A 72,089-nucleotide genomic window follows, 5' to 3' on the forward strand; every position below is an offset into this window, starting at 1 on the left:
GGATAAAGATACTGCGTACTTAGACAGGGCAACAAAAGCGCTTTTAAGTTGTACTGTGAATTTAACCTAGTCGTTCTGTCTTGTTTCAAATAAAAAGATATGCCAAACTAAGGGCAGGGATGACATTCAATGCAAGAATCTTATAAGACCAATAATGTCTGGTGTCAGGCTAGTTAATTATTGAGAAAAGAGGTCAAAACGATGATATTTCACAGCTCGGCTTCGTTCCTGACCCAGAAAAGTCCTATACCCTGTACAAAATTGCACATATTAAATCCTGCTTCCTGTGCAAAGCTACACCTCTGTGGTCATATTTCCTGTACAGAGGTGCACCATTAAAGTCCTTCATCATGTCCAGAGCTATACCTATGAAGTCCTACTTCCTGTGCAAAGCTACACCTCTGTGGTCATATTTCCTGTACAGAGGTGCACCATTAAAGTCCTTCATCATGTCCAGAGCTATACCTATGAAGTCCTACTTCCTGTACAAAGCTACACCTCTGTGGTCATATTTCCTGTACAGAGGTACACCATTAAAGTCCTTCATCATGTCCAGAGCTATACCTATGAAGTCCTACTTCCTGTACAAAGTTACACTTCTGTAGTCCTACTTCCTGTACAGAACTGCACATACACTATATGGACAAAAGTATTGGGACACCTGGCAATTACCCCTATAGGAACCTTAATGGCACCCTATTATAAATCCTTAGGCATCAATATGGAGCTGGTCCCCCTTTTGCAGCAATAACAGCTGCCACTCTTCTGGGGAGGTTTTCCACAAGATTTTTCAGTTTGTCTGTGGGAATTTTTCCCCATTCATGTAGAAGAGAATTTTTAAGGTCAAGCACTGATGTTAGATGTGAAGGCCTGGCTCACAATTTCCGTTCAAGTTTGGAGTTAATGGTCAGGACTCTGTGTGCGCCATACAAGTTCTTCCACACCAAACTCACTAAACCATAAACCATGTCTTTAGGGACCTTTCTTTGTGTACTGGGGCACAGTCATGCTAGAACAGAAAAGGACCTTCCCCAAACTGGTCCCACAAAGTTGGAAGCATAGAATTGTCCAAAATGTCTCAGTACGCTGAAGCATTAAGATTTCCCTCCTCTACCAAACTTTACATTTGGCATAATGCAGTCAGACAGGTAACGTTCTCCTGGCATCAACCAAACCCAGACTCATCCATCAGACTGCCAGACAGAGAAGTGTGATCTGTCACTCCACAGAACATGTTTCCACTGCTCCAGTGTCCAGTGGTGGCATGCTTTACACCACTCCATCCAGTGCTTCGAATTGTGCTTGGTGATGTGAGGCTTGCATGCAGCTGCCCAGCCATGGAAGCCCATTCCATGAAGCTCCTGGCACACAGTTTGGAGTTAATGCCAGAGGAAGTTTGGAACTCTGCAGTTATTCAATCAACAGAGCACTGGCGACTTTTACACAGTATGAACCTACTCTGTTACTTTATGTGGTGTGCCACTTTGTGGCTGAGTTTCTGCTGTTCCTAAATGCTTCCACAGCTTACAGATGACTGTGGAATATGTAGCAGGGAAGAAATTTCACAAACTGACTTATTGCAAAGATGGCATCCTATGACAGTACCATGCTTGAATTCACTGAGCTCTTCAGAACAACCCATTCTTTCATAAATGTCTGTAACCCTGACTGCATGACTAGGTGCTTGATTTTATACACCTGTGGCAATGGATGTGAATGAAACACATAAATTCAATTTTTAAGAGGTGCGGCCCAGTACCATATAGTGTATAAAGTCCTATTTCGTGTATAGAACTGCTCCTAAACAGTCCTACTTCCCGTATGGAGCTACACCTCTATATTCATACTTCCTGTGCAGAGCTACACCTCTATATTCATACTTCCTGTGCAGAGCTACACCTCTATATTCATACTTCCTGTGCAGAGCTACACCTCTATATTCATACTTCCTGGGCAGAGCTACACCTCTATATTCATACTTCCTGTGCAGAGCTACACCTATATTCATACTTCCTGGGCAGAGCTACACCTCTATATTCATACTTCCTGTGCAGAGCTACACCTCTATATTCATACTTCCTGTGCAGAGCTACACCTATATTCATACTTCCTGTGCAGAGCTACACCTATATTCATACTTCCTGTGCAGAGCTACACCTCTATATTCATACTTCCTGTGCAGAGCTACACCTATACTCATACTTCCTGTGCAGAGCTACACCTATATATTCATACTTCCTGTGCAGAGCTACACCTATATTCATACTTCCTGTGCAGAGCTACACCTATATTCATACTTCCTGTGCAGAGCTACACCTCTATATTCATACTTCCTGTGCAGAGCTACACCTCTAAAGTCCTGCTTCCTGTATATAGACTATTATAGAATAACAGGCTGTCACATAATTATGAGTACCATCAAAGCCCATATAAACAGCAGCATCTGTCTCTCTGTTGCATGTCCCTCGTAACCGTGACAACGCGATTCCGGTAACATCCACGTGTCAGGGGTGTTCAATCATGGAGACAGGAGCTCTGTCACCCCTGACAGGGATCCTTGTTGTGTAACCGTGTCTTTACAGAATCACTAATAAATCTCGGTACATTAACAGTGTGATAGGAGGTGCAAAGCAAGCACAATTTCATAGCTGAGGAGCAGCTAATGGCTGTGCTCCTCATTAAGGGCCATTAATCACGCACAGCCTCATCCCGTTAATGCGGCCGCCATAAACGCCACCTTCCTGGGCAACTTTAAATCTGTCCCTCCCACCTTAAGTAACACTAAAGTGGTTTTAATGATGGGGGGAGCTGAGCCATCGCCGGGTTTGGGCGCCGCCCGACGCAGCCCAGTGTGCGCACGACTGCGACGATTACACGCTTTCCTCATGGAAAAATGTCTGTGGAAATTCCTGCGAGGACATTTAGGAAAATGAGTTTTTAATTGTGTGAGGAGCAGCGGCCTGCTCTGCTCCACCGGTGACTCCATAAAAAGAGGAGCAGCAGGTGAAGTGTCAGACGTCCCCCAACCCCACCCTGGGGTGACACGTAGGTCGGCACGTGTCTCGCAGGCTGATGGAACATGCTGGAAAAGTGAATAATTTTTTGAGTAACGTTACAGTCTGCTCAGCATCAATGATGAATTCTTATTATTCTGGGCATGAAAATATATTCATGAAATTTCAATGCTGAGTAATATTTTACTAAAAACATCTGACATTCTGTTTCTTTCTCCAGCTCAAGGCAGTGAGTGATTTTGGACAAAATAAATCTATTTCCCCTCCGTGTTCTCTAGGCCTGCGATGGTCAGCAAGCCGACACTAACTTCTCCACGTTCTCCACCTTCCAGGGCGGCGGGATGGAGCGCAGTAAATCCTCTGTGTCATGGGCCCTTTCAATGGAGATAGACTCTGATTAGCGGGTCAATCCGTTTGACCCCACAACAGACATCACCGAAAAACAACATGGAACCCAGACAGCTCACACGACGGCGATGCAGGAATAAGATTCTAGAGTATTCAGGACCTGCATGTCACACGAGACTGATCTCATCTCCTCTGAGGTCATGCTCACATTGAATGAATGGCTATGGGTTGTGACCCAAAAGTGTAGATGCATGGTGTAGGGACCATCCCCAGATGGGCAGCTTTACGGAGGCCATTAAAAGCACGTTCCTAAACCTGGCTGGGAGCACTGGACTGCCTCTCCCCAGGAACGGACAGATCTTTGGGAACCCAAGTCTGTACATCTGTATGGGAAGCCAGAGCGGAGCACCTCCCATGCAGTTATGGGCTGGAGCGTCTCTCAGCTCAGATCCACTGTTATCGTATGTAAGCTGCTTTGAACACGATTAGCCGCAGCACTAAACCGTGAGGTTAATACAGCCCATTACCACCTTCTACGTCGGCTTCTACAGGCATGTTTGAGTGATGACTTTCCTACAGGAAGTAACAGCTGTATGCGCAAATCGGGCATATAAATCAATTAGCAGGGCCTATGTACTTTAAATGCGCTCATTAATTAAGCAATGTCACATACAATGAACCATGAAGTTCATTACATTCTTAGTATTCACTCAGGATTATTTGAAGAAGAAACGCGTTTACTTAATAATTAGCACAATAACGGTGAGTTTGTGCCAGAAAAGGGTCACAGATGTTCATCTGGGATGGTCTGGCGACCCAGTGCTGCCGTTTTTGATGTCCACATGCTGGTTCGTGAACATCGACACAAATAGGGTCGTGTGGTTTCATTGCTGGGATCAGTGTCTGTGAATATGGTATTTCAGCAGCACATTCCTCCAGCACCGAGACATGACAGGAGACACACAAAGGGAGAGCGAGTGAGCAGAACAGAGCCTCAGCTGGCTGTATTAAGCGATGACCTCTCTGTAATGAAATATGACGAGAACATTTCCCAGCGTTATAACGGTTCACATTCGCACATCATTTGCATATTCATATTTTTCCCCTGCAAATTATTTTCCTTTCAGCAGGACATCTGCCTTGCTCCGAAGGAAAAAAATAATAAATACATAAATCAGAGCCCATGATGGATGGGAATGCCGAGGGTCCCCTGGGTGGCACGGAGCATCTGATTCCACTGGACTAGGGCACGGACTGCATTGTGTACAAACAGCCAAATAAAGTATGAGAATACCAAGTAACCTTTGATTTTTCACAACTTCTTTGTTTAAAGAACAGATATACTATAGTACACAAAACACAAGAGTTTACTGAGGTTATTTAACTGACACCAGGAACTGGTCAAACCCTAATAAACATCGGGTCATATCAATCCGGTGCATCCAGTAATGGGGATCTAGGCCATAATGTCATTGACAGGTGGGAATCAGTACATTTTAACAGTATCTATTACCTGAACAATACAAGTTAAGCCAGGATTAGCTCATTTCTCAGAGGATATTTGATTGGCTGTCCTTGTGAATGACAGCAGTAAATCCCATCCACAAGCCCTGAAGCCCTAACACCGCTACATGTCCTTACTGTACACTATGCTTTACAGCTGGGTCCCCTTCATTCATCTGATTGGCTATTATTTATTCAGATGAAGACAGAGGTGGAGACACGGCCAGGGGGCTGCCTTAGCTTCTGTGTACACATTATGGCAGGGGGCTAAACAACGGGCAAGCGGGGGGCACCCAAAAATAACACAGTGTTGACCTAGCAGTGTCCTGGGTTAGAGTACAGCAAAGGATCAAGTGGTTTCAGAGACAGAGACCAGCAGATGACAGGCTGCGATTTAACTGAAACCAGCACATGCAGAAACCTAGAGGCAGTCGGGGGAAATAACGACTCCTCACATGACTAAGTCTGAAATGTAAATAGTAGGCAAACAGTGTTTATTGCTGACAACCAAACCGCGCTGCTCTGAAGGGTCCTGAGTACTGCTGATAGCAGGAGACACCAGCCTCATGATGGACGACCAACATTCATCTGGAGCCTCATATTTCAGCACATAAGTACAGCCACTGGATGAGTGTACAATGTCTGAGATTCTCCATTTATTTATTAGTAAATCTTATTGCTGTCACTTATCTGCCTGTTAGGTGTTATAAAATCCCCAGGATTTGGGAACAACTCTCTATTCAAAGAGATACCAGAGATAAACAGCACTCAGCAAGCAAGCGAAGCTGCAGAAGTCGCTGCTAAAGTGTGCAGGCGGTCGCCATGTTAATCTACATATCTTGCTTTGTATTTGCATTGATTTATTTTGTCAGGTCTCTAGTTCTATTAACAGATCATTCATATCCAGTCTTATCCTGATTATATACAGTTATACAGTACTCTTGTTCTGTTAATGGACTGCCCTTATGTAGCACTTGTGCTTTTTGGACCCTGAATGTAGCTATATTGTTATGGAGATACCTCTCTCCACGGCCATCACAGCAAAAGATAAAAGAGAAAATGAGAAATGAGAAAAGTTGAAAAGTCTCAAACATTAAGCACCAAAACAGTTCCGACTCAACAAATTTGGCTGTAACGAGCACTCGTAAAATCATCATCAGTGCAAACGACGGTATATTAAGCTTAGGGCTTACACTGTGAGCTGAGCATGATGGGGCCGAATAAAAGCTTTATAGCCGGGTCCCGGCTGCAGGGATCACAGAGCCGGCCCTTGACGCCAAAGACACATGTTAATAAGCCCACAACCTTTAATTAAGCAATATGTGTAAGTAGGCTCCCATTAAGACGTGATTTGTGGGCGAGTTCATTACGCCGCGGCCGAGTCACCAGGCGCACATCCAGTGCAAATGAAGGCAGCCGGAATGTTATCCGGCTTAATGTGAGCCACTATTGATTTTTATCACTGCCCTGTGATTAGTGACTTTTAGAATCTTCACTTTTCATCCCGCTGGAGCCGCAATGAAGCCCTAACGACCCTCATTCGTTTTATAAGGCAATCACTCATTTGCATTGTTTATTGGCTGATAAATGACCTTCCCATTCACCATATTTATGCTTCTTGCCTGTACAGTATTTCCTTTAATGGTTTACACCACACCCTTCTTCGTTCTGATAAATCCACTATCATTCTTTAACGTGACGAATCCCTGCATAATATCCAGTGAGCGATTCCTTCTAAAATGTAATAGTTTTTTGTGTCTTGATCAGTAGCTTATGGATCTGATATTTTTCAGTCCGCATGGCAGCAGTTGTGAATCACTGCCAGCATGTGTGATCACATGACTGAAAGGCTTTGCGATCCCACTAATTAAATTGGCCCAGTGGAGTCGCTGGTCCACGGAACACTGTGCTGCTCAGTACTGCAAGTGGAGCTGTGCCGGTCGATCCCAGGGTCCTGAACTCTGAGCAGTTAGGGTCTCAGAGCAGCAGTGGAGCTTCCCTCTGCTGGTTCAACTCTGTGAGATCCTGCAAGAGCAGTTAACAGTGTGGTCAAACTGAACAGTGCACGCTACCCACTCCACGCCATTTAAGGGGTCAAACTGAACAGTGCACGCTACCCACTTCACGCCATTTAAGGGGTCAAACTGAACAGTGCACGCTACCCACTCCATGCCATTTAAGGGATCAAACTGAAAAGTGCAGGCTACCCACTCCACGCCATTTAAGGGGTCAAACTGAACAGTGCACGCTACCCACTCCATGCCATTTAAGGGATCAAACTGAAAAGTGCAGGCTACCCACTCCACGCCATTTAAGGGGTCAAACTGAACAGTGCACGCTACCCACTCAACGCCATTTAAGGGGTCAAACTGAAAAGTGCAGGCTACCCACTCCACGCCATTTAAGGGGTCAAACTGAACAGTGCACGCTACCCACTCCACGCCATTTAAGGGATCAAACTGAAGAGTGCACGCTACCCACTCCATGCCATTTAAGGGATCAAACTGAACAGTGCAGGCTACCCACTCCACGCCATTTAAGGGGTCAAACTGAACAGTGCACGCTACCCACTCCACGCCATTTAAGGGGTCAAACTGAACAGTGCACGCTACCCACTCCACGCCATTTAAGGGATCAAACTGAACAGTGCACGCTACCCACTCCATGCCATTTAAGGGATCAAACTGAAAAGTGCAGGCTACCCACTCCACGCCATTTAAGGGGTCAAACTGAACAGTGCACGCTACCCACTCCATGCCATTTAAGGGATCAAACTGAAAAGTGCAGGCTACCCACTCCACGCCATTTAAGGGGTCAAACTGAACAGTGCACGCTACCCACTCCACGCCATTTAAGGGGTCAAACTGAAAAGTGCAGGCTACCCACTCCACGCCATTTAAGGGGTCAAACTGAACAGTGCACGCTACCCACTCCACGCCATTTAAGGGATCAAACTGAACAGTGCACGCTACCCACTCCATGCCATTTAAGGGATCAAACTGAACAGTGCAGGCTACCCACTCCACGCCATTTAAGGGGTCAAACTGAACAGTGCACGCTACCCACTCCACGCCATTTAAGGGGTCAAACTGAACAGTGCACGCTACCCACTCCACGCCATTTAAGGGATCAAACTGAACAGTGCACGCTACCCACTCCACGCCATTTAAGGGATCAAACTGAAAAGTGCAGGCTACCCACTCCACGCCATTTAAGGGGTCAAACTGAACAGTGCACGCTACCCACTCCACGCCATTTAAGGGGTCAAACTGAACAGTGCACGCTACCCACTCCACGCCATTTAAGGGATCAAACTGAACAGTGCACGCTACCCACTCCACGCCATTTAAGGGATCAAACTGAACAGTGCACGCTACCCACTCCATGCCATTTAAGGGATCAAACTGAACAGTGCACGCTACCCACTCCACGCCATTTAAGGGGTCAAACTGAACAGTGCACGCTACCCACTCCACGCCATTTAAGGGGTCAAACTGAACAGTGCACGCTACCCACTCCACGCCATTTAAGGGATCAAACTGAACAGTGCACGCTACCCACTCCATGCCATTTAAGGGATCAAACTGAAAAGTGCAGGCTACCCACTCCACGCCATTTAAGGGGTCAAACTGAACAGTGCACGCTACCCACTCCACGCCATTTAAGGGGTCAAACTGAAAAGTGCAGGCTACCCACTCCACGCCATTTAAGGGATCAAACTGAACAGTGCACGCTACCCACTCCAAGCCATTTAAGGGATCAAACTGAACAGTGCACGCTACCCACTCCACACCATTTAAGGGATCAAACTGAAAAGTGCACACTACCCACTCCACGCCATTTAAGGGATCAAACTGAAAAGTGCACACTACCCACTCCACGCCATTTAAGTGATCAAACTGAACAGTGCACGCTACCCACTCCACGCCATTTAAGGGGTCAAACTGAACAGTGCACGCTACCCACTCCACGCCATTTAAGCGATCAAACTGAACAGTGCAGGCTACCCACTCCACGCCATTTAAGGGATCAAACTGAACAGTGCATGCTACCCACTCCACGCCATTTAAGCGATCAAACTGAACAGTGCATGCTACCCACTCCACGCCATTTAAGCGATCAAACTGAACAGTGCATGCTACCCACTCCACGCCATTTAAGTGATCAAACTGAACAGTGCATGCTACCCACTCCACGCCATTTGAGAGGTGAAATTGAAGAGGGCACACTGCTCACTCTATGCCCTTTAAGGAGTGAAACTGAAGACTGCACATGATTCACTCCAAGCTGTTCTGGGGGTTAAATTGAAAAGTGGACACTACTCACTCCATGCTGCCTTTCTCTTTCTCCTCTCCCTGACGGGACAGGAGGCGTGTGGCTTGCCCCGCTCTGCTGGATTCTGTTTGGAGCACAGGACCATACCATTTCGGGGCTCCAGGCAGTCAGAAACCACCTGTCAGGGCACAGAATCAGGACCCTTTTACTGTTATACGGCACCTATACAGTAACCCTGAACACGTCACTGGGCATTTTTATTTTCCCCAAGCATATTTGATTATATATTTTAATTAAATCATTAAGTGTGTGTTGCAGCATGGGCTGGCTGAATTTTGGAGAGTTCTGTTAATCACAGAGCCAGAATTCCCAGAATTTCAGAATTCATGTTAAATTGCCAGATTCACTTTTAATTTGCAGTGTATTTACTATTAATTTAAGGTTGTAAAGAAAACAGGGTGGCAGCTAATTAACCAGAGAACATTACCAGCATGTCCTGGCTGCTACTCCCTTTAAGTTATTCTTTTTATGTTATATCCTTTATGTTGGTCCTGGCTGTTACTTCCAAGTTATTCCCTTCAAGGTACTCCCTTTATGTTGGTCCTGGCTATTACTCCTTTTATGTTAGTCCATTTATTTTGGTCCTGACTATTATTCCTTGTATGTTACCCCCTTTATTTTGGCCCTGGCTGTTACTCCCTTTAAGAAACTCCCTTTATATTGGTCCTGGTTATTACTCCCTTTAAGTTACTTCCTTTAAGTTGGTCCTGGCTGTTACTCCATTTAAGTTACTCCCTTTAAGTTGGTCCTGGCTATTGCTATTTTTATGTTACTCCATTTATTTGGGTTCTGGCTATTACTCCTTTTATGTTACTTCCTTTATTTTGGTCCTGGCTGCTGCTTCCTTTAAGTTACTTGATGTTACTCGTTTTAAGTTACTTCCTTTATGCTGGTCATCGCTGTTACTCCATTTATTTTGGTTCTGGCTATTACTCCTTTTATGTTACTCCCTTTATTTTGGTCCTGGCTGTTACTCCCTTTAAGTTACTCCCTTTATGTTGGTCCAGGTTCCCTGAAACTTGAATCTTGAATCTTGAAACCTGCTCCAACTACAGCAGAGAGCCAGTCAGGCTCAAACTGTGAAACTGCACTTATTACTGTATGATCTGATAAACTAAAAATAAGTAACAGCAGAGGCAGCCACAGAGGGCGGGTAGAACAGGAACCAGCAATGTTATCCCAAAAAGGCTGCCTGTTATTTTAATGATGATGTTGAAGGTTCAGCAGAGTTATTACATTATGCAAACCAAGGCATAAATCTGCTCTTTAATAGTATGACGACTCACAGAAAAACCCCTCAGCAAAGTGCATGTGCCTGGGGCAGAAACAGTGGACGATGGTCCATGAAATGGTCATGAGCAAGGACATCCTGATGGGGCGAAAATGAAGACATTGTGTGAGCATGATGTGGAACCTTAAAGAGCCAACCACGGGATTGATGCAGACTTTCAGTTAATGTTGCTGTAAGGTTTTTTTAAAGGTCAACCTTCATATTTGAAATCTAAATTGGGTCAGTACTGGCAAGCATCAATTCATTTGGAAATCTGAAAACCTGAGTCATGAGATTCTGAAGAAAGAGCAGAGCTAATGTCCTCTCTGGTAAATTATCTCAGTCAAAGATGGGGATACTAACGGCTGTTTCTCTGCCCTCATCTTGAAGGCTTGATGAAGCTACAGTGGTGCTCTGACCTCCACCACACTGAAAGAAAGCAGGCAGTTTGGGTTTATGTCTAATTATAATGAAAGTTTACTCTCAGAGTTCATGAAATCGACTCTGGCACAAAGTTTTAATACAATAAAAAACACGCCCTTAGTGTTCACTCACTGCAGTTAGGATACTCAGCAGCTTTTAGTCACATCATAAATAATTTGTTTAAAGGTAATGTTCCAGCTGTGCATTTTTCCCAGAGGCTTTCCATATGGCAGGTGACTGCCAGGCAGGACAGGGATGTCAGTGGGGCTGGTGTCGGGGGGGGGGGGATTACCTGGATAAAGGCCAGCCTGGGACAGGGACATCGGCAGGGCCGGCACACGGGGGCCACAGGCCGTGATGGGGATAACACAGAGACTGTTATACAGGGGGCCACAGCTGGATAAAGGCCAGCCTGGGACAGGGACATCGGCAGGGCCGGCACAGGGGGGCCGCAGGCCGTGATGGGGATGACACAGAGACTGTTATACAGGGGGCCACAGCTGGATAAAGGCCAGCCTGGGACAGGGACATCGGCAGGGCCGGCACAGGGGGGCCACAGGCCGTGATGGGGATAACACAGAGACTGGTGTACAGGGGGCCACAGCTGGATAAAGGCCAGCCTGGGACAGGGACATCGGCAGGGCCGGCACAGGGGGGCCACAGGCCGTGATGGGGATGACACAGAGACTGTTATACAGGGGGCCACAGCTGGATAAAGGCCAGCCTGGGACAGGGACATCGGCAGGGCCGGCACAGGGGGGCCACAGGCCGTGATGGGGATGACACAGAGACTGTTATACAGGGGGCCACAGCTGGATAAAGGCCAGCCTGGGACAGGGACATCGGCAGGGCCGGCACAGGGGGGCCACAGGCCGTGATGGGGATAACACAGAGACTGGTGTACAGGGGGACACAGCTGGATAAAGGCCAGCCTGGGACAGGGACATCGGCAGGGCCGGCACAGGGGGGCCACAGGCCGTGATGGGGATGACACAGAGACTGTTATACAGGGGGCCACAGCTGGATAAAGGCCAGCCTGGGACAGGGACATCGGCAGGGCCGGCACAGGGGGGCCACAGGCCGTGATGGGGATAACACAGAGACTGTTATACAGGGGGCCACAGCTGGATAAAGGCCAGCCTGGGACAGGGACATCGGCAGGGCCGGCACAGGGGGGCCACAGGCCATGATGGGGATAACACAGAGACTGTTATACAGGGGGCCACAGCTGGATAAAGGCCAGCCTGGGACAGGGACATCGGCAGGGCCGGCACAGGGGGGCCGCAGGCCATGATGGGGATAACACAGAGACTGGTGTACAGGGGGCCACAGCTAGATAAAGGCCAGCCTGGGACAGGGACATCGGCAGGGCCGGCACACGGGGGCCGCAGGCCGTGATGGGGATAACACAGAGACTGTTATACAGGGGGACACAGCTGGATAAAGGCCAGCCTGGGACAGGGACATCGGCAGGGCCGGCACACGGGGGGCACAGGCCGTGATGGGGATAACACAGAGACTGGTGTACAGGGGGCCACAGCTGGATAAAGGCCAGCCTGGGACAGGGACATCGGCAGGGCCTTGAGTGCTGGCAAAGTTCTTGTCATAGTGAATACCTCTATACACAAACCAGTACGGGCAGTCTTTGCAGTTAATATTCCAATTTTTTATGGATTAATATTCCAAAATAAGAAATACTACCACAAATTTCCGCTGGCAGAATATTCTTCTATGTGTGAATCTGGATGTAGCTGGTTCTCATTGGTCTGTGCAGCAGAAGAAGCTGCTTTGAAAATGGCATCGCCTTGGAGCGGACTGGTGGTGCGGCTCAGTATAACTGTCACCTTTGATGGAAAACTTTAAAATCTTCACGTTGTTGGGGATGATCCAGGCTGCTCTTGGGAGACGCGGCTTCATTCATGTGCTTGCAGTTATTACTGAGCAGGAGCAGCTGTACATTTCATTAGACAGCGATCTGTACTGCGTGGGCTCTGTCCCATGTGTCCGTATCAGGAATGCCATGGATACGGGTGTGAGGTTTCAGGTGGGAAGGGGGCACACGTGCTACGGGGGGGGGGGGGGGGGGGGGCGTAAAGCAGCAGAGGGAACCCGTCTCCACATAATAGCTTAATGATCTTCTACACTGCTGGTGTCTGTGAGTTTTACATCTTTTTCTGTGGCATTGTGAGATCAGAAGAAGATCAGGTCTGTATAAAATCTGATATTTCTTTCTGCCTCTGTGGTAATGACAACATCTCATCTCTGACAACAGCTGGGGGCACCTACCTCCATGATGGCCCCATCAGGCTGGCGGAGAAACTGTCGGTACAGCTCCCGGAAGCTGCTCAGGTGTAATGTGTAGATGGACACGTGGGTGCTGGTTTCTCCTCCCACCAGCACATTACCCCCCACCGGGTCAGTGCTGGAGGGGTCGTCTGTCCACACGTAATCGTACACTGCCACCTAGTGAGATAGAGAACACCCCCCAACACAGACAGTGATGTCACCGTCAAGCCCCCTGACAACAAATTCAATTATGTACTGTCAAGGACTGGTTAGTGCGGACGAGACTCGCTCACAAGGGAAGCATAGAGACAGGCAGACGCAGAGGGACAGACAGGCAGATGCAGCAGGACAGACAGACGCAGAGGGGCAGACAGGCAGATGCAGCAGGACAGACAGACGCAGAGGGGCAGACAGGCAGATGCAGCAGGACAGACAGGCGCAGAGGGACAGACAGGCAGATGCAGCAGGACAGACAGACGCAGAGGGACAGACAGGCAGATGCAGCAGGACAGACAGACGCAGAGGGGCAGACAGGCAGATGCAGCAGGACAGACAGACGCAGAGGGACAGACAGGCAGATGCAGCAGGACAGACAGACGCAGAGGGACAGACAGACAGATGCAGCAGGACAGACAGACGCAGAGGGACAGACAGGCAGATGCAGCAGGACAGACAGACGCAGAGGGACAGACAGACAGATGCAGCAGGACAGACAGACGCAGAGGGACACACCTTGACAGGATCCCTGTAAGCATAGATAACCACTATTAAAACAGGAAAGGAAGGTATCCAGGAACAACTAGATGCAGCATACAAAAACTGAGATATTAGGTAAATGATTAAATGAAAATCGCTGTGTTGCATACTTGATAAATCTATAAGAGGGCTGTGTGTCGACTCCAAATAAGCCATAAAATAAGGACATTAATCAGGAACTCCATTGTGATATGTGTGAAAACGCTTTTCTTCCTGTGTTTCCTTTAACACAAAAAAGATGTGATAACGCTTTTCTTCCTGTGTTTCCTTTAACACAAAAAAAGTTGCACAGTGATGATGAAAGCGTGCTCAAGCCAGGATCGTTAAGTGCGATGTAAGAGCAGACCAGCGCGGGAGAGGGGAGGGGGGACAATCATGCTCAGGCATGGTACAAGGAAACCACTCTTCTACACCCTTAGATCCTGCTTTTGCAGATCTGGCCTATAAGAGCCACAGAAGAGCACTGTGGGAGATCCTCCTGGTGGCTTTGGTGTCTACTCGCACCAGGGCTGTTCAGTACCTGTAATGTACTGTATTTGGGGAGCAGGGAGGAAGCAGAGCATGTAACATGTTATATAGGTCATGTAACCGGAAGCCATTCATGTGTGATGATCAGGGAGGCTCTCTTACATCTGCTCTTTTCACATGCTTGAACATGTCAGCTCAATCAGGGCCAGCTCCATTTGCTTCCAGGTGCATTATGGGATACATGCCCCCAAAATACAGTATTCAATGATAAACACTAAATTGATTAAATGTTGCACTGTAAACGCAACTTAAGATGGAATAAAATGCTCTTGACTTGAACCAGAAATTTAAGCAGGCAAATTAAAATGGGGCATCTTGGTCAGCTTGATCTTTAGTCTTTTTTGTGAGGATACAAACACCTGGCATGTCTAAAGAGGGATGTGATCCCTTCCCGACTCCCTACCAAACTGGTCAGTGACAGGGCTCATCCACGGTCCCTCTATGACAGGTGCAGAATCGATGTCACTAATATTAGTGTCCCTAAGATCCCTGCATTTGTGGCATTGTGACATGTGATTACGTTTCACATGTGGGCTCTAAAACCTGGAGTGAAACTTTGCATCTTTCTTCTGTTGCTTCTCTGGCATTTTCCATTCATCCAGGAAATACTCCTGTCCCGCCGCCCAGCAGCACCCACCTCCCCTGCTCTCCCTTAGCGCTGCTTATATATAGCACGTGTTTCCTCTGGGATCCCTTTGCTTTCACTCTGTCCCACTTGGCTTTAATTTACAGTTGGAAAATAATTAGAGTCCCTCTTTCTGTGCAGAGCGCAGTGAAAATGTAAACAAAGCTGCCCCACGGGCTGGTGCTTCATCACCCTGACAGGTGCGTTTGAGTTTACTGGCTGGGCAAGGGGGGGGGGGGGAGTGCCTCGTTTGCGTGTGGGCTGGACGTGCTGCCAGAGATGGGTGGTGCTGCTCCCCTGGGGGCAGGAGCCCACACCTCAGGGGGCTACCCGACCTCCTTGGGGTCCGCTTCGTGAGGGACAGCTTGTCTTGCCTCTGTTTCAGTTACTGTTGGATCAGAGGCAAAACACACAACAGCAGCGAGTGAGGCAGCATGAGAAACAAGGTTTTGTGACGATATGGTGAAGTCACACGGCACTGCAATGTTCTAAGATCTGCCTCTGTAATCACAGTGTTCAAACGACGAAGTGTACACAACAAGTGAGCTGTCTCTATAGATTGAATAAACTGAATCATAACTCACACTCGGAAGACGATGTTCAGGTTGTACTAATCAACACTGTCGGGATGATGTTCAGTCAAGATCAGTTACAGTCGACACTGAGGGGATGATGTTCAGTCCAATGCCCAGATTGTACCTCACTTGCTGAAAGGAGGGACAATTCCTGCCTGGCCACCTGGGCTGTATCGTTGCTTAAAGCTTATACCCAGATATGGGATTTAATAATGATACATCTCAGGCAAAGTTCACCTCTGTTTGTCATCCAACCTTAAAAAGCCGCAAGCTGCCAGCTATGTGGGCTACAGGGAGTCTTCAAGGTCAAACCCTCTGAGACGTAAGAATATAATGTAGAGCATCCATAAGGACGGGCTGCAGCTACCCCAGGTCCTCTGGTCTTTACAGAATCACAAAATACACAAATATACTATAAACAGAAATTTACACAAATACGCTAAAATGATTCCCCAAAACTGCAGCAGCCATCTTTGCTAATAGGTGACCAATCTTTCCTTTTCTTCCTGTTTCATCTGGACATGGTCCTTCTGTAACAATAGCATTGAGGGGTAGCGCTCAGCCACTCGTACACAATCCAATTTGTTCCCTCTGTTTTGCATTAGGACCGGGGGTGGGGGGGCATGCAGTCCCACGGCCCAGTGAGGGACAGCAGAAGCTGGGACCGACATGTGGCTCCAATTCTGAGGGTGACGGCTGTACGTGTTTTGACAGCTGACGAGGCGTGCAGCAAGTCGAAATTAAAAGTCCTTCACAAGCGTTCCAGCACTGGATGTGTTTGCCACATGGAAATTGCAGGCATGTTTTCTCCCCTTGATACATTGACCCCATTCATAGTCAGATTCTGCTTCCTCTTTTGGTGCTGAATGGATAGACTTGTTAAGGAGATAATCATATCCCTTTTCGGATTAATCAGGAGAGACACGTTAACCAGCCCCTGTAATTAAATGCTCACATTGAAGGGCTCAAATTGAAAGTATTTACATGCGCTAAGAGACAGATTTAATCTGATGACAATTCAATCAAGAACACTGTCGAAATCCTGCATGCTTTATAAAAGATAAATCCTTTTCACCAAGCACTATCATTATGGATAATACCACTTGATTTTAATTGTAATTGCCACTCTTCCACTGGACTGAGGGGAGCCTTCATCACCTGCATGCTGGATTTGGACCAATGAGGCAATGCGAGGGAGACCCCTTTACTCTTTGCCGCCCACAGATTTCCATGACCTTTTCCCAGGCAGAAGCTTGTCCATTCTGCAGTCACCTCTCACATCCATCCCTGACAGAACCCGGGGAACGGGAATCCCAGTAATCGAGGAAGCCCATCGTAAGCAGGGATGACCTCACCCCTCTGCCAAAAGGTCACCTGCTATCCAGTCACTACAGGCGTCGCCACATTTATTCCAGGTTTGAGTTAAACACCTTCATTACAGAATGTTCCAGTTTCTATTGCTTTTTATTGGCATCTTCCCACCCATCAGGAATCTGGCTGGATGGGGAATGCCCCAGCAACCTCTCCGAATTCACACGCTCACTTTCTTTTTGCGTGAACTCTGCAGCTCAGCTGAAATGTTGACATGTGTAGCGTGTGCTGAAAAGAATGCAAAAAGATGTGTAAATGGTGTAACCATACCCTGGGAAGAGGAAATTAAATTCAGCGTGCGGCTCGACAAGGCCAGGAAAACGACTGAAGGAATATAACGGCATCCAGCTCCGGCAATAAAGAGAAAAGAATGGAGAGGGAAGAAGAAGGGACATGTACCTGGGGATCCATCAGCATGGTAGCTGAGGCTCTGTGAGAGCACAGTACTCAGGACTTCCTGAGCATAGCAGCCGAGGCTTCGGGAACATGGTAGCTGAGGAGTACTGAGCAGAGTAGCCAGGGCTTCCTGAGCCTGGCAGCCAAGGCTTCAGGAAAGTGGTAGCTGAGGAGTACTGAGCAGAGTAGCCAGGGCTTTGTGAACGTGGTAGCTGAGGAGTACTGAGCAGAGTAGCCAAAGCTTCCTGAGCCTGGCAGCCAAGGCTTTGGGAACGTGGTAGCTGAAGAGTACTGAGCAGAGTAGCCAAGGCTTCCTGAGCATAGCAGCCGAGGCTTCGGGAACATGGTAGCTGAGGAGTACTGAGCACAGTAGCCAGGGCTTCCTGAGCCTGGCAGCCAAGGCTTCGGGAAAGTGGTAGCTGAGGAGTACTGAGCAGAGTAGCCAGGGCTTCCTGAGCCTGGCAACCAAGGCTTTGTGAACGTGGTAGCTGAGGAGTACTGATAGAGTAGCCAAGGCTTCCTGAGCCTGGCAGCCAAGGCTTTGTGAAAGCGGTACCCTGCGCGCATCCGGTGCGCGACGGCTTCACGTGACAGGATCCCTTGAAGTTAACCAGATGGGGTGGAGCAACAAAACCAGCCCTAGTGCCACGGTGCTAAGGGCACTCGAGTGCTATTACAAGACGCTGAGGGCACCCTTATGGAGAACTGAAGATATGACAGGAAAAGCTGCTCTGCCAAGACCTTCTGACAAAACAGTTTGCATACCTGCTGAAGTATTATAGATGTGAACACCTCCCTTCCAGGTATGGTAATCAAGAGGGTGACAGCAGACACTTAATTAGGTCCATCTGCATCACTGCCTTTACATAATTAATGGGTTCATTACAGAACTTGAATATAATTTTGTACTCAACTGGCTTATATCAACAGAGGAGAACAATGTAGAAGATCAGCAGCAGTCGTGCTGTAAATCACTGCTGTGCGTCTCCCGGGAGTAAAATGTGCATCTCCAGCAGCTTCAGTCTGCAGCCTCTTTCTTGTTTATGAACATCCTTGCTGCTGTTACAGTTTGCTTGTAACCTTTACTGTAAAGCCTAAAGTAACAACCAATAATGCTAATCATATGGCCTGGAAGAAACCAGGGTGTGTTATGAAGTTATCTGGTAAGAAAAAATCTGATTATACTTTATGATTGCCTTGTGAAAAGTACAAGTTCAATAATAATAGGCTATTAGGGTATTTGTTATCGAATGTAGATAGTTTTTATTGCTTCTGTGCTTGAGGGAAACTGCGTAGCATATAAAACGAATCGGCTGTGAGCTGCCGACTTTCAGTCCTGCCTGTAAGGTAGCGTAGGGTCCAAACCACACGCTGCCTTGTTATCAGAGTAGTAACGTTCAACACATTCTATCACAGGAAGCCTGGAAACATGGAGGCAGCATTTGGCGGGACCTGCCGCTCTGTCAGCCTCACACTGTCCCCATCGGCTTGTGCTGGAAAAGCCAACTGGGACGTGGAGACGTATACGCACCAAGCCGGCAGACACCACGAGGCTTCATCACGGGGAATGTGGCGACACTAACGATTGTGTTCATTGCCACTTTTCACTGTGATGCCCAGCGAACCTTCAGTGAGCCCGAACGCTGCATTTACCTGTCAATATGTGTTTTGGTCTTTTAATTTCTTCCCAGCTAACAAAGGCCTTGTGGCCTATTGTTATTAAAATTATGCTTCCCCTCGAATATTAATTGGGTCCGTAATAAGAAACACGATGGATTCATTATTTAATTGCAAGGGCATATTTCGAATACAGTTTCTGGAATGTATTTTTAATGAAAAACACTACATCCTGACCTAATCATATCAACCTTATTCTATCTAATTAAGGATGCAAAAAATCATTAGAGTTGCAAAATATTAGTTTCAGCTCAGTCGGGCTGCTCCCCTCTGCTTCATGAATATATTTTTTCATGTCTATGATAAATAGTTAATGAGGGAAAAATGACAAAAATTTGCATGTAGGCAAATTAGTTTAATAGGGGTATGCCTTTGCTCAGTTAGGAAAGTGACCCTTTTTGCATGGAGAAATTGCTACAATAATTATGAAATAATGGCAAGGACCGTCTTATTTAAATGAAAAATTGCCTGCCTGAATAATGTAAAAATCATAAAATGCAATAACCCTAAATTTTCATCATGCTGGCAAATGTGTTTAATGTGTTAGCATTTTATCAGTTTAATAAAGGCAAATTAGAAGCAATATGAAATATGCAATAATTGTTGTAATGCAGGAAATACATGTACAGCGGGTTGGCACTAAGACCACCGTGAGATACCGATAGCAAATGCAGCCTGTTTCTTAATTGTAAACCAACATGAGGGGTAATTGCTTGCAAACTTTCCCATTTTTCTCTCTAAACAACAGCTTGATGCCCACAGAAACCTCCCCCCCCACCCCAAAACTTTGACTTCTGGTTTGGCCTCGTATCCTAGTGCCTGCCAACAATGGTGCTAATCGTGTCACTCTCACTGATGAGTGTAAGGCTGGTGGATGAACGAGAGGCAAAAATGAGAACAACCAACCACTGCTAAGAGCCGTACCATATGACCTGCAGGGCCACATCTGAGGCATGTGACCTAGAGGGACTGTGCTCTGAGTGCAGCTCAAAACCAAGATCACATGGGAGATATCCAACATCCAGGATCATGTGATGGTGGCAAATCAGGGCTGACACGGCTGTGAGGTCCCATAACTGCAGTGCATTCAGTGCTCTACATCTGGAATCTTCCAACAGAGGTCACAGTGAGCCTGAAGCCCCGTGACTGTCATAGGGCAGCCTGCTGAACTCCTAAACCTCAGCACAACATTATTTATACTTAGGCTTTAATATGCATGAAAACATGAATGTGATAAGCCATTGTATAGAAATAAAGGCACCTGACGTGATGATGAAACCGTTTGTTGGCGTTTCTCTGCACCCAGACTATTGCAGCTGAGCTGTGCACCAGACAAAAGGATGCTTCACAATCAACAGTTCAAGGCACATCCTCCCAAGGCAGAAGACGACTGCCAGTCAGAGTGACACCAAACTGCCGAGGTAATTCATGGTTCTCTTAACTGATCTTTCACAGTTACATAGTGAATGTTACAGTATTCACTGTGTACTGCCAATATCAGTCATGCCATCAATATGTATTTCTGCAGTAGCACTAGCAATAAAATAATCTCTCTTCGAGTGCGATAAAATTATTTAAGAAATAAATTGAATCCAATTGTAAAGCACTTTCATATCTGAGGTTCTGCTTCACGCTGCGGACTTACAAATGAACATGCACACTGTGCAAGTATGTGTGAGGCTGTTGATTGGACAGTCTTTCTTTAATGAGACGTCTTTGAAAATTGATTTCCACATACTAATCAAGCCACTAGCTGGGTTTCTGTTTTGGTAATTATCTTGTACTAATTAGAATGAAGTTAAAGACCTTTGAGATGAATTCTTGGCGCTCGGAAATGTAACTAAAGAAAATATAATGATATGAAATAAGGTGATTCGTGTATCTTTTTTAAGCTATACATCTTTGTTAGGGGCTGTGAATGAAAGGCAATAATGACCATGTTGCACACTGATTGTCAGACATTTCCCTTAAGATCAATGATGAATCTTGTAAAAACCACTCATTTACCCCAGTGGGGCCTGTGTGGTGTTTTCATACACGGACTGAACAGACGCTCACCTTCCTCCGTTCTCCATTAAAGCCCCTCCACTGCTCTGCCTTCTTCACAATGTAGCTCAGCTCCTGATTGGTCACCTCCAGATCCTGCGGAACGAAGAAGGAGCCTTCCTGGCTGTGCAGACGATGGAAGACGTCCATGAGCCGACCGTCATTGTGGAGTCTGCAGTGGAGAGGTGACGGACTGTCATGGATATACCACTCGATCCTCACTGGCATGCCAGACCTTTCATTTAAAGTAAGCAAAGTCTAAATAAAATATATCCAGAGTGTCAGGCTGGTTTTATACGCATACACCATAATTATGCTACTGTCATAACGGGTCCTTTCACACATAAGTCCAATATAGCTGTTGACCTTTATCGGCTGTAACCATCATGACGATCTATAACAGGAGGAGCAGAACCGTGTTTTTTACGGGGATAAAGCTGACAGTTATGCCCTGCTTTTCCTTTCACAGTCAGTCCCAACACGATGAACACAGACATTTACAAACATAGAGTTAACAGCTAGTGCGGAAATGCTGAAATGTCCTCAGAGCTGTTCATGTTCGTGCCATTTTAGTCAGCGCTTTGAAATGTGTTCACATACATTGCTCTCCCATATAAATGTTCATATACTACCCTTTAACACCAGATCAGAAAAACTCATATTTTGCCCATTACAATTTAAATTTCGATGAACTGAGCTTGTGCCCACAAAGAGCTGCTCAACACTTTAACGTTCAACACAAGGCCAGGTGACCCCTGAAGCATTCTCCTTTCACCTGCTGTTTCCTTTTTCTGAAAAACTACCCTGGCACTTGGTCTAAATGATGCTTAAATGATGAGGAAACCTTCTTATAATCCAGCCTGGGTTCATGTTCATGTTTTGCTAAAACAGCACGTGAGTAATGTCCATATAAAAACGTACACCACATCCATCATGAGTCAAGCGTACGGGGAAAAAGTTTTGTGATGAGAACCTTTTCAGGTGCCGTCGCCATACGTATGACCGGGGACAGGAAGAAACGTTAAAATCAACAGTGTTTCCAATATCCATAAAATCGAGGTGTTTACCTTTCGGTCATTTGAATGCAGTAACATTGCTATCGATGTCACAGTACAGACCTTATATTTGTAATGTTTTGGGTGAAAAATCTGTAAAATATTTTTCAGGGAATAAATCAAGGCTGCCTAAAATGTAATTAAAGAAGGATAACAGTTCATTCTATCTATATGTGGAGCCTCGGGGCTTCCTCAGAAATAGGTCACATGCCATGTCACAGCTGCTCCTCACAGCCAATAGGAATCAAGAACCCCGAAAGGATCCGCCCCCCTCAGTTCAGTGCCCTACATTCAGCGCGATGCGTGTCCCTGTGAGTGGCACTAGTCATTTTGACAGACTCCAGTATGAATGTCACCCATGCTGGGTTAACACAAATGATGCGGCAGCCGCATTGGTGTACTTCCACACTGAAAATGCTGATTACCTATACAAGGACTGGCACTTTTCGTCAATTAAATAGTAAAATAATAAAATTGATTAAAAATATTGCGCGCTTTGCAAAATACAAGAAATACATAGGAATAATAGGAATAGCAGAGCTCGGAGATGGTCCTGATTCCTGTCAGTGCATGTGAGTGCATACCGGCTCTCAGACCATCCTTCCATTCACCGGCATGGCTGTCAACCACCACCCCTCACCTCAGGAAGTAGATATAGAGAATGGTGATGGAGCAGACCAAGAGAACGGCATAGAGGAACAGGGTGATGAGGACCCCAGCGGTGTGTGACTGCTGTGTCCGGTGGAAGTGCCAGGCCAGTTTGGCAGCATCTGCGAGGGGTCGCCCCGAGCTGTAGACCAGGCGCTGGACACACAGAGCACATGCTTACCGGACCATTGAGTATGAGGGACTGTACTTTCACATACAAACTGTGCTGTATGTCTGCATCTAGTGTAATCATTGAGAATAAAACACAGCATTGTGCAGAAGCCAACAAAAGGCACCTTCTTTTTCTCCCTTATGTGACTTTGTCAGGATAAAGTGAACTCCTATTTAAAGTCCACAAGTTATTTTAAGTGACTTACCCCCAGGACTGCATCCACTGCAAAGACCGCTAGAGGGTCGAGCACTGTCCAGACTCCCAGAGCCATGATAAAGTTTGACAAGAAGGAAGGTGATGAGCCAAATATCAGCTGACAGCCCCATCTGATCAAAACCAGGAGTAACGTGGCTGCATTCAAGGTCAAGGGTCCAACCAGGACCACCACCAACTCCTCATGGGTACGCAGCAGGGAATTCTGGTAGACAAGGTCCACAGTGTAAAGATGAAACTGGAATCTGAAAGCGAGCAAGCAGGGCTTTAAACAGAGCAACCAGAGCACATGCGGGTGTCCCGTCTTCATCAGGTTACCGTTTGGTTTACAGGGAACTCCAGACCTGCGGGGCGTGTGAGAATCACTTTACATGCTCACAGCTGTCCAATTAAGGATTAATGTGAAACTGCAGAGCGCATAATAATTCAATTCTAAAGGAGGTTACAGAAGATACAGATTTAGCAAGGTGCTACCGTTCCTGTATGAGGGAGGCAGAGGGCGGTTTTCATACAACATGGGTTTTATCTAAGATGTGCATGGACCCCCTGAAATTACATCAAGGCTCATGAGCTTCTAAATCTACCGTCCACAAACTGTGGCTGCAGGAGGGGAGGAGGCCATTTTGTGGCCATTAATTCGACACCCTCACTCCACTCTCCATTACGCCCTCCGCGGGCCATTTGGTTTGGCTGCGGCCGCTTTCCAGCCCCGTTCACCGCAGTGTTTGTCATCTCTACCTGGCAGCTCTATTGTCTGTCCATGCTTCTTGGTTTCTGTGCGATGTCATCAAGTTTTTTCAGTATTTTTTTCAGGTTTGATCTCTGTCATCTTTTAAACTACTTTCCATATTGTTTTCGAGAGACAAATTCTGTACATGGTCAAATGCTTTGTCAAATTCCATTTCAGTTGGTTTTTACAAGCCAAAGTGAAATTTTTATATATACCAAAATGGGTTTCCTATCACTCTGTTATATTTTGACATTATGAGGGCAAGTCTGTTGTCACTCCATGTGGATGTAAATAGCGTAACTTCCCAATGTGCTCAGAGGATCCTCCGGAGAACTTCAACTCTGAACTTTTCTGCTTCTTTAAACATAACTAACAAAGTGTTTCAGTTCACATGAGACAATTACGAAAAAAAAATTAAAAATCACGTAAATTGTTCTGTGGCCAGCAAATGGAAAAGGGCTGATTCTGGCATCATTCCTGCTGACTGTCCTCAGCTAAAAAGCTGATTGTCTCCGTTTGCTTGCTTAACTTAAATATGTCACACTGCTCCGTGATGAGCTTGGTGCTGTGTTGTGAGTTACTCATTTACATGTGATTCACAGAGTATGGCGGCCATGTGCCATGTACAGAGAGTCCAGTAGAGCGGGGAGAAGCCTCGGCGTGCGAGAGGATGACAGCACACATCAGCAGAGATGAGGGGGAGGGCGGGTGTGGTGGATGGAGCATCAAAGGAGAGGCACTCACGTGCTGACAGGAACGGCGATGGCCTGGAGGAAGAGCCATTGGCTGCAGTAGTGCAGGTAGAGCCGGGCAAAGCTGATCAAAGCCAGTGGCGGGATAACAAGCAGCAGATCAGCGCAGCGCCACCGCGACAGGCCCAGCTCTGACAGCAGCATGCGCTGGGCCAGCCGCGGGCCGGGCCGGCCGCTGCAGGGGCGCCGTGCACTGGGGAGACAGGCAGTCAAGCTTAGGCTGGCCCCCTTGTTTCCCTTTCACTCCCAATCACCACATCCTAAGGGTAGCAGGCCGACAGGGGAAGGATACACCAGCATAAAGCCACCACCATCTAATGACTTTTTTAACGACCTGGTCCTCTGCAGGTCTTCAGAACCTTTACGACTGACGCGGTTTATATTCTGTACAACTGTTAAATGTACTCTGACTAATTTGGCATTATTTATATATTTTCCTTCTGCAGTTTGTATCTGGAAGAGGAGAAATGCACAATGGCCATCGTTTGGGGGATACTTAAGGGTTATTACAACATGACTCACCAGCTGAGATACCTCAGCGAGTCTGGGCAGCAATGCTCCCCTGGCAGAGTACGGGAATCACTTGCAGATGGGAGACGGGCACCCGAGAACAGGATCCTAATCCTGAGTATTTCAGAGAAGTGTGCTGTTTAAATCCTAGGCAGCTAGTCCTGCCGATATTCCAGCTGACACGCTGCCAGGTGGCCTTGGAAGCAGCGATCATTTGGGTCTGTGAGGGGAAGTAAGCCTGCTCCTTAACAGCCTCTCCTTTGCCGCACGTTTTCTGGACCGGGCAAGGTTGCTGTTTTAATAAATGCAACATGTGGTTTTTTATAGACCTATTTCAAACAGCTTTCAGAGGTTTATAAGAAGGAAATGTAAATCCCTAAGTGTGAGTTTATCAGGCACTTGAGGAACACGAAGCCGACAGCTTCCTGCTCTCCCCCGCATCACGTTTTCACGTGGGACACCACGTTTTACATGGTTTGGCTCACGGGGAATAAGTCAGCTAGTGTGACGTGAGGAGGGCCCAGGGCCTTGCATGTGCACCGGGTCATGGCTGTGCGTGCATCGGGACATGGCTGTGCGTGCATCGGGACATGGCAGTGTGTGCACCGGGTCATGGCTGTGTGTGCACCGGGTCATGGCTGTGTGTGCACCGGGTCATGGCTGTGCGCGCACCGGGTCATGGCTGCGCGTGCACCGGGTCATGGCTGCGTGTGCACCGGGTCATGGCTGCGTGTGCACCGGGTCATGGCTGCGCGTGCACCGGGTCATGGCTGCGCGTGCACCGGGTCATGGCTGTGTGTGCACCGGGTCATGGCTGCGCGTGCACCGGGTCATGGCTGCGCGTGCACCGGGTCATGGCTGTGCGTGCATCGGGACATGGCAGTGTGTGCACCGGGTCATGGCTGTGTGTGCACCGGGTCATGGCTCTGTGTGCACCGGGACACAGTTCTATGGTTAAAGGGACATGGATGTCTGTGTACTTGGACATGGCTGCATGTTTACAGGGACACAGACTTGGAACAGACGAGGCCACACTTCCACTCGATCCTTCTGGAAGGGAGATAAAAAGCTGGCCCTTGGAGATACTAAAAGCTTCTTCTGCAACTACTCAACTTCTCTTCTTCACAAATGATTAGCTATGCATGTTTACTGAGCTCCACATATGCAACCACATGACTTCAAAAGGATCAGTACTTTCAGATTCAACAGACAAAAAGCCGCGGAACTAATAATATCAGAAAGTCCCATTCTGTGTGTGGAGCTGGGCCTTGGGCTGTCCTTTCCGCGGAAGGCGGGGCAAACAGTCAGAAGGGGAGTGGCCACACATATGCTGATGACATCCAGCAAAAAATCCAGTTTAATTTACCTGTCAGAGCTGATAGGCCAGCAAGACCTGGTCACTGCTCCAAGCAGAAGGTTGCATTAGGACCTTGTAACATGCCTACATACTCCTCGCGTGACAATCTTTATTAAAGATTGCTGCTGAAAACAGCAGTCATGCACACCGATATCATTCTCGTGTGGGAATAGCAGGAACAATGACACATGCAACATCAGCATCTCTCGGAGAAAGGCTGCAGATCCACTTCTTCCGAAATCCTCCTTCTTTTTTTCTTTCCATAACAAGAAAAGTAGCAGAAATAATTGATCTGAGATTTAGGGGGTACATTTCAATGTAATTAGAGTCTTGATAATTGGGCTAATTAGATGGAATTGTTATGTGAAAGTTAGTTTGATTAAAACAGGTTTCCCCAAAACGAGCAAAAATGATTTAGAATGATAACAGTGGTGAAACACACCACAGTCCAATTAACAAAGCCAACACATAAATGATGAGACTGGGTGATGTAGCTGTGACAGAGATCTACTGCAGAGGTCTGACACAGTAGCACAACAGTGCTTCTCAAAAACGGAAGCCTCCAGCTGCAGAAGCTTCCACCAACTCAAAGTGCAAATAATTTCACTAGTCTTCAGTAAGACCATTCTGTTGGGGTGCCAGAGCTGACTCTCACACACGAGGACCAAGAGAGCCACTAAATCCCTCACCAAACTGCACCTTTCAAAGTTCCCTTCAAACAGGAGTTAGGAATGTATGGACGCATTCAGAAGTCCACTTACTGATCAAGGCTGATGAGGACTGCCATTCATATTGGCAGCCTCCAACCTGGTGGTTATCGCCACCCGTCGCGCAGCACCAACACGGCTGGATATGACAACACTGCGGTTCGCAGGGAGCCCACTAACTACACGTAGACCAATCCTAAATAGCTCTGGGTTCTCAAACATCAAGCACTGCAGACAGGTCACATCTTCAAACACATACCGGTTTAAGAAATTCCAAAAAAGCGCTGCCTGCTATATTTTCAGAATTGATTCATGTTCCTAAAATTGACTACTGTTGTCAATAACAGTGCTTAGCAATACAGTGCTTTCTTTGAAATTATAATTTATGGTTTATGGGTATTATCATGCCATAGATGCTTTTTGAAGCTGCTTTTGAGGTTAGCAACTATAAGGGTACTTTTTGATATGTAAATATGAAAGGATAAAAAGGAGAGGAAATGTAATTAAACTGAAAGAATAGAGAAAGGGACTTGATTCGAATGAAAAAGAAGCTTTATACCAAAGGATGTTATTCTCACTGCATTCAGCATTTCACACATTAGTCGATATTGTTCTCGATCGCTGTTCTTTTTTAATTTTAAGTTTTTGGGTTACCTCTACTGCTCGGACTATTTAACAAGGTGTGGCTTCCAGTGACCAGTGGGTGTTTAGGATAGGGGGCTCTGTCTTTATTTAGGACACTTGTTGGTACTTGGTGAGCTAAAGCCCATAGCTGCAGTAAAGCGGATGCCGGCGTTTCATCTCGGATGAATGTGACAGCGACTCGCATAAAAAGGCATTCCTCTGAAGGGCGTCGAGCTGCTGTTTGCACCTTTAACAGCCCGACTGTCAATTTTCTAGAACAAATGGCTACAGAATCAGCCCCTATTCAACAAGAATCACTCAAAGAGCAACGACAGCATGGGCTATGCCTGTTTAATATATAGCTATTTTTATGACTAATATAAAGTCAAAATAAAGGACTTAAAAGAAGCATCTCTGTCAATGGTTGCTTTCAGATGTGTGAGCTTTATTTATTTATTTTTGTGCAAGCCTATTTTTAAATGACAACAAGCACATCTAATATTCTGTGAACATTATAACTTTAGATACGCATGTGAAGAAGCACAGCCATCCAAAGGAAGCAGAACCGCCCTGTGGCTGATTCTAGCTCCCACCAGCTCCCTAGATGGCAGTAATATCCCTCAATTATCACAAAATGAATTGAAATTCTCCATAGGGGTGCTACACAGCAGAGACCCCACACTGTTAGGGAACGTGTTCCTTACATGAAAGTGCCCAGAGGTTCACCTGCTTTTTTACACACATCTGTGGCTGTTTAGACAAAAGGTGGCAGATAAAAGAAAAATAGGTCCTTTTGTCTTTTTCTTCTGCAAGTCTGCTCTGAGATATTTTTTTTACTGTGCTGGATGGAACCAGGATTCTAACAGAAGAGGTTGGAATTTACACCCAGCCATCAGTCTGTCTAAGGCTGGGAGTTACCCTGGACAGGATTCCATCATGCTCCGGACAATTTAAGAACACCAATTACCTGCATGTGCATTACACATATTTGTAAACATATACGTACTTTTTGTTATGTGCAAATTGCCACCTCTGGTGCTAAATTAAACTTCTTCTGTTGTTTTGTTATATCCCTTTCTGACAGGCCATATGCCTTTGAGCAGATGGATTGTGGTTCGATCATGTGAACCTCAAACAGGCAGAAGGATCTGGCACGCCTCACTCAGGAAGGCAGTCCTTGTTAAAAAAGCAGCCCCAGCAAACCTCAGGAGGGAAACAGGTTCTGTCTCATGTTGTAACAGGTTCTTTTCCACTGTATTACACATATTTAGTCATTAAAGAAAGGCAACTTCATTGTACAATTAATAGTTCGGATTATGGGATGGATTCATAACTCATAAAAGTATAGAATATGCAATGACATCAAATGGCTGCCAGGTGCACACAATCAGGGACGTACACACTCCGGGACTTACGCATTCAGGGACTTACACACTTGGGGACTTACGCACTCAGGGACTGGTGCACTCGGAGACTTGTGCACTCCGGGACTTACGCATTCTGGGAATTATGCACTCAGTGATTTACAGACTCTGGTACTTACGCAGTAAGGGCCTTACATACTCGGGGACTTACGCAATCGGTGACTTACACACTCTGGGACTTGCGCACTCTGGGACTTATACACTAGGGGCCTTACGCATTTGGGGAATTACGCACTCCGTGATTTACACACTCTAGGGCTTACACACTGAGGGCCTTACATACTTGGGAAGTTATGTATTCTGAGACTTACACAGCTGGGGACTTGAGCACCCTGGGACTCGCGCACTCGTGGATTTGTGCACTCTGGGACTTGTGCCCTCTGGGACTTACACACCAGGGACCCTATGCATTTGGGGAATTACACACTCAGTGATTTACACACTCTAGGACTTACACACTGAGGGCCTTACATACTTGGGAACTTACAAACTTGGTGAATTACACTCTCGGGGACTTGTGCACTCAGGGAATTACACACTTTCAGACTTACGCACTCTGGGGCTTACACACTGCAGGACTTACTTACTGAGGGACTTACACAATCAGGGACTTATTCACTCGCAGACTTAGGCACTGAGGAACTTATGCAATAGATGACTTGAGGCACTTACTGTAGGGAGAAGGTGTACTCATCCAGATCATCTGCACACAGGCCTGGCCCCTCTCCCTGTTCGCTTACATGGATTGCACCAGCCTCTGGATTCTTCACCATGGGACAGACATCATGCCTGGTCAGTAAGCTAGAACAATCTGTCATCACATGTTGCACCGTAGCAGAGAGCATGTTACATCCAATCCTCATTCAGCAGAGCCTGTCTGTCAGTAAGGATTAACGGCACTGCTCTGCAAATCTGTATGTTCTTCATTTATCTGACTGCAGAGATACGCCCAGGCTAAGGTGACCAACGGGATGACACTTAAAAGCAGGACACCTGTCTCCAAAGAGGACCAAGGGTCAAGGGTCAAAAAGGAGGACACCCATTAAAAAATTTTGAGTGCAAAATGCAGCCATATCACGGAACCTGAGAATTATCTCGCTAGCGGGATAATGGCATTAAAATAATCAATAAATGATTGCACATGGCCATTCTCAGCATCCAGAGTGTGTGTTCGGGGATTTCACGTTTTCATATTTTCCTTGGGTGGGGGAGAGTGGTGATAGTTTTTAATGGGAGGGCATGTAGGGGGATGGAAAAGAGAGGACAAGGGGGCTAAAAGGACGACACTGAACAGCAGTCCAGAGAGAGGGCTGAAAAACCGGACTGTCTGCGCAAAATCTGGGCAAATGGTCACCCTGGCTGTAGCGCAGCAACATGCTAATGGTTAGTGCCCCCCTTCCTGTCCCGCACCCTAACTGTAGTGCAGCAGCATGCTAATGGTTAGCATCCCTCTTGCTATCACATGCTCCTTGCCCTCGGCTGAGCTTAGCTGCACTGTTCAAAGGTGAACATGCTCAGTGCTGATGCATGCTAATGAGCTCCATGCTTGGAAACAGCCTCTACTGCTACAACGACAACAAGCAGACAAAGATGAGCTGCCAAAAGCAGGCAGATGAGTAAATAAGGAGATTCCTGCTCGGTGACGGGGACATCAAGTGCTTCATGTCTATGGGACACGCAAGCCAAACAGTGCCTGCTTTTTTTTACAGTATACCTGGGGAAACTTCACAGGAAGGGATTTACCCCATGAGTTGCCCCTCTGGGGAAAAGGCCTTGAGAACATTTTAATGAGGGCTGAGCTCCAGCCCAAAAGGCTGCAATTTGATCACCAGAAGCCGAGTCAGGGCAGGTTACAGACTAGCTTGCTTCACCAGTGGCCAAAAGGGTTAAACACTGGGAATCCGACACAGGAAGCTTGTGGTTACAGATCCCCTGCACATGATGACAAATTCACCAAAAAAAAAGAAAAGCTGAAGCCAAGAAAACCATCTCTTTTCTTAATCTTTATCCTGGGAACATTGGACAAGCGAGGCCTCTCCCACTGCACAGGCCTGCCTGACCGGCCTTGGTGAGAACGGGGGCCACTGCGAGGGGACGGCAGGGCCAGATCTGCAAGGAGCAGCCCCTTCGCAATTACCACTTCAAAGCGTGTCAGGTAACCTGATGGCTCTGATTAATTGAGCTTAAGTGCTGTGGCACGCAGGAAGAGGCGTGTTCACACCAATGAAACGGCTTTCTGGCACTGCTGATTTCACAGAATCTGAGCTGCTTTGGCTTGTCAAGCAGATCAAAACTGGCTTTGAAGACCAAAAATACCTGCTAGTGTGAAATGTATTTTGACAAATCTGAGATAATAGTGGGCAGGTTCGCCTGCTTCCAGCTCCTAGATCACGCTGTTACCTTGTAGCGCGTTCCAGCACCTCCTTTCAGCACTGAGGAGTCGCTTGCATTCCCTGCATGCCGGGGGATCGCACTGGAAGCCTCTCCTGCGATAGGGAAAGGCAGCTCTTAAGTTGTGCGGGGCATGGGGGTGCGTGTGAGGAAAGCAGGATGGAGCCAAGGAAATGTTACCAAAAGATGGAAACTGAAGACCGATTTGGAGAGTAACCCTGCCAATTCGGCAGAGGCTGAATAACATTTAAAAAAATTTTTTTAAATCTGGCTTCTCGTGCAAATTCTTAGGATATGATGAAAGAATGACAGACTTCTAAATCAACAAGAAGATAATAAATTAAAGAGATGAGCAATAAGGAATACAGTGTGTGCCCTTGCTTTTTTTAAAGTGTGTTCACACTATGATCACCTCTGTCACGGGTCGATGCTGCCTTTCATATGAATAAATCCCCTCCTGTCCCAAACTGCAGGAGGAAATTGTCTTAATGCACACAATTAGACGTGATGAAAAATCGAAAAAGAAATTACATTGAGTAGTGATACATTCCTCTGTTCTCTCTTCCTTTGGAAAATGACTTTTGAAGTGTTTTTTCTTCCTCTCTTTTGCTGTAATTTAAATGGTAAGCTGCCAGATGTGTGTCTCATGCTTGGAGAGCTACGGCTTTGCATTATTTAGCATATTAACATTTGCAGAATTTAAAAAAGGCTTCCTTCTTTGCCTGGAGCTTCTAATTAAGTAAACCTAAGCTTGATACATGTTAAAATTTCACTATGAGAAACTTTTTTCTTTGCTATTTTTCAGTCAGTCACATCTATATTATAAATATGGAAACTTCCAGGGTGATATAATTTTTCTCTTGCTTCAGGATTAAATATATCTGCAATAATAATTCTAAATCTATGCAACATATCAGAGATCTCTCTGAAGGCTAAATGTACTTAATAGTAGGACAGTTTAGCTTCCAGAATGCAGCCATTTCTGGCAATTTGTTAGAAACGACAGGCTTGACTTTTACACAGATGTAGTTTTTAATTAGTGCTCTTGCTAGTAAACATTGAAAAAGCCTACAGTTGCGAGAGGATGTTTCCTATTTAATTAGTGAACCACATGCTTATGTTATTACTATAATGATAATAAATGCACTAATGTTAATCCACAATTGAAAGAAGTCTGTATAAGCAGACTTTTGCCATTACACAACAACATGAGTTACTATAAATGAAGAATAACTAATTAAATAATTCAAAATTTTACTATCCCCAGTGATAATGATAATTCATTGTGGACATTCAGTACCCATATGGTAAGACCTATTTAATGAACCCACAGAATGCAATTAGTAAATATCTCTATAATAAAGATAATTAAAAATTCAAACAATACTAAGCAATAGCCCAACACAACACCCCCACAGGTCATGTGATCAAAGGTCACATCTAAGGTCACACTGGAGACGGGCAGCTGATCTACTGATAATGCCTGTAACCTTGCCACAGTAACGGGGAATGCTACACCAGCCAGAACCAGCTGTGGCCCTGTTATCCTGGGATGGTCACCCGGCTCTGAGTGGTTCAGCTGGCAAAATGACTCTGATATTCCGCCATGACTTTACATTACACTGTAAATAATTATCTTAATTACAATGCTCTGTTTGTAATTACATTGTTTATAACAGTGCTTCTCAAACCAATCCTCAGGGACCCCCACATAGTCCACGTCTTCCTACTCCCTACCGGGAGCTTGGAGGGAGCAAAAATGTGGACTGTCAGGCAGGGAACTGAAAGGGAGCAAAAATGTGGACTGTCAGGCAGGGAACTGAAAGGGAGCAAAAATGTGGACTTTCAGGCAGGGAACTGAAAGGGAGCAAAAATGTGGACTGTCAGGCAGGGAACTGAAAGGGAGCAAAAATGTGGACTGTCTGAGGATCCCTGAGGACTGGTCGGACTAGGTTGAGAAACACTGCTTTATAATGTATTTCAAAAATTACATTTTAAAGCTTTTTTCTTCATCAAATGTTAAGCAAATGAAATCTGTCATGAAAATGGCAATAACTTCTTAACGCAATAAGTGAAAATGTAAAAGCATCCCTGGAGAGGCAGTGTAAACCTCTTAAAGCACCTGGTCCTACTCCAGGTCACTCCTGACAGTTAGCAATATGATGCTTTATACTTGAAGGTTACTCCATGCAGAGGAACTCACTCTCGCATTCACAGGCTTACAGACGATGAGAAAATTCAAGCTCTGAACTGTGTTACAGACAGTTGTGATCTTCATACCTATCAGCCTACATCATGACAGCCTGCGTCTTCAGGATATACACAGAGATAATGATATTTCAAAACAAAGCATAAACCAGATCAGTGCTGGGCAGATGCCCTTTAATACATAAGCAACACAATAAAAATGATGGTTTACAGTCCCAAAGTGTTTATCATACTAAGATGAGGAGTGGTTTTGCTGTGAAATGATTCTGGTAGTGATACCAGGAAGAGCCATGTCAGTGAGCTGTGCAAAAGTGACCAGAAATATCCAGCAAAAAAAAATACAGGAATGAAAGTCATTTCTGCCTTCGGATTATCATGGTTCCCTTACCTCTCAAAAATAATGTGAGCTGATCTGTTTAGCAAAACAAGCATTAGCACATGAAACAAGGTGCATGGGGCAGACTGAGAGACACCATGCAATCTTCTACCCTGCTTAAGAACTGCTGATTCCAGACATTTGGGGTCAGGAAGGACATAAATCTCCATAGTACCCCCAGGAGCGGTGCGGACGCTTCCCTTGTGGGTGTTAGGATCCCAGTGGGAGGTCAGGGGTCCCCCCGCAGAGGAAGTGACAAGCTGTGAAACGTAAGAGGACAATCTCTTCCACATGTGGCTCTGCTCTGAGAGCGGCACGAAGCTGTCAGGCTCCATCACGCTAAAATGGGCCAGAATACTACCCAGCAGACATGTGAAGACTCTTTTGTAATTAAAAGGCTCTGTGATGTTTAAAGCTGAGCACTCCAGAAACCTTTCGAGCTGTTAAATAAAGAGGAATCCTGCCAAAAGGGACGTGTCCAGGTGGCAGGCTGCTCTTTGGGTCTGATGGCCTAGATGGATGAGCAGCATCCAGTCACAGGTGCAGCATCCTTTGCAAGCCCCAGCAGATACTGGAGGACCCCTATCCCATCAGTCTCTGATACCCTACAACACCCTGCCGCCCTAGAAGGTCTTGCCGCTCTACTGGGCAATGCTGCTCCAGGAGTTTCTCCTTGTCTCATAAGGCCCTGCAGTCCGACTAGGTCTTGTACGTTTCTTCAATTTGAAAACAAGTTAAACATGTCAGCCATTGTAAATGATACAAATAAAGCAAACATACCCCTGTAGTTCTAGAACAAAAATGGTGCAGAAGTCACCAGAAATCACTCGACAGTACAAAGTACAGGGCTCAGCCCCTCATCCTAGAAACAATTTGGATTTTCATGGCATTCTTATTTCTCTAAGATATACAGGCACCCTTAACAGTGGAGTGCGAACTGGAAGCGCTCATGAAGAACTCGCCATGCGTCCCGCGCCTCCTCTCTGCGTGACGCCGTCGCTTCTCATCTGCTGTTTCCCAAACAAATGTAGCATGTCCACAGAGAGAAAATATAAATATGCAAATCGTGCACGGAGAGGTTAAGCGAGAGGCGGCTGGAGGACGCCGCTGCACGGCTCACGCGCTTTGCTTGTATATTTTATGGTTCGTCACTGTTCTAATTGTATGCAAGGTTGTGATTGTGCTTATCGCGCCCGAAAGATGGAGATGCATGGCCAGGAGGAATATTAATGCTCTCTGGGGTCTGATCACAAATCTGCCTGCAGTAAATGTTTAGATTTGAGTGCTGTGTGATTCCACAGTGCACGGAGTGCTGATGTCTCTGTAGTCGCATTTGTACTACTGTATTTTTAACTACATCTGCATCAAGGCTCCCCAGTACATAGCGGCAGGACCCTGAGGGCATCTGAACTTGCCCATTACATGCTGATCAGCATTTACAGGTAGGCAGGTGCAGTTATGAATACCAGCACTCATATATTCATGGCAGACAGATGGCTGTCAGTTACCCCCCTCCAGCACCCCGGTCAGGTCTCACCCTGCAGCGACGCTGAGGAACACACAGAGGGTGCCGATGGACTGACAGGGGGCTCCTCATGCCCTGATTCCTGGCTGCCCCCTGGGATAGGCAGGCTGACGGTAAGGCCCTCCGCAGAGCTGCCCCGGGGCAGCTTCTTCACCTAAGGAGAATGAACCAGAGAGGAAATGGGCCAGAAGAAGGGTCAATACTCAATTATGAGACAAAGCCATGTGGGCTGGAGATGATTGGTGAGGCTCCTCTACTGTGTCGGTGTAACATTTAAGAGCAGCCATGACGGCTGGGGCTGGTGTTGGAGTGTGACTAGAGATGACCAGGCTTCGGTGAGATTCCTCTTAGACAGAAAGTGCGTAAATACTGTGTCGGGTCACATTTAAGAGGGCACAGCCATGACGGCTGGGGTCGGTTTTGCTATTGAAGCCATATAAACGCTGAATGAGAAACAAAGGTTTGGTTCCTTAATGCAATTAAGCTGTTGGCTAATTGGATCAAAGCATGGCCTGCAGTGCATCCGGCACGTTGTGTGAAGATGTGGCTTGTTTACAATCTGGATCCCGTTTCCAATTTCCCCGCTGAAGCGATTTAGCACAAACAGGCACTCCTGGCTGCAGAGGCGTGTGGGTTCACGTCAGGCAAAACCCGAGCCCTGCGGCCCGTGGGCCAGAGCCCCACCTGGAAGTAGAGGTTACACAGCCAGCCATCCAGGTCCGCCGACATGACAGCCTCCATCTTACGGTACTGGTCAAGGCTTGGGGACGGGCATCCTCGCAGGAGCGGCGTTTTGAATTTTCCCTGGATGGTGTCAAAGCTGCAGTCACAGACGGGGAAGCCACCCCAAGCCAGCACAGTGCCCATGGGGCCCTGCTCTCCAGAAAGAGACAGCAGCTCGAACTGCAGGATCATGGAGGGCAGGACAGTAGCGGCAGAAGGCAGGACCTGTACAGGGGACAGGAGAGCCTAAGGAGAGCAGTACATGGTGCCTTTGTTTATACAGATCTGACAGGACCTGCACAGAGGACAGGAGAGCCTAAGGAGAGCAGTACATGGTGCCTTTGTTCATACAGATCTAACAGGACCTGCACAGAGGACAGGAGAGCCTAAGGAGAGCAGTGCATGGTGCCTTTGTTTATACAGATCTGATAGGACCTGCACAGAGGACAGGAGAGCCTAAGGAGAGCAGTACATGGTGCCTTTGTTTATACAGATCTGACAGGACCTGCACAGAGGACAGTAGAGCCTAAGGAGAGCAGTCTCGGAGGCTTGTGTGTTTAGGCAGCTTCACAGGTGTCCTGAGAGCAAGTGGGGAAACTCGCCCCTCCTTCTGGAAGTAATCCAAAGACTTTTATCCCTTAAATCTTCCTGGCTAATTTGCTGTTGTGATAATTTAAAAACTCTTCGGGTTGCATAAAGAGATTTTCATGCTGTTTGGTTACAATATAGTACACAAAAATTTGCACTGCTATTCCTGACGGACCACAGAGGGGCATGTATAGGGTCTCACGCTGGTCTTCAATGTAAAAAAACGACACAAATGACCACCGTGTTTCATTAAAGGTGCAAAGACATACGATGACAGGAACTGGCTGCATACTCACAGAGACCTCCACCTCTGAAAGAATGAATCAAAGTTCTCGCACTGAAACAGGAGGGAAGCGGTCATGATGGAATCAAAAGAATGAAAAGGGGGAAAAAAAGCAAAATTTTGTCATCTTCATGTTCTTGTTCTTTGTGACTGCCTTAAATATTCGGCTTGGGATCGGCACGCTTTCCACTTGAAGGTAACTCGGTGTGAAGGCTGGAGGGACTCCGCCAGTGTACAAAGACACACGGAAGTGAGCTGCGAAGACGCTGCGTCTCATCCAAGAACCAGCGAGAGAAATAAGCTGTCAGCCTCCTCCTACAATCGCTAATTCCTGATTCTCACCCCGGAAATCACACAATAACGTGGGTAAACACAGCACATAAAGGCATTTCCGACACTCTCAGACAAATCTGATTGTCACTTTCACAGCGAATGACGGGCCCACGTTTGGGAAGCAGCAGGCCTTCTGACTTGCACCGTTAAACCATTTACCTCTGAATGGAGTCACGTGTCCATCTCATATCCCACTCTGCCAATTATTTCCCAAGGGACAGAAAAGGCACGATGGGGCAGCTACTGTAGGTGATTTCACTCCCAATGGCACTGATGTTTCCCGTCGTCTATTTGCAGGACTAGGGCCTCGCCTCAAAGCCACTTTCTGTTTCGTTTTACATCCAAATGGGAAGGATGGTTTTTATCTTTATAACAGTGCCTATAGATTAAATCTAAAGAATAGTGTGCATTTTGGCACCTATTAATAGTAGGGACATTAAAACATAAGAAATACCACTGACTCACAGTATCTACAGGTCACAATAATCACTCATGAGAAACGCAACGCCATCAAGACATTTCTGGCTAATATAAACAATACATCCTGCTTGTCGACCGGATAAATGGACTCCCTAGATTCTGCACCTATCATCAAAGGCTTCTGATACTTTCTTCATCATCCATCAGGGTGATGGTGAGGGTTTCTGTGAGGTTTCTCTTTCCGACCCTGACACTTTCTTCATCATCAGTCGGGGTGATGGTGAGGGTTTCTGTGAGGTTTCTCTTTCTGACCCTGACACTTTCTTCATCATCAGTCGGGGTGATGGTGAGGGTTTCTGTGAGGTTTCTCTTTTTGACCCTGATGCTTTCTTCATCATTCGTTGGGGTGATGGTGAGGGTTTCTGTGAGGTTTCTCTTTCTGACCCTGATGCTTTCTTCATCTTCCGTCAGGGTGATGGTGAGGGTTTCTGTGAGGTTTCTCTTTCCGACCCTGACACTTTCTTCATCATCCGTCAGGGTGATGGTGAGGGTTTCTGTGAGGTTTCTCTTTCCGACCCTGACACTTTCTTCATCATCAGTCGGGGTGATGGTGAGGGTTTCTGTGAGGTTTCTCTTTTTGACCCTGATGCTTTCTTCATCATTCGTTGGGGTGATGGTGAGGGTTTCTGTGAGGTTTCTCTTTCTGACCCTGACACTTTCTTCATCATCCGTCAGGGTGATGGTGAGGGTTTCTGTGAGGTTTCTCTTTCCGACCCTGACGATTTCTTCATCCGTGACACACCGTCTGGATGATGTGTGCTCACGGCCCTCTAGAAAAGACACTAAATTTTTCACAACATTTGTACTTCATTTTCATTCCAATAAAACACTGTGCCCTTATATAAATGAATAATAGATCTTCCGTTTGATTTACATGCATGGATTAAATGTCATGTTTGAGAAGCAGCAGTGTTATTCATATTGGATTTCCCTGAAGTAAAACCTACCAGCTCCCTGACATATTTTAATACCACCTTCTCCATGCTCATGTACTCGCTCAGTGTTTAATATAAGTTTTCATAGCGCCTTCTGACTGGAACTGTAAAGTGGCGGGGGCCTCGTCCCGATTAACGGGTGTCTGCATTCTCTGCCTGTCTAAAACGTGACTTTCTATGCACAGCATCCCCTAACCTGGTAGTGTAGGGTGTTGTTGCGACATCAGATGCTTAACTATGGTCCTCGTCCCACATGATTGGCCCCACCTGTCAAAACATGGTACTCCATGCGGCGAGATCACGTGTGTGCTTACGCCAAACAGCCTTTGGTCCAGATGCAGCTCCGTATCATGGAAACGACCCCGGTGCAGCACGGGCTGTGAGATTGCGGGCCAGGGATGCGTACGAAGGCGAGACCAGCGCAAGGGTGCCCCCCCCAGACGGCTGTGTAATGTGGACTTCACGGCATACCGCCCCTCTGGGAGCTTGTCCCTCACTGCACGGAGGCAGTGCAGCTGGATCTCCACAGGCTGCGGAGTCTCCTTCCACTCCACCTGTGCAGGAAAAGCTGCAGTGCGTCACGCTCACAGAGTCCTGCACACACCTGCAGCTGCACTGGTTTTTGTTTGGCTATTTTGCAGGGCACACATGCAGCGTCATGCCCCACACATCCATCACATTTTCTTAGAAGATTCTGAGTGGTTCTATGTGCATAAAACAGATATTTTTGTCATGATTTTAAAAATGCATATGAAACATGCAGTGAGACACTGGAGAGCATGTCTACAGAGCTGCGTCCCAGCTGCTGCATTTCCACCCAGCTCCATATCTACATGCTTCAGCTTCCCGGGAGCTGAGTTGAGCACGAGCCTGGAAATCCACCAGCTACTCTACAAAAATTGAGGACACGAGATCCTTAGGATTAGTTAGGAGGCAGGAAGTTAAAAACGACATGTGAGCAGCCACGCTAAGTGGTAAGCCTCCGTGGCGAAGACGTGGGTGGTGATGACACACGGCATAGCGCCGGGAGCGTCCGGAGCGCCGCCCATCGCATTGGCGCCAGAGTTAAACACATCTTCGCCAAACTGAGTTTAAGCCCCTGACAAACTAAGCGATTTAGCGAGTGCTTCTGGGATGAGCCTCTTGTTTCGGGGAGCGCCGTAGTGCCACATCCCAGTGAGAGGCAGCCATTCACCGTCAGGGTGAATGTTTGATGTCACATCTACACACGTTTAGCTAAAAGTCGTTCACTGCTCCTTCACTCAGGAGGCTAAACGATTCATAAAACTGAAGGCTCACATTATTCAGGAATGTATGCCTCTGTACCTTATTTTTAAGGATATAATGTTCACGTTTTCCTTTCCAATCGCTGCTGAATGTCAGTAAATCCATACCGGTTTACAGCACTGTATTTGACATTTACCATCTGCACAGATTCCATGGTGATTTCCTCCACTTATGTGCGTGTGTGTGTATACACATTATACACACAGCATGAGTATCCCCCTCAGCGCTAGCCAATCATACGCAGTCATACCCGTACATGGTGAAATACCACAGTGACAGTACTTTAGCTCAGCTGTGTTGGGTTGAGGGAGACCCAAAAAGGCCTCTTAATGTAAATGAAGCTTACACTTGTGGTGCCGGGCAGTGTGGTGAAGGCAGTACTGGGAGCCCACAGCGTGCGCTGGCAGCACCCCTGGTGGCAGGAGAGGTGTCCCCCTCCCAGTGCCTGACATGATTCCTGCACGCTTTTTTATCTGTGCCTCTGCAGAGGGTGGTGTGCGCGGAGCAAGACGCCCGACTTGTGGTGTGTATTGGGGGGGGGGGACTGATCTCCTTCCCTGGGTAGCTGGAGCTAAAGCGAGTTTAGCCCACACGCCTGCCACACGTGGAGGTTAAGGCTGTGAGCCGCGCCGCCCGCCAGCCAGTCAGCCAGTGGCCCAGGGCCCTTTCATCCAGCTCTGCACGGCCAGTGCCAGTGCCGTGCTCCCTGCAGCACGAGTGAATCTCCCAGCACAGAGCGACCAGGGCTGCATTGGAGACGGCTGCTTGGCCTGCAGTTGCGTGTGACTGAAACGCCATAAGATCCCAGTGGTCCTGCAGATGAGAGGGCACTGCACTTTTTACTGCGATGGAGCTGTATCCCTGCAGACGAGAGGACGCTGCGCTTTTTACTGCGATGGAGCCGTATCTCTGCGAATGCCGACTGATTACTAAACACACACTTAACATACAGGAAATGCTGCATAAAAGAAACTTCTTTTCTTTCAAAGTACAGGCTAATATTCAGAGATTAAGCTTTCTTGTTAATTATTTTCATTTTAATTAGTAAATCTTAATTAACAATGAACATTTACCCCTAAAAATTTTGGCATCGGAATGAAAAAAAATATATATATGCAAATAAATAGGACAATCTTTTTGGAACCTGAAGGCAGGATTACTGATGCAGGCAGACTTAGTTATTAAACACATCCTAAATTAAATGCCTGCATGAATTTTGCACAGAAATACATTTTCATAGTTTTCCATGCCAAATGTGACATTTTATATTTTAGATTCATCTGCTGCAGTAATTTTGGAAATGTCATATAAACAAAGATTTTGTCATTTACCAATGAAATTACTATGCATGGCAGGCTGGCCGCTGCATTTTCTGGCTGCGCCGGTTGTTTCAAGTCAGCAAGCCATAAAAAATCTTTATCTCTGTGAAACACAGCAATTTGGGAGATAATCGAATGGTGACTGGGGGGCAGAAGTGCCAGTCTGAGGAATTATACCACAATCTCGCTGCATTTACAACCTTCCTCAAAGCGAGCTGTCACCCTGGCAGGAAGAGGCTGATGGGAGATTCATTACATCTGCGAGGCCGCGCCGGGACCGCGCCGGGACCGCACCGACCGCCTCCCGCTGGAACACAACGGCGCCCTCCTACACGCATTCAGTATGGCAGGGAAAGCGAGCAGCGCCTGCAATGCAGCTGTGAACGCAGCTCTCTGTCCCACTGACAGCCCCATTGACTCCAGCATTTCATTTAATTACATCATTTCAGATCCTCGGCGCTGGCTGACTGTCTGTCTGTCGCCATCCTCCTCTGGAAGTCGCGCCAGCGCCCATCGTGGGCACGGCCCCTACCTGCCAGCGGAATCCCCGCTCCGCGCCGGGCGCTGCCGGCTCTGCCGTCAGCTGGCCGTACTCAGCGACCACCTCGCCTTTGCGTCTCTGCAGTGCGGTCAGCATGTGACCCTCGGCTCTGGAAGAGGAAGTGGCGAGTTAGCTGGCGCCAACTGCATGGGGAATTCATGGGGAATTCATGGGGAATTCCCGAAAAGCAACCCGGCGGTGTCCTTTAACCAGGGTTGACCAAACGGCACAGATGCCTTGGAGCGGAGTAAATAAATGAACTAAAAAATGGGTAAAATGCAATACAAAAGAACATCTAACCAATGGTTTCAAATGTTATACTGGATGGACCAGACCTGCAACATGGCCTGCCAGCTTCTTTACCCACAATGCAATGGGTCAGATTAATTGTGTCATATACAAAATGCTAAACTATTTGCTATAAATGCAACTCGCATGAAACCATTAGGGATAAATGGGACGTACTGGTGAAAAGCTGCACGGATCCTTTCTGGCAGAATCTTCTCCTGGTGGCTGGGAATTCTGAGTAAACTAAATCCCTTTAGACAAAAAGAGAAATGTTTACATTACTAACAAGCAATAGCAGAGTGATGTACGAAGACACAGTCATGCTAATGATACCTATTACTGCTCCCGTTACTACAACTGCTGTTACCACAACCGATATCCTTACTACTCCTGTGACAACCGTTATTTTTATAGTAACACACATGAGCACTTCTAAGAAACCTGGAAAATTCCCTGACTTTCAGTAACACTAACAGCATTATAGGAAATCCCATTTAACGTTGTTAAAATAACGGCTGCCTTTTGGATTCAGTTCAGCGCCTCTTAATTTCCCCTTAAGAAGGACATCAGTCTTCTCTCCTCTGTAGCAACTGTGCATCGTCGCAAACGGAACAACTTTGGGCAATCTGCACCATACAGATGGTCTGAGTTAGCCAAAGCCCATAAACAAGGGCTAATGCAATCTATGGGCAATCGATAGAGACCAGGCCCTACGGACACCCACCATGCGATGGGCATTTTTCAGCACATTCAGTCAGCAGATTCTAGAACAGCTCTATTGCAGAGTGACTTTTAATTGACAGCACCTTGTGAACTGTGGCAAGGTTCGGTGCTTAAAATGCTCTGATCCAGGACAGACACTCTGTGAGTCTCCCGCGTAGGAAGCTCTCGAGCAGCAAGGGAATATGCTATTGTAAGAGAAAAACACAGATCCCCCGGAGTACAGATCTGCAAGACATGCCCTGCGGTCCTGACTCTGCATTTGATCTATGGCTATGTGCTGTGTGATCAATTTTTCACGTTTCCTCTGTATAATTCACGCAAACTCATCATTCTTCTCCATTTGGTAAGCCGGCAGATAACCTATTTGATCATTTCTTTAACCCATATAGGTATGCTTTTACTAATGGTTGATTTTTATACATATTTTTCTAGAATTAAACATTCCCCATTGAAAAAAGCAGACTAATCTGCTACGAAGTCTTATTTAATTAGCTGCTTCTTAAATTCACAGCAGCACTGCACACACTTATGATCCTGCAGCATTAATATGAGAAGACAGTCATACTGTATTAGTCATCAAAAGCTACATGTCATATAACAGAGGCATTTAACATGCACACACAGGAATAAGAAACACAGGCATGTAGCCGGCGTGTCATCACAACTACAGAGCAGATTCACTGCACTTTCTCAGATGAAATGAACTTTCAGAAGTGCAGGAGGCACTGAGGGGCAAAAGTTGTTCTTCTGTGGATTTGCAGCTTGAGATGACTGCAAAGTGGAACCACGTTGCAGTGTATTTAGCAAGCCAGTTGATGCTGTTTCAGATAAGGGATGGTCACTGTTTTAAATATAGAAACAGGACAGACAGGGTGATGGGTCAGATGGAGCTACAGAACACTGCTTAGGTCCTCCTGGCTTAAAGCCATGGGATGGTCACTCTGTGACTTTAAATACAGTGAGATGCAGGGAGATGGCTCAGACAGAGCTACAGAACACTGCTTAGGTCCTCCTGGCTTAAAGCCATGGGATGGTCACTCTGTGACTTTAAATACAGTGAGATGCAGGGAGATGGCTCAGACAGAGCTACAGAACACTGCACTGCTCAGGTCCTCCTAGTTTTACACCATGGGACGGTTGCTCTGTGACTTTAAATACAGAGAGATACAGAGCAATGGATCAGACAGAGCTACAGGACACTGCCCAGGTCTTCCTGGATTTAAGCCACAGGACGGTCACTCTGTCACTTTAAATACATAGAGATATAGGCCAAAGAAGCAGACAGATGCTGCACAGGTCCTCTTAGTTTTAACCTTCTGCTCTGCATAGCTGCCCATGGTGATCATGTCATTCTGCACGGACTCCTCCATCCGCTCCACGTAGCGAGGAACCCCCTCCCGCTCCCAGGCCTCACACTGGCGACCGGCGGGGCTCTTCGACTCTGACTGCAGCTCACCTGGGAAACACAGACACAGCATAGGGGCAGGCAAAAGCAGGCACATATACACAATCCTGACAGCTTCTAAGTGCGGCTTCATCACGCCAGCAGCTAGTTGCCTCTGAGTTCACATTTACCACATTCAGGTACCTTCCTCCTCTTTCGACACTGGCAGACACACCACAGTGTGCAATTCTCACTGGCGTGCAATGTATATGTATTTCCATTAGAGAGGCTCAAAAGTGAATGAACTCACACGGTTCATCATATACGTGAACAGCAGTACTACTAGGTTAAGGTGTTTCCTGTCAGTTGCAGATATCGTTGTGAGTTTGTCTAGGAGCTGCAACCCTCAGCGGGCTGAAGCCAAACCCCAGAGAAGGTGAGGCAATGGCACCAGCTGCCTTTGTGCTCTGGATGAGTGAGGGAGGAGGATCATAGGTGGCTTAAAGCTCTTAATCCCAGTTGCCGTCTACCTTTCACACTCAGCGTACATCTGAAAACAATGGGATGGCAGCTAATCTCACTGCCACAGTTAAAACCGAAGCAATACAAATAACAGAAGCAGGATAAATTCCAGGGTGCAGCAGCAGGATTAAATCCTTCACATCCTGACTGGAATCACAGCATGATGGCGCCGGTGCAGCCAAATCACACCCAACTGAACGATTCGGTAAAACCGTCTGCCATCCTATCTGTCATTCAGAGGAATTATGGCTAACAGAAGGCAGGCCAGTCAAAAGGCAATGGTGACCCCCCAAGGAACCACTGTACTACTCTACTGTCAAGGTCTTTACACTGCCAACACTGAAGTTTCCTTCTTTGTTGTAAAATGCAGAGAGCTTCCTCACTCTTTGTGATACGGTGCTATATGGTGTACTGACATGCTAGCTGGTAAATCTGCGGTAGGGTTACGGTTAGACTCTTAGTGAGAGCTTCTGCATTCTCTGTGATACAGTACTTCTTGGTGTACTGATATGCTACCTGGTACATCTATGGTGGTTGTGGCCTGGTCTTCATTCAGTATCTCAGACATCTTCAGAAAGAATTCTCTTTCATTTGCTGTTATTAGCTCTGGAAAAAAAAAACAAATAAGAAAAAAAAGAAAATAGAAAATAGAATAGGGACATTTCACAAAAAACATTCAGGTAAATCTTTAATATGGTTGCTAAAACCATAACGTCAATCCAAATGGTTATGCTTGACCAAATACTGTAACTCTACAAAGTAAAATGCAGAGTTTACATATGACCAAAATTAGATATTTATGGTGCACCTTATTCAATTACAACATCTGAACCTACATGAATTTACATTACCTTTTACTATTTCAAAATATGGGTAAAATTTGTAAGATGGCTAATCGCACTGATACATCATTAGAAGGCTGCTCTGCTAGTGATGATCATGAATAAGAAGCATTTTTAAGTACAGTGGAATATGAAGACCCACTAGAGACCATTATCATTAGCAAAAATATGTATAACACCAAAGTTTCCCAATGAATCCTAGCAAAACCCAGTATTTTTAAATTTATTCCTTATTTTATCTCAGATTTTCATACAACGTTATTAAATGATGATGCTAATCTGTAATGCTATAATTATGGCTAAGTAATGATTGCATCCCTCAACAATCATCTGGTGGTTTCATTCTGACTTTGACAGGCGGTGGATCCATATGAATATTCAAAACGAAACGGCTAATCAAAATATTCCGCTTTATGAGAAAATAATGATTTCCATTACACAGTCTACATGAATAATATCAGCTTCTGACACTATTTAGACGTTTGTATTTTTTGTCTAATTGCTAACATGCTTCATTTGTCTGTAGATCCAGCCCATGGACAGAGGATGTGTCAACATCTTCAATCTAAATGAGGATAATCACCCCGAAAGGCCCAAATCCAGGCATTACCTAAACCCCACCTACAAACACAGCAATGCCAGGAAATGGGTCATCTCCAGAAACAGGCTGGCATCTTTGGTAAGAGCACAAAAACTCGCAGAAACGCAGGAGCCACACAAAGGGTGCTGGGGGGCTCTTAACGATGACGATTCCATCAGACGGCCCATAATGCTCGTGGTTATGGTTGGCGTAAGTATCAGTAACATGTGTGAAAAGCCATCAATGTAAAAAGATGTGCTAATAATTCTGAGATTTCCGCTTCCATAATAGGTAAAATGTGAAATGCCTCATGAAAGGCTGCCCGGCGATGAGGCATAAATACTAATACATTCGGAGGAGAGGCGTCCTATTATGTGAGAGCCTTCTGATTTAATGAAATCTCAGATAGAACGTGCTGGTATAACTTCAAAAATATGAGTGAAATGGCTTTCTGTTAATAGCTCACTTTTCATTATAACATGCATATTGCCTAACTCCCAGGAGCACGCTTTTAATAGGTCTGGGTGGGGGTGGGGGCTGCTTATTGATACTGTACGGTGATACAGTATGGGATCCCCACTGCTAATATGCCATGGATGCAAAGGCAGCGGGCAGGAAGGTGACTGACCGACCACTGGCACCTCTGATCTCCACTGGGCATGGTGCACCTCCACGTCCAGCATGTCAACACAGACTTTACTTCCCATCAACGCGATAGGTTCAGCGACTGCAATCAGTGAACCTGTTCACCTCCCTTTAATGAACCGAGGGGCTATTATGACAGAAAATGGCTTACTTAATTCAAGCTCATCCTCCGTGCCGACCTCCATCCTGGGCCGCCTTGGGTTGGTTCCCTCTGCCATCGGCAAGCCAGAGTCATTCTGGGTGAATTCATTTCCTGTGGAAAGCACGCAGTGAAACGGGGAGAGGTGCTGCTGGAGTTTGCGAGCAGGCTGGTCATCGGCTATTAGAAGGACATTAGGCAGGATGATAACTGTACATTAAGCAGGATGTTAACTGTACATTAAGCAGGATGATAACTGTACATTAAGCAGGATGATAATTGTGAAAGCCTTATTTTGGCTAGGCAATAGGCCATGGGGGCACGCAATATTCCATATAGCAATGCGACAGGCTGAGTGGCTATGGGATAGACTTTGTGGTTGTGCGATAGGCCATGTGACTATGGGATAGACTATGTGGCTATGCGACAGGCTGGGTGGCTATAAGATAAGCCATGCAGTTGTGCGATAGGCCATGTGACTATGGGATAGACTATGTGGTTGTGCGATAGGCCATGTGGCTATGCGACAGGCTGGGTGGCTATACGAAAAGCCATGCAGTTATGGGATAGGCCATGTAGCTATGGGATAGCCCATGTAGCTATGTGATAGGCTGTATAACCATGTGATAACCCATGCAACTATGTAATAGCCTGAGTAGCTTTGAGACAGTCCATATTTTTATGTGATAGGCCATGTGGCTATGCAGTAGGCTGACTAGCTATGCATTATGCAGTGTAACTATGCGATATAACTATATAATAGCATGAGTAGGTTTGCAATAGGCCGTGTAGCTATGCAATAGCCCTTGTGGCTATGCAACAGACCATGCAGCTATGTGATAGCTAGGTAGCTATGTGATAGGCCATGTGGAGACGTGTGGAGGCTATGTGACCGGTTCTCAGGGCCATTCACTGAGGCCCTGAGAGCTCAGGGGCCTAATTAGCATGTTGCCAAAGGTCACAGTGGGCAAATCTCTTAAATACAACCAGCCATATGTTGGTTCTGTTTAAAAAGCAGTAATGAGAAAATTTACAAGTTAAAGTACTTGGCACTGAAAGCCGAAACCCTCCTAATGATTAAGGTCGCTAGCTCACAGAACCTTCTGGAACCCTTAACCCAGATCTTATTGACTTCTTATTAGCCATTGATGACCTATGGACAAAAAAGCTGCTGGAATTACAGCAACCTGCCCCCACAGGTTAGTGAGAAGAATATACATTAGTGGCCAAAGTTGTGGAAACACTTAGCATTTTTGGCATTACACTTTAAAAATTACTACATAAATATTGGTGATAACGTTTATAGACAATCAAAGAATTTTACAAATATACACTGGATGATTAAGTAAGTAACTGGAGCGGTTGAATAAAGTTCTGCAGTCCCTAAAAATTTGCAGCATTTCTGCAATTTTGGACACTATAAACCAAATAAAAAACACAAAATCATTCAACATCTTGTCTACAAGAGAAACACTTCAATAAAATACAACCTGCAAATTAAAAAACATGCATCTCAGTGCTGCCTTGAAGCTTCTGCAAGGAAATGTCAAAGCAGATCTGTACAAGTTCAGTTCTCAAGCTGGGAGAATATGCTCCGTGGACCTGCTCCCGCACACAGAGTTTATAATGCACGGCTTGCACTTGCTGCCAGTGGAGAAAGCCTGGGCGCTTTAGGGAAATCTTGTGTCAGGCATTAGCAAAGCCGACACACAGGAGAGCATGTGAGGACTGGCATGTCGTGAAGAAGTGCATGTTCACCGTGTTAAAGCTGAAGCCCACATATAGTGCCTTGAGAAAGTATTCATACCTCTTCAACTTTTCAACCACAAACATAAATGCATTTTACTGGGATTTTATGTGATAGACCAACACAAAGTAGCATATAATTTTGAAGTGGAAAGAAAATCATACATGGTTTTCAGAATTTTTTACAAATCAAAATCTGAAAAGTGTGCCGTGCATTTGTATTCAGCCCCCTCTGAGTCAATACTTAGTGAAACCACCTTTCGCTGCAATTACAGGTGCAAGTCTTTTGGGGTATGTCTCTATCAGCTTTGTAATTGTAACCTGACAAAATGTGGAAAAAGGTCAAGGGGTATGAATATTTTTTAAGGCACTGTATGCCCATGTTAACATAAACTGCAGCTGAGAGCTGAAGTTTAATACTATTTGTGATAATACCACTCAATGTACAAATAAAACTACAAAAAAGCTTATCTCCACTAATGAGGCATCACATCACAGCACCTGCAAATAAAAGTCTTATAGATGGACATCTAACGAAGAAGATGAAACTAACGAAGGAGAACTTGGCCTCATCTTAGCAAATGTAACTTGGGACTAAGGAATTTTTCTGTTTTGATTTAAAGTCTTTTTTTCCCTCAATGACTGCCATTCTTTTTTTCTTCCAGGATGAAATTGCTGTGAGTAAGTTCTATTTGCTGTGCAAAGTGCCTGTTTCAGTTTGTGTTTCTTCCGCACTGAATGAATGTAGTTTTCCATTCATAAGTGATTCCTTCCCACACCTTCTCGCGATGATCATCCTTTGCTCACAGTTGTAAGATTTCAGCTGGCCTCTAAGAAAATGTTGAACCCAAGCCGATCCGGAATCTAACCAGGCCGGTTCTGCGAACAGGTTTTGGACACTATCAGAAATGTAACGATCACGTGGAGTTTGACCTGCTCCTCTGCATTCACGCACGGGTGAGCAACATGAGCCCCAGCAGCTAAGAGGAAACACTGGCAGGTGCTGATATTTCACTGGTGTATCTACCTGTCACTGGTTCTCCTCACATTACATGTAAACAGAATGGGCTCTTTGCTGATGTCAGGAGCGACACCTTTCCAATTCATACAAGGGCCACCATGTTGGATAAAGTGTGATTATAACAAGCTTATCCCGACCATTAAATACTTTCAGTAGCTTTCAGAAATAACATGATCCTGAAAACTATTAGAGATTTTGTTTGGTATATTAAATGATGCTGATTCCATTACACTGGAGCTTTTAAATAAAAGCCAATGCTAAAACTAAAAAGATGAACATTTGCTATCAACAGCAACATAAATTTGCTCATATGAAAGAATCACAAAGTAAGACAAGTGTTTCTCCTTCTGTTTTAACGAGTAAAGCCTAATTCATATCCTAGGGGTTTTCATAAAATACCAGCGAGAGCGTGGAAGCTAAATTGATTAATTTTCAGTTGCTAGGCTGTAGCAGCTTGCCGTTGGAGAGGAGACGCATCTCCCTGAGATGCTTCTGCAGCAGAGGCTCATCCAGCCCCCTCTGGCAGACGTGCTGCCGTACGCACCGCGGTCCGATGCTGCTCCTGCAGTGGCTGATGAGGGGACCTGCTAGGGGCCTGCAGGGCTGAAATGCCCAGATCAGGCCTTGGACACTAAAGGAGACACCGGCAGTAGCAGCAGCAAGCCCCATTCCCCCAGCATCACCTTTTGCTCTGGCCCCCAGGCCGGGGTGGCCACCCTCCCCTCCCTCTGTGGGATCACCGGTGCCTCCTGCAGCTGCTCTCTCTGTGAATGCAAGAAGATCAGGCGCGTTACTTGACGAAGGGTAGAAAATTCCTTCTAGTGATCCCGTCACCCAAAATACTCTAGTGCGTTGTCCTCGAATGTCACTAAAACACAATTAGGTTAAAATTAAATCTGAATCTTGAAGAAAAAAGGAGAATAAATGATTAAAATAATTACAAATTGCGCCCTGACAAGCAAGAGCAAAATTTAGCCCAAAGCCATTTGTCTGTAATTAGTTAATTAATCCTTACACAAATTATGAGCAATAACTCATCAAGCAGGGCTCACCCATCAGAAATTCAGCCGGCTTGGGTTTCTTCTGCTTAGGTTGCTTCACAGCCGTCTGCTGGAGCTTCTGGAGGGAAATTGTTAAATGAATAAATTAGCTGTGGAATGAAGATCATCATTTATGATCCGCAACTAACACAGTATTTTAAATATGGGACGACACCGAAATGTCATTTAATTTACATCTCTGCTAAAGGGGTCAAGCACTAATTGAACAACAGGAGTGGAAAAAATATAATCATAGATAGATAAAAGTTTACGTAAATGTGTAATGAAGGTCACATGGAGAAAGAAAAAAAAACACCTCCCTCGTTTGTGCTCTTTTCAATGAATGGAAAAAACAGTCTGCTGTGAAATGCGCGTTTTTAAAATCTCGGGGGAGCTAGCTCACAAGTGTTGTGCATTATAGTAGGCTGGCTCTGTGGCCCACAGTGAAAAAGACACGACACAACTGCGAGGAGAAGAGTGGAGCTCCTTTGGGTTAGGGTCAGCATATTTATATTCACACGCAGAGGGGAGCGGGGAAGATCAACGACGCTTCACACGCTGGACCCATTAACATGAGCACAGCCAGTCCTCAGCAAAATAGACCTAAGGGTTATGTGGGGTTTCACGTCTTTTCTGGCTTTAAAATGCACAGGAGCGGGGAGGAAGAGGAGGGCTTGGCAGGGTACGTTCTACTGAAGTTACTCCTTAAAAACTATCTAATTATTATCATATTATTATAGCTTTTCTAAGGGAAACATGTAGGGAGGTATTATAAGATATTGAAGTATCCACAAATCCAGAGGAAACTGGGATGCTGTCAGTAGAGAGACAGCTCATGTTACGAGACTCACAGTTTCTCCAACAGGGGGGTGAAGGTGTGGCGAGGTTAACCCCCCCAAACCCGGCCCGGGTACCGCACACACATACACGGCTTAGTGAAGGTCAGAGAGGGGGCTGGGGCCGGTGCGGATCAGCGGGTTCAGCAGGCCGAGGTCAGGATGAAAGCACAATTTTAACTTCAACAAAGGATGTGTTTTTCATTCTATTCAGCAGGGAATTAAAGCTGCAGAAGACATATTCCAATTTGGTAAGAAGAGTTTTGTAAATCTGTTTTTACTTCCCACAAGCCCTAAAGCGAGACATTCATTTATACCAAAGAGATTAATGATAATCTAATTGTGACTTATTTAAAAACCATTTTCTTTATACTACTTTCCAATCAATTTAGGCAAGTTGCACTCCCCGGTCAGACAGCCCAGCTAGCTGACTGCTTTGAGATGTAGAGATCAGGTCTCGTCTTTTTGTAAACTGAGCTGGGATCTTGCCTCTCACTGCTGGCTGTGCAAACATGACGTGCCTCATTAATGTGACAATATGTCAAATATTGCAGCAAAAATGTTATTTCAACCCGCTTAAACAAGCCATTATCGCTCACCCATAAGAAAAAAACAAAACACACAGCCAAACACACTGATGCATTGCAGCCCGTGATATATTCCAAGCAGTTTTACATATCAGAGAGCTGAACACTCTTATCAAAGAGACATTCAGCATCTGAGCTCTGACATTGTTTTATGTAACATCTATGGAATATGTAAGGCACATATGACTAATCCTAATTCTAACATTAAAGGAGGTGCTGGTGACAAACCCTAACCCTAACACAAGAGGACAAACCCTAACCGTGACCCCACCACGACCCAACCTGTGAGTCCTGCTGCCAGCATAACGGCCTGGCTGCACAGGTTCAGGCTTGATATTGTAAGGCTCTGGCCTTAATCTGCTTTGCACGCTCTGTCTCCTCTACCCAGTTCCAGGCCATGCAATGATATCTACCTGGTTCAGGGGACCAGAGATACTGGCCAGCTGTGGTTTCCCAAAAGCCGCCATCGTTTTGAGGACTGATCTGTAGGCTGAGCTACACACTTTTATCTGTTGGGTTGGGATTAACTCCCAGCTTGCATGCTGTAATGTCCAACCACATCAGTGTTTTAACAGGAACACTTAGGGCTTACTGTACATCCTGATATGGAAGACTTTAAATTGTAAGCACCTCCCAAATGCCAACCATTCAATCTCCCAGTGGACTTGATTTCCTCACATTGCAGAAGACTGTTTATCCACCAGGTACCACAGGCTGTTCCACTGACTGCCTCGAACTGCAAAGCCAAGCAGACCAGGACGGGACAGCAGATCCCATGGGGAAAATGCATGCCAGCATACCATCTGACTGGTGTCACAGTTCACCGAGGAGAGCATGGGAGTGCAGACTCCCAAAGCCTCAGGGTGGAGTAGATCTGCAGAACCTGGGGTGTGTGTGATGGTGTCAAAGTCCTCATCAAAACACCTCTATGGCGGCACCTCTCTGCTACCCCCCCCCCCCCAAGGAATCCACCCTCCAAAATCCACCCCCAATGAAACACAAGGCCATTTTCTCCATGACATACGTCATCTTTATTCCCCTCGTCTGCCTCGTCTGACATGCTGAGTTACACTTCAAACACGGCAGTACTTTACCTCGAACATGCGGATAAGCAAGTCATTAAGCAATATCTGAGATAACAGCTCCTTCTGCCTCATTTAGCATCTTCACCCGTGTACCGCTACTTCACCACAAGTTTGTCTGAATGTGTTCATTTCTTTTTATTTGTTAATGTGGAACTGGTGCAGCCTTTACAAATAAGTGTTTATTCAATTTCACCCAATTCCGGTAAATCGAATAATTAGTGAGGAATAAGATTAAGGATACTGGACTGGACAGCTGGTGGATTATTTATTCTGATAACACCACAGCTAATTCATTCAAAATAATTAACTTAAAAATGATTTTAAAAGCAAGTTCTTTTTATATAGACTCCTGGGAATAAATGACCAAGCACCTCTTCACTTGATTTGCTTTGTAGAATTTACCCGCATTTCCAGATCAACCAGCTCACTTTTGCTTAGGTCAGACAAGTAACATTTGAGCCCAGCGAGGTCACATGTTTGCTGTAGTTTACTAGTCATGCGGTAGTACTACCTTCAAGATCAGTGTAGCTCCTCAAGTGTTCTTCAGTGTACGAGGAAGACAGCATGGTGAGTGGATGGTGGCTTTATCTCAAACCCCAAATGCGTGAGCAGGCCAATGACAGGTACCCAATCCCCGGTGCACGATGCCTCATCTGCTAGACTTCCCAACATGCATCACTGACATAACACACCAAGGGTATCAAGCACCTGGTCTTGCTGCATAAATATACCAGACGTACTCCACAGCCTAGGCTGTGACCTGAGGTTCAGAAATTCCAAAGCATTTCATTTCACATCAATACCTAAATTACAGTGTGAAGGAACATCCATCCCCCCTGTAATTGCACAGTGCCAGTTTGTTACGCGTGTGGCAGGCACGTGACATTTACATTAATAACACAGGTCAGAAAACCTTCCCTCCATCACACAGAAATCGGCTCTGCTGTGACATGTGATACATTTGCATGTGCTTCCCAAGATGTACTTTAAAACATTAAACACATGTAACTGGTAAAAATGAATGCAGGCACGTCACAGATTCAAAGAGTGTGTGTTTGAAAATATAGAACAATTTTGTCCATTACAAAGATGCTACAAGGAAATATTAAACCATGCTTAAATGCACTGCGCCTTTTAATAGATCAAGACAAATGTATTTTGAAAACAGTAGAGTGAAACGACATAAAAGCGCCGATAAATCTCCATAACAACAACATCACCATGCACACATAGAGATGCATGGATGGGTGAATTCTGCTGGACATGGCTTTCCAGTCGACATCAATACGATGCAGTCACTGTGGTAACACTGAACCCTATGGCACGACAGGGCAGCCTATGAATAAACAGAAGAGACCTGTCTTTTCCTTCGCCATCCCAGTGCACGCATTTACCATAGAGCTGCAAACATGCAGGCTGAATAAGCACAGTGAACGCTTACTTTGTGACTGCAAGAAATCTGTTCACTTATATGTGGTGACAAGAAAAATGTATATAGTTTTTAAAAGAATGCAATTGTTGTCAGTAGGAGATTTATTCAGTTCTGGTTCCATTCAGGGATTGAGCAGCAAGGATTCTGGGAAGGCCTCTGCTTGGCTCGTGGGCACGGTCCAGTTAGAAACTAAATCCTGCATGTTGTACGGATCATCGTCCCTGGTCCAAGACAGTCACATCAAAGCTGCCATCAGCTGGACTTCATGAAACTGTCACCCTGATTCACATCTGGCTGCCGCCGTGCTGTGAGCGACTGTACTGTCTAGGGCATATCCAAGGAAGCACCATTTACCTTAGACCTGGCATTTGATGGGTAACATTAGGGGACAGATGATCATCTGGGCAGGAGGTTTCAGTGCCGCTACTGCAGTAACTGACACAAACATGAATATTATAAGGCTCTTTACAGCCATACTATGAACACAAAGCATTACTAAGACATGAGCACTGTGCTTTATCTTGAGTTTTTAGCACATCACCCAGTCTGCCTCCCTGCATTTCTTCAAACTAGACCAAATTCTTCAAGTAGAAGTTTTCACTAAACCCCCAGCTTTGTTTCCAAACCAAAAAAATGCAGTGGGCATGCCTTTAAGGTGTATGCCACATTTTTTAATGCTGGTGTTGTGCCTTTAAGATGTACGGCACAAAACAGCAAATTCTGTACTGTGTAGCATGGGCGTACCGTAGGTGTTAAATAAAGAATAGGTGACGAGTGAGTGTTTTTCAGCCGCATAAAGCGAATGAAGAAGGCATTGAGTGACATGTTCCAGATGTTCCTGAAGATGCAGGCATCTGAATCTGAATTAGACCCAGCCTGAACTGAAGCACTTAGAGGACAAGGAGCGAAACATGATCTCTGCTTTGCATGCAGAAGACAATGCAGCTTCCCTTCAGTACCTCCTGTGTTTACAATTTTAGAGTTAATGTCAGCCATGCATTCTAATGCATGTTAGTTTATGCATCACTGAGTGTGCACACGGCACACTCTCACACTGAGAGTTTGGGTGTTTTTCGCACCTTTTCAAGTTCAGAAATCATCATAATAAATGCCAGGCAAATGCAACATACAATCAGTTATGGAGATCTTCAGGTGAACCAGGAGTGAATATATATCGAAGGCTAATCGAGCAGTAAATGGAAGGACCCAGAAGCAGAATCACTGTGAAGGCAAGCTCAGCATGTAGCATGCAGTGGGGAGGTGAGGATGAGGGGGTACCAGGATCACTGTGAAGGCAAGGCCAGCGAATCATCTAGCAGCAGGTAGAGGGGAGGTGAGGATGAGGGGATACCAGGATCACTGTGAAGGCAAGGCCTGCAAATCATCTAGCAGCAGGCAGTGGGGAGGTGGAGATGAGGGGGTACCAGGATCACCGTGAAGGCAGCATGCAGAGGGGATGGGAGGGAGGGCACCAGCATCTCCTCCTTTCATTGACTTGTGTTTCCTTCTCTCTCACTTCCATATAAACCTTAGAATGATGCCAATTCTGATACACGTGTATTCTCCTGAATGAAGCATGAATGAAGCAGGCTTTACAGAGTGTTTCACTTAGTAACAAAACACTATGCATGTTTTATGAAGGCTATAAAGCACCACTCTGAAAGCAGCCCAGGCCAACTGGCTGTAAAAGCTGTTAGTCTCTATCTGCTAACAGTTGTTCACTAAATGCTTTAAACACAGTTCTAACCACAAAAGCTGCGGATGACCCGGCCGCATAGAGTTACTGTACATTTACACCATAAATCCCCAGCGTTATTAATGTTTACACGTTTAGGAGCCGGGGAACCTGTAGCGTTTTAAATTCTCTTCTGTTCTCATCCCTTATGAGCACCTGATTAAATCTGCCCAGATGTACCTGTACTATTATAAAATTAAAACTAACTGAACTGAGAGCGGAAGCGACGCAAAAGTTCACGTAACAGGTCCAAGTTCGGGGTAAAGGACACGGTTAGTCCGCGTGGTCTGGGTCTGTCCGGTCATCCAGACGTCGACATTAAAGGCATATAAAACAGGGAAAGCATTAAAGTATTATTCGGGTTTATCTCACCTACCTGCCTCAGCCGTGCCTCTGCCAGGGGCGGTAATCGGACACCCAAGGAGACCGTAATCCAACGGAACAGGCCGGGATACCCAGCTAACCGGACACCCGGCACGTCACGGAGATGGTAACCTAGTAACGATGCTGGCCGAGATGCCCAGCTCTAAACTGGCATTTGCATTACATTTACATCATTTAGATGCCTTTGCCAATATTGTGTAAACACTTACAATTTTTAGAGACTGCAGAACGTTATTCCAGTTACTTGTTTAATGTTTCTGTGTGATATTTGTATTATTCTTTGATTGTTTGTTCATTCTTTTCATTGTTTATGAACATTACCGCCAATATTCGTTTAGTAATTGTTAACGTATAATGCCAAAAATGTTAGGTGTTTCCAAAATTTTCGCCACTATAGTGCACAAATGAGGTAAATAGCACAATACAAACATACGTGCTGTCGAGGAATCGACTTGGCGTAAGTGCGGGTAAGCTGAGAATACCCAGCTACAAGTGTATAGGAAGCAAGAGCTACACAACAGTCCTTTTTAAAAAATACATATAAATATTTCTGTACATTTCCACAGGGGTCCTTTCAGCCCACAAGTGTAACGAAGCACGTAGACTATTTGTGCATAAATGAAATGAATGATAGAAATAAATGACGTGAGAGCGCTTTCGCAAGCGCGCGCTGTGCTCGCGAGGCAAATTCCAGATGGTACCTTTGTCTCTAATGTCAGCAGTTTGTTTGTCATTCATACATATTTCAGCGACTTTATCAGAAAAGCACATGTTAGAATAATGAGCTGTGACCTAAGTATAGCAAGTCGTAGCTTTGCAAATGTTTGCTGTGCATACATTATTATTATTATTATTATTATTATTATTATTATTATTATTATTATTTTGAAGCTAAACACGCACAGATATTCAGACAAAGAGGCTAAGATTAGTATTGGTCTGAAAAGCACGTGCAGTTAAATGTATCTGGGTTAACAAACTGGCTTATTTCTCGGATTAAACCGGAAAAGAACAACTTCTGGTTTCCAACATTTATGTGAAGAGAATATTTTGTAGGCATAATAATAAATTAAGCACAAAAAAAGAGAAAATAAACTTGATTTGTAAAATGGGCCATCACATATATGTTCAGAACATTAATATTTTTGAACAAGCCGCACGAAACAGGAAAGATGAAAAATGAATTGCCAGTGTCTTTAGGGCCAAACGCCTGCCTGTGGTGTTTTACACAGTCTGCTGTGTTACTGGTGGGTTTTTCTTTCCTGGTGGTTAAACACAGCCCCATGTCTCTCAGCATCGCATCTGCAGAGCTCTCACACAGTACCCACTCTGGCTGCTTTTTCTGATGTCACATTCCTATGGTCGTGCTTCAGTTGCACCTGATTGTTTCCCGTGATTAAATATAGCCTTAGATCTACAATCCAGGACCTAGTTATCCAATTAATTCTTTATGTAGGCCTGATAGTGGTTAATGATGTTATCTTACCTAATTAACCTGTAGAGGAATTTTATTCTAGGTCAGGAATTATACATCCCTCATATAGATGTTATTACCAGGAAAGGACTAGGTAGCATGCTAAGCTAGTAGGGGCTATTCCTAGAATCAGTGAGTACTATGGATCCAGGCTTCAGGGTTAAATAGCATTTTTTGGAATCCACAAGTTTAACCTGGAAACCAGACAATAGGTGAAGCGTAACAGCAAAAGAAAATTTAAACGGGATTTCCCCCCTTGTTTGCGTTTGGGGAAAGCCTTGTGACAGGCAACATTTATGAGTTGTGTCTGCATTTTACTCACACTGATGCTACTGTCTTTCTTAAGACTTGCTAAACCTCTCATATTTCCCAAATTGGCTCTTGGAAGGTTAGCGGGGGTAGCCTTGTTGTTAGGGGAGTACCTGGTTTCTCCTTGGCGAATAAACAGTGTATTTACAATGAAGAGATTATGAGATTAAGAAACTGCATTTTATCACGTTTGATTTATGGTTTGATTTATCGTTCATGCCTGTGCTGGATTGAGAGCTGTGCAGAATTGCTGGATGTGGGGATGGATGGATTTATACCTCATATTTTTCACATTATTTTAATTTAATGGCTCTTGGATAATAACAGAATAATATACATTTCTGCTATTTAATGATTAATTATATAAGTTTTCTTATTCCCCCCGTCCTGATGGATGGATGTGCGTCTGAATGCTGTAGGTAAACGTATGGAAAACAAGTGATACATATGTAACCTGTAACACCTCCCTCTTTCATCATCTCGCTTATGTTTTACCCTTTCTTTGTTCTGTAATTTATTCAAGTTTTCTTCTCCCTCTGGTTTGTCCTCCATCCATTTTGTCCTCCCCTGCTTTGTCCTCTATTTGTTTTGTTTTTCTTCTTATTTGTCTTCCACCTATGCCATGAGTTTTCCCCCCCCCCCCCCAGTTTATCCTCCATCAGTTTTGTTTTATGTCTTTTTTTTCCTCCTTCTGTTTTGTCCTCCTTCTGTTTTGTTCTCCCTCTGCTTTGTGCTCCCTCTGTTTTGTCCTTCTGCTGTTTTGCCCTCCTCAGTTTTGTCCTCTCTTTGCATTGTCCTCCATCAGCTTTGACTTCCTCCATTATGTCTCCTTGCTGTTTTGTCCTCCTTCTGTTTTGTTCTCCACCTGTTTTGTCCTCCACTTGCTTTGTCCTCCATCACTTTTGTCTTTCTCTCATGTCCTCTCACTTTTTTCCTCCTGTTTTGTCCTCCACCTGTCTTATCCTCCATCTACTTTGTCCTCCTGCTGTTCTTTCCTCCATTTCATGTGTCCTCCCTCTTTTTTGTCCCTTCTCACTGAGTTTTCCAACTGCACCTCCAGATGTGAAATATGATCTAATGCCCTCATTAGCATCTGAGTGCTAACATACGGAAATCCTTTGAGTTAGAGGCAGATCTCACGTGTGATAAGACTAATTATGGGACATTCAGGCTGCTATTTGCTGCTGAACAGTGTATTAGCTAATGACATTGCTATCTGTCAGCTTCGGTAAATCAGCTTCTGTTTATTAACACCGCACAGTGCGGCACAATCGATACATTTCATTGGCCCATGTGTCATTTGTTAATCAGGTATCGATGACAATATTGGCACATGGCTAATTAATCTGAAGCCTGGCTCCAGCTTTAATATGTTTCCTTAATTATGTTCTTCATCTTATTCCTCTGACATCGGCACCCATGCTTGGAGGAGGGAGGGCCCGCGTCAGGCTTCTCTCCACTTTGGACACAAATCGCTCTGAGCTGGATATTAGTAGAATTCTTTCGGGGAGAGGCAAGTGGGTTCCCAGTGGCCCGCCTCAGCACAACATGCACCCAAGGCACCATGATTAACGTGGCTACAACACACAGACCCATGTTTATATATTTACGCACGTTAGTTATAATTAGGAGACCTCTCTTTTTTTCTGCCACTTTGCTGTGGTTGTCGTTTAATACAAACGCTTTAGCTGTAGCTGCGTGAAGCTAAACTGTACATTACTCATTAACGAGATGTGTGCTGTGGCAATTACAGTGTTTCCACCCAATATAGCATTTATTGAGACCCGCCCCCTCTCTGGCCGCCAGCCCCCGACTTCCAGTATAACGTGACACGTGAGCATGGAAGCTCCTGAGGGTCGTGGCCTCTGCGGCCAGCCCCACATGGGAGCAGCGTAGCTCACAAAGCATCCTGATTATTGTTTATAGATACAGTGAGTGGAGAATGAAAGTATCGCCTTCAGGCTGTATAATTATTTACCGCTGGAAACTCATATCATTACCAGCATGCTCCTAATTGCTTAAAGTAATACCAATGTTAGCTGATGAAACGAGTTTCTGATAACATACATGGAAATGGCTTTCCTTCTACGGATGGCTTTACACTGCGCAGTGGTTCATTCCGCTCATTTATCTTTTGGTAATATTTTCAGAAGAAAATATTTTTGTGACCACATGATTGTGCTTGTGATACACAGAGCCACTGGTCTCTCTGAATGAATGGAAATTGATGTAAACGGCGCCAATGAACGGCATACACTGCGGTATATATTGAGCTTCTAAAATGAATGTAAGAGTAATGCCGGACAGGACAGGAGTGTTACATGCCCTGCCTGCTTCATGGTGTGCGCCACCTCTGGAAACACCACTGGCACACGTCCAGCACTGCACCACCACACTGCACTCAGTACAGACAAGCACCCTCATTACCATCAATATACAGGGTCTAGTGTTACTCCAGTGTTAAGAAATATGCAATTTTTGACAACTAAAAATACCGGAGGTAAAGTAGGTTGCCTTCATCCACGTGGAACCCCGATTACAGACAGTGGCATGAGGGACCGTGTGATGCTGCCTCATACCAGCTATGTTTCATAGGGTGCTGTGTGATGCTGCCTCATACTGTACTAGCTGTGTTTCATAGGGTGCTTTGTGATGCTGCCTCATACTGTACTAGCTGTGTTTCATAGGGTGCTGTGCGATGCTGCCTCATACTGTACTAGATGTGTTTCATAGGGTGCTGTGTGATTATGCCTCATACTGTACTAGCTGTGTTTCATAGGGTGCTGTGCAATGCTGCCTCATACTGTACTAGCTGTGTTTCATAGGGTGCTGTGCGATGCTGCCTCATACTGTACTAGTTGTGTTTCATAGGGTGCTGTATGATGCTGCGTCATACTGTACTAGCTGTGTTTCATAGGGTGCTGTGCGATGCTGCCTCATACTGTAGCTCTGTGTTTCATAGGGTGCTGTGCGATGCTGCCTCATACTGTACTAGCTGTGTTTCATAGGGTGCTATGAGATGCTGCCTCATACTGTACTAGCTGTGTTTCATAGGGTGCTGTGCGATGCTGCCTCATACTGTACTAGCTGTGTTTCATAGGGTGCTGTGCGATGCTGCCTCATACTGTACTAGCTGTGTTTCATAGGGTGCTGTGTGATGCTGCCTCATACTGTACTAGCTGTGTTTCATAGGGTGCTATGAGATGCTGCCTCATACTGTACTAGCTGTGTTTCATAGGGTGCTGTGCGATGCTGCCTCATACTGTACTAGTTGTGTTTCATAGGGTGCTGTATGATGCTACATCATACTGTACTAGCTGTTTCATAGGGTGCTGTGTGATGCTGCCTCATACTGTACTAGCTGTGTTTCATAGGGTGTTGTGCGATGCTGCCTCATACTGTACTAGCTGTGTTTCATAGGGTGCTGTGTGATGCTGCCTCATACTGTACTAGCTGTGTTTCATAGGGTGCTGTGTGATGCTGCCTCATACTGTACTAGCTGTGTTTCATATGGTGTTGTGTTGGTGCTGCCTCATACTGTACTAGCTGTGTTTCATAAGGTGCTGTGTGATGCTGCCTCATACTGTACTAGCTGTGTTTCATAGGGTGCTGTGCGATGCTTCCTCATATTAGCTGTGTTTCATAGTGTACTCTGCGATGCTGCCTCATATTAGCTGTGTTTCATAGGGTGCTGTGAGATGCTGCCTTAAACTGGCTGTGTTTCATAGGGTGCCATGTGATGCTGCCTTACATCGACTGTGTTTTAGAGGGTGCCGTGCAACCGGCTGTATTTTAGAGGGCATTGTGGGATGCTGTCTCACAGTAGCTGTGTTATAGAGGGCAGCGTGTGATGATGCTTCACATCGGCTGTGTTATTGAAGACGCTGTGTGATGCTGCCTCATGCTGCCTGTTTTATAGGCAGCTATGCAACGCTGTCTCTCACCGGCTGTGTTGTAGAGGGCGTTGTGCGATGCTGCCTCACACCAGTTGTGCTTTAGAGGGCACTGTGCGATTCTGCCTCACACCAGCTGTGTTTTAGAGGGCACTGTGTGACGCTGCCTCACACCGGCTGTGTTGTAGAGGGTGTCGTGCGATGCTGCCTCACACCAGCTGTGCTTTAGAGGGCACTGTGTGACGCTGCCTCACACCGGCTGTGTTGTAGAGGGCACTGTGTGATGCTGCCTCACACCAGCTGTGTTGTAGAGGATGCTGTGCGATGCTGCTTCGTACCAGGTGAGGGTGCACAGAGGGTGCCATGAAATGCTGCCTCACACAAGCTGCAAAATTTGTTTAAACCCCCTCACCCCAAACTTTGTTTAAACCCCCTCCAGTCTGCAAAATCTAGCAAGGGGAACTCCCCTCATCAGCAAAATCTACTGAGGGAGACCAGTCGGTCAGGTTGCCGGACACCCCATGAAATTAATTTTTAGCTACGGGCCTGGGGCAATGGACCTTGCCTTTGTGTGTATCGCTGATGGAATTTGGACCGTGGAGAAAAATAGGGGAGTACCCCTGATGTAGAATGTGTGTTACTTTGGGGGCTTGGTGATGCATGTCCCTGTCTTTAAAGATGTAGACCGAACCCCAGGAGGGTATTGGATGAGGACCCTTCAGTCAGTGTAAGGTTTTAGCCCATTCTAGGCATAAATGTTGACCTCCAGGCATTTCTAAAGGCACAGAGCAGCCCTTCATGAGCTGCTTAAAAACGACTGCGCTGACCCAACTCTGTCTTGTTACCATGACATTACAGAAGTAATTCCTACATCACCTGACCTGTCTATAAAAACCTCCTGCATTCCCATTAACAACAAAGCGTGAGATCCAGCATTAGGTCTGGCTTTTGAGAACAGTTAAAAAGAGAAAAGGAACTGCAGAAGCAGGGCATTTAACTCTGAAGCGATTCACTGCAGCACCGCAATGGACAATAATGAAGCCAGCAGAAGAGGCAATCACATTAAAATCTGAACACGTCTGATGTTCATACTGGCCTAATGTGTACGTTCTGTTATCCAAAGTCTTTTTGTGTAATTAACATAAACAGCTCATTTAAGCAGCCTGCTTTGTGCTTTCCGGATGTAAACACCTTACAAACTCACTACTGCTGCCTCCTGCCTGCTTTTCTGAAAAACAAAAAAGAAAAATCACGTTTGAGAGTCTCTGTTCCAGCGAGTGTCTACTTGTCATGCATTAAGCTATGCAGACTAGAATTAGAAGGAACATTATTATCTGAGGGTCACACAACCATTTCCTCAACAAAACATCAGTCAGACAAAGGATCCCAATCTCTTCCCCCATGAATGCATCGTCTGAAGCCTCTTCCATATCACTTGTTTGGCTCTCCTGCCCCCCCTTGACCAGCCTTTGGATAAACCCGCTTGACCAGAGCAGTGAGGCTTGAAGGTCATGTGATCACAATCAGCTGACCCAGTGTCCTGCACTGATCCTGTGAGCGCTGCTCTTTCCACCAGCAGAAAGCCCATTCCTATGTTTGACGGCTCCCTGCGCACTCAGATGGCGCTGATTCCCCTGTGCCGCGCCGTGGTTTTGGCACAAACCGATCTTTGCTCTGTTTGTAATTAAGAGCGCGGTGAGTAATGGATGTTGGGGAGGAAGGCATATCGCAGGGAGGTACGCAGTTGCTGTGTGAGCGCACAGCTGAGGCGCAGCTCCGTAATGCCACTGCGCCCGTCACGCACTGACGGCGGCGATGAAGTGGCCTGCCACTTACTTCCTGTACATTCCTCAATCTCGCAGGCTACGCCGTGCTTAAGATTGTGGTCGGCTCACTGGGGAGGCGGTGAATCGGCTGGGGGCCAGCCACTGCCGCAGCGGTAATTAAATCGCGTGCTCCGCCGCTCTCAGGCCTTCGGTGCGCGGCGGCGGGAAGCCACGGCTCGTGGGGGGGGGGGGCCGGCGACGTACTGAAACGCCGCCTTGGGAAAGGATGCGAGATGGTGATGCTGCGTTACTCTACGTGATCACAGGGAGAGCGCGTCATGGGCGGCCCAGAGCGCATATGAAGCCAGACGTGTGCGTTTGCCCGGCTGGAGCCGCATGTCGGGCGTGTGTTAGTCACGGGTCATGCTATTAGCATATAGGCACTTCAGAGGGGATGCGGAGGCTGCATCATGCTATTAATGGTTTTAATTAAACCGAAGTGAGATGTAGCTTAAATGTCAAAGTCTTGCGGCTCCAGCTGCTTTTCTTCTCCCCTGTTTTTGTGTCAGAGGAGCCTTTTGCTTCTGCGAATCCTGGGGAGCATTTGCCAAGAGCAGGGTAATGAAGAGCGATTCGCTCGACTGCGGTGTGTCTCTGAATCGCACGCGGTTCTGCTCGCGAACGCGAAGCCTGTCACCGAGCTCGAAGGAACCATCCACACCCTCACGCTCTGATCTCACGCAGGTGACGTTTGCACTGCATCACGCCATTAACACGGCAGCAGCTGTGTCCTGGGGGGGGGGCAGCTGATGAAACGTTAAAAACCCATAGTGTGACAAGATGCGATAGCAAGCGGCCCTGGAGTTTAATGTGTGGGGGGGTCTTACTGGTTACATTATCCCCCCTCCACACACACAAACCTCCACTCCAGCGACACAGATGACAGAGAGGACACTGCTCAGTTGGGGAGGGGGGTGCCTGGATCTTCTTACTAGAAAACCTGCATTAGGTGTGGGGGGGGGGGTTCGCATCTCAGGGGCTTTAATGTGATGGCATCAGCCCCCACATGAAGGAGTCACATAAAACGCCCCAAAATGCCAGAATGAGCCAGTCAGGATCCTCTAAATAATCCCTGGCCTGTCTGTAATAAAACAGCCATGACTGTCCGCAGGCCTGGGTCACCATGGGTCGTGGTCGTGTGTCGCAGGCGTTGGCTGCCGTTTCCCTGTGAGGTCACTTTGCTGCATGGGAATCGTGCTTCTTGGCTGTATGACACAGGCAGGCAGCCCTGATTACCTCCAAATGGAAAGAGAGACACACTGCTTCCAAATTAATTTACAGTTACCCACCTTACAGGTAGCTGATTTAATGTAATTACTTGCCTTCATAAATGAGTGTAATTGCACAAAACCCTACAGCGTACACAAAATTGAATGGGAGTTAATGAATCTGTGAAGACCTTGTTGATATACTGAGAAAATCTGATGAGTGATTCTCTATCTCTAGAAACATCTGAGAGCCTTGAACTCGAGCTCTAACCCCAGAGGGCGCCCCCCCCAGGCGTGAAATTTGATGGACTTCTTTAAAATATCATTTGAATGAGATAATTGGACAGTTACAGCCCTGTGGACGGTAAGTTATACACAGCCAGGATATTAGAGCAGCCAGGCAGTGCTGAGCTGCCGTCCGTGTAGTTGATGTATGCTGTGCAGGTCTGTGAGGGCGTCACGGACAGGGAGCCAAGGGCATAGAGCCATAGACGCAGACTCAGGGACGCAGAGTCAAGGACACAGAGCCATGGACACAGAGTCACAGATGCAGAGTCAAAGACATGGCGCACTTTCACCCTGGCATTCTACAGTGCTGACACTGTTTGGAGCCACAAGCGTTGGAGTAAATTTATCTATCACCCCTATAATCTGGGGTTAAAAACAGCAATGGAGTGCAGCATGAAGGTGCCGGAAGGTGCTGGAAGAAAATGAGGGTAAGAAACGGGGGCAGTTTCGCTGTGCTGGCCTTCATCTCCGGGGCAGATGAACATACAGACACAAGCATGGTCGTAGGGACTTGGCCCCACCTTTTGCACCCAGCTGTCTGTGTGGCCCCTGCGGGGCCCCTTCGGTGAACTGACCCGCTAGCAGAAGGGTTGTAATTTCATTAGGGGGTGCCGGTCGGCTCAGGTACGGGACCCAGCCTGCCGCCTCATTTCCCCGGCGCTGATGCCAAGTGACACAGAGGTGATAGAAAAGCAGAACTGCCTGTCGGACCCAATCATGGCGAGTGACAGACGGGTCAAAGGGGAGAGCAGCCGCCATTACTTGCGGCCAGGGCCTCCAGACCCTGACCACAACCGTAACTGTGACAGGTTAACTGGGCCATCCGAGCATCTGTGCAGTCGGAGGAGGGTAACTGGAGAAGTGGCCGATGGGTAAGAGCATGGCGTGGCCAAACTGGGAGAATCCACATGTCCAGAGGCTGCGTTTTCAGGCCGTATCAGCCCTTGATGGGATGGGCTGCTGTCACTCAATTCGGGGGCAGCACCCAGCGAGCAATTCCCATCACGGAAAAAACACAATACCGTGTCTGTAAACCACTGACGCCTGCTACCTGTTAAGAGGCCATCAGAGTCTCCAGCTGCATAGTGACAGAAAAAGCAGGTGCCACTTCCAGGACCTGGATCTCTGGGCTGGTCATGTCTGCCGGACCCAAAGTGCATGGGTTCCATTCACATGGCTCATCTTTGACCAATCTGTAACGCTGCAAAGACTCGATCAGACGTCTCACATGCTAATTCCTCTTCTGGGAGGTTCTTTTGCATATCAAGCCCTAGAGGGATCTTTCTGATGCAGTATAGTTTGTAATTTTCTGGAAGAACGCCCAAAGGCGGCCCTCTGTCCGATGCACGCCCCCACCCATCCCCATTCTGCTCTGGTGTGCCGCTGGAGCTTCTGACCCCCCCCCCCCACCCCCACCCCCACCCCCACCCCAACAATGCTTCACTTCACACGTAACAACAGGCACCGGAAAGTTTGCGTCGCTCAATAATGTTGTCTGTCGGTACAAACAAACAAACACGCCGGGCCGCAAGCTGGAGAAGTGAAGGTGGCCCTGATCGATACGGCGCCGCGCAGCGATAATGGAGACGCTGCAGCCTCCACCGCTGGGCGCATGATGATGGTCGATCAGGCTTCCGGCCGGCATTTGGGCTGCTTTCGCGGGCCGCAGACTGAGCAGCGCTCTCTGTCTGCCGTGGGTCACAGACCTGCCGCGCTGGCCCGCTGTGCCTGATGCGTCTCTGCTGCCCTGAGCGCGGTAAAAACCACGTATCAAACGGCTCTATTTTCCAGAGGGTACAGGTAGCAATCCTGGCCCCCGGGGAGGGGGCGACACGATGAGCCCTGGTGGGGGTGTCAGCATTACAGAGACATATGGCCTTATTACTCTGTGGGAGGACCTACTGTAAATGCGGTAATGGCAGTCCACAGTCCCTCTGAGTGCAAACCACACGCATGAATATATTTGTCATTTGGCTGTTCTCTTCTGGGCCCTGCAAAGGAATAACTCACCTTTAACTTCCCATTTGCTGGGCGGCTAAATCACTGACAGGCAGCTGCAGATTAGTGGGGCTCAGCTGTGCCTCTCAGCCATGCGGCGTTTCCCGCATGTCCGACAACAAGCTCACCTGCCACTTCCCTGCCCTTATATGTTCCTTAGCTGTGATATTATCTTCATATAAATCAAATGAGGGTGTCAATAGCGCTGGTCGGCTTTCGAGACTTAAATAAAACCCCAACATGAGAAAGAGACACACTCCATAAGAGTTTCATGGAGGAGAGTTCCTCTATATCAGAGATGGCCCAAGGTGGAAAATTTAAGAAGAAAACTCACACTGATGGTAGTATGGTACATGGGGGGAGGGGGGAATTATTGGCCTGGGGGCTGAGAGGGGGAAAGGCAGCATAGCCTCTGTGTATATAGTCAGTGTTCCAGGTACCCTTTTCACTTTAGACGTGGCTGCTAATTACCACAGATTTGTTAGCACCTCAGAGAGCTACTGTCAGCTGCTGCACATTCACAAAAAAATGTTTTTGAGCGAAGTCTCATGCTGAGATGACTTAAGATCACGAATTACCACACAAATGCACTGATTAGACAGGCTATTTGCATGTTATGCTTTCAAACTGTAAAGCCACTTGTTATTTTAATGAATAATAATTCCCATAATTTCCCAAAATGCAGCACTGCTCCGTTGTCATTAATTACCTGGTGACTTGTCATGAATAATCGGCACATATATTCAGCTGTTTAACAGTTTTGTTGTACAGAAAAAAGGGGGCGTTGATGTAAGTGATATTTTCCCCATCCGGCAGATGTGACCCTTGGGGCGGAGGGCGGAAGAGGAGGAGCTTCTCTGGAAAGCTGTTTGTTAATTGGCTTGAACCCTGGTCTCTGTGGTGCCCCCTAAAGGTGGCTTTGAATGCCAAAGGCAATTTGCATAAACAGGCGGCCACAGCAGCCAGACAGTCATGGGGGTGGGTCTCTCTGTGTTCTCAGAATCTCCCTGTCTGTCTCCTCCAGCATGCTTGGGGTACAGAGACAAACAGAAAATGGCCTCTCGGGGGGGGGGATTCGCAGACCCCCAGCACCTAAACCTATCCAAAAAATTTGCCTGCATCACATGAGGAGGAAGGAGAAGAAGGCACAAGCGTTGTGGCCGCCTTGAGGCCAAGTGCTCACTGCAGGAATGGGGGCTACTCATTCACTCACTCCTTACCCCAGCAAGGGAGTCAGGCCACCCAGTAAGGCAGACCTCACAGACAATCAGTCACCTCATTGAGTCATTCTTCACAGGGAGTCAGTCCTCACTGTACATCAGTCTTCACAGGGAGTCAATTCTGTCAGTGAGTCAGTTGTTACAGGGTGTCAGTTATCTCAGTGAGTCTGTCTACACAGGGAATCAGTCATATCAGTGACTCGAATCGGTTCTCTTAATGAGTCAATTCTCTCACTGAGTTGGTCACTCTTCACAAGGAGTCAGTCCACTCATCAAGCAAGTATTTGCTCATTCTCTCCAGACAATGGCAGCTTCTCGAGAGCCTACTTGCTGCTCTCACAATGTATGGATGATCATAACATCTCCAAAAGAGGGAAAAGAACTTATAATTCTGGTCTTGGAAGAACTGTTCCGATAGACAATAAACTGGTCCTGGAGACAGCAGACAGGAACCAGGGAGATTGGATTAAATACATGTGAAGCACTGCTTAGAGGAACGGTGTTACAAGTACCATCAGCACTCGTGTTGAGGATGTAATCATTCTTTAAACTTGTTCTGCAGAGGATGTACCTTCAACTTAAAGAAAAACAACATTAAAAAACACAGTGTCCTGGAATAATCAAATCCTATCACACAAGTCCCTAAATCTTTGTCAGCGTAATGCAATTGCTGTAATACGTTTATTGAAACTTGGGCAGACTTTAATTCAATCACACTTGCACTAACCGCAGCAGGGAGACAGAAAAACAACGGATCTTTCATCACACGATCATCCACTAAAATGAGGTTTGTCTGTGTGTGTGTGTATGTGTGTGTTTGTGTGTGTGCTTCAGTGCATGCATTTGTGTGTGCCTGCACACGTGAAGTACGCTGCCTCTCTGACCCACCTGACAGGGTCTGAGCATCCGTGGGCGACCATGAGCCCCACCCTCGCATGTGTCAGCGGGCATGTTTGTACATGTCACAAAGTGGGTACACCCATGCAGACCTGTGTGCAACCTGGACCTCAGTCAGGGAGACATGATCATAGAGGGTTAGCCAGGACCTGGGGGCAGCTTCTGTGTGTGGGGGGCAGCTGGCTAATCAGCCCGTCACTGGGCACACTCAGGGAGTGCCTGCTCAGTTTACAGGGGCTATGCCTGTACGCTGCTCCATGCGATCCCTGATCCTGATATCTGCTCCATTTGGGGGAAGCTGCTCCGGTGCGCTGCTCCATGCGATCCCTGATCCTGATATCTGCTCCATTTGGGGGAAGCTGCTCCTGTGCGCTGCTCCATGCGATCCCTGATCCTGATATCTGCTCCATTTGGGGGAAGCTGCTCCTGTGCGCTGCTCCATGCGATCCCTGATCCTGATATCTGCTCCATTTGGGGGAAGCTGCTCCTGTGCGCTGCTCCATGCGATCCCTGATCCTGATATCTGCTCCATTCGGGGGAAGCTGCTCCTGTGCGCTGCTCCATGCCATCCCTGATCCTGAAATCTGCTCAGTTTGGGGGAAGCTGCTCCTGCACGCTGCTCCATGCCATCCCAGTATCCAGAGATACTGAGCAGCAGTTTGAGTAGCAGACGCTGGCTGTCCTGTTCCTTTTCGAACCGTCGGTCAGCGGGGGCAAAACAGCGAAGACGTCGCCCACGTGGCACATCTGTGCTTCTCTCCCAGTCTGTCTCTGTATCTTCGCGGGGGGGGGGGGTGATAGGAACGCCAGTAGGTGTTTCAGGCTCCTGATCCACAGGCCCTCTGGCTTCACCAGCTGGAGCTACAAATTAGCCTGACGCTTTATTATCCTCCCCCCCAAACCCGCCCCCCACCCCCCCTCGTCTCGTCTCCTCTCCTGTACATTTAGCTGCAGGTGAAACGTGGCCCGGCCTTCTGTTCCGCTCTCGCTGCCGCCATCAAGCTCTCGCCCCCTCCCTTCTTCCCTCCCTCCTGCTCGCTCCCTCCCGTCGTTAGCCGGCCTGTAGCTGGTGGTGCCGTGCCCCCCGCCCCCCCCCATCCTCTGCGCCGTGAGTCCCGGGGAGCTGCAGGCCTGGGGGAGGGCCAGTAACTGAGACAGCAGCCGAGGGAGCTGCACCAATTAAAACATTAAGATGAATGTAGCGCTGTGCCTGGATTGTGGTACTTAAGCAGAGAGGCCTGCACCAGGGTATTTAAAATGGAGGGAATTTAAAAACAGATTTATGGGTCAGTTAAATATAGTAGAAATCTGATTTTTTTTTATTTTTTAACACTTTTTTTTCAGAATCCCTTCGGTCCTTCCTGAAATGACATACCTCTTAAAATGGGGAATGTTCCCCCAATGGAAAATCCAAACACAAAATGACATTTAAGGCGCGATTCAGTCTCCTCCTTGTTCTTTGTTTCCTGGAAGAATATCAGGTTAAATTACACCTTAAACACAATCTGGTTTAATTTAGCACACCTTTGGCGTAAGTTTTTTAATTAATGAGCCACCATAGCTTTTTTTCTTAATCTGTTTGTGATTAATGTGAGTTTTTGTGAGTGAGGCTGATTTTCAACTCTAATCAGCATCAATAATTTGCCTGTAAAT

At 46.4% G+C, this 72,089-nt stretch overlaps 1 protein-coding gene across 3 annotated transcripts; it reads right to left on the minus strand.

The window, feature by feature from the left end:
- Positions 1 to 4,745: 4,745 nt before the first annotated feature.
- ofcc1 (orofacial cleft 1 candidate 1) lies at positions 4,746 to 57,927 on the minus strand. 3 transcript variants are annotated; one of them, XM_023805775.2, is made up of 20 exons: positions 57,316 to 57,927; positions 51,277 to 51,343; positions 50,908 to 50,988; positions 47,470 to 47,571; positions 45,768 to 45,857; positions 44,659 to 44,801; positions 42,800 to 42,873; positions 42,326 to 42,443; positions 39,502 to 39,741; positions 36,530 to 36,793; positions 35,858 to 35,999; positions 31,746 to 31,831; positions 30,018 to 30,109; positions 24,716 to 24,916; positions 23,234 to 23,486; positions 22,849 to 23,012; positions 21,166 to 21,325; positions 13,180 to 13,356; positions 9,192 to 9,318; positions 4,746 to 6,890 (listed from the first exon to the last, which is right to left on the minus strand). In XM_023805775.2, exons 2-20 carry the CDS (start codon positions 51,278 to 51,280, stop codon positions 6,835 to 6,837), a joined length of 2,574 nt encoding a protein of 857 aa, XP_023661543.1. In that variant the 5' UTR covers positions 51,281 to 51,343; positions 57,316 to 57,927; the 3' UTR covers positions 4,746 to 6,834. The 3 variants fall into 3 exon arrangements, with proteins under 3 accessions (XP_023661543.1, XP_023661545.1, XP_023661544.1); XM_023805777.2 differs by lacking the exon at positions 39,502 to 39,741; XM_023805776.2 differs by lacking the exons at positions 47,470 to 47,571; positions 50,908 to 50,988; positions 51,277 to 51,343; positions 57,316 to 57,927 and adding an exon at positions 46,103 to 46,169.
- Between the last annotated feature and the right edge of the window lie 14,162 nt (positions 57,928 to 72,089).

This window comes from Paramormyrops kingsleyae, chromosome 1 (genome assembly GCF_048594095.1).
Source record: "Paramormyrops kingsleyae isolate MSU_618 chromosome 1, PKINGS_0.4, whole genome shotgun sequence".
Classification (NCBI taxonomy): domain Eukaryota; kingdom Metazoa; phylum Chordata; class Actinopteri; order Osteoglossiformes; family Mormyridae; genus Paramormyrops; species Paramormyrops kingsleyae.

Bases quoted from the DNA above. Each gene is read 5' to 3' on its own strand.
- ofcc1 (XM_023805775.2), bottom strand. The intron at 31,832-35,857 runs GTGAGACCTGAC...TCCCTATCGCAG, and splicing joins TTCCTCAGCGTCGCTGCAGG to GAGAGGCTTCCAGTGCGATC. The intron at 6,891-9,191 runs GTGAGTAGTGTC...CTGCTCTTGCAG, and splicing joins AAAGAGAAAGGCAGCATGGA to GATCTCACAGAGTTGAACCA.